Source organism: Apus apus, chromosome 1 (genome assembly GCF_020740795.1).
Source record: "Apus apus isolate bApuApu2 chromosome 1, bApuApu2.pri.cur, whole genome shotgun sequence".
Lineage (NCBI taxonomy): Eukaryota > Metazoa > Chordata > Aves > Apodiformes > Apodidae > Apus > Apus apus.
In genome coordinates, this window is record NC_067282.1 from 205433278 (window position 1) to 205504340 (window position 71063).

The 71063-nt window shown below is 49.7% G+C and overlaps 1 protein-coding gene across 2 annotated transcripts; it reads right to left on the reverse strand.

The window, feature by feature from the left end:
- Positions 1-2944: 2944 nt before the first annotated feature.
- NRF1 (nuclear respiratory factor 1) lies at positions 2945-53371 on the reverse strand. Of its 2 annotated transcripts, XM_051612382.1 has the most exons (12): positions 53202-53371; positions 33815-34046; positions 30414-30528; positions 28063-28189; positions 27012-27152; positions 17250-17408; positions 15703-15900; positions 13357-13458; positions 11080-11226; positions 9556-9713; positions 4026-4150; positions 2945-3248 (listed from the first exon to the last, which is right to left on the reverse strand). In XM_051612382.1, exons 2-12 carry the CDS (start codon positions 34035-34037, stop codon positions 3220-3222), a joined length of 1524 nt encoding a protein of 507 aa, XP_051468342.1. In that variant the 5' UTR covers positions 34038-34046; positions 53202-53371; the 3' UTR covers positions 2945-3219. The 2 variants fall into 2 exon arrangements, with proteins under 2 accessions (XP_051468342.1, XP_051468350.1); XM_051612390.1 differs by lacking the exon at positions 11080-11226 and having other exon boundaries at positions 53202-53368.
- Positions 53372-71063: the final 17692 nt, after the last annotated feature.

Below are 71063 nucleotides of genomic sequence, written 5' to 3' on the forward strand. Positions count from 1 at the left end.
TTGATAATCCTGGCTCACCCCTGGCCCTAAACACAGCTCCCTTTGGGAGGACAGAGAATCGGGTTTGGAATTTTATGGATGAGCAGGGGGATGGAGAAGGGCAAGACTGGCTGTGGGTTCCCCTTAGTGCCCACCTGTATGGCTGCCCTGCTGCCACCACCAGGCACACCAGTGCTCCAAAGAGCATCCCCAGCAGCACAGGATGAGCAGAGGACTGGAGGACCTGCCACATGAGGGAAGGCTGAGAGAGCTGGGTTTGTTCAGCCTGGAGAGGAGAAGGCTCAGGGGAGACCTTATTACCATGTACCAGAACATGAAGGGGGGCTGACAAGAAGATGGAGACCCCCTGTGGACAAGGAGTCACACATGGAAAAGACAAGGGGTGATGGGCACAAGTTGCTCCTGGGGGATTCCAACTGGACATAAGGTAAATTTTTCACCACGAGGACAGTTAGACACTGGAATAACCCCCCAAGGGAAGTCGTGGATTCCCTCACATTGGACAGTTTTAAGACTCAGCTTTGACAGGGTGCTGAGCCATCTCTTAAACTATATTATTATCTTGAAGGGTTGGACCAGATGATCCTTGAGGCCCCTTCCAACCTGGCTTTCTGTGATTCCAGGAGCACAGGGAGGAGATACATCAGTAAAATGTCCTTTGGGGCCAGGAAAAAGAGCAGCAGTTGCCAGATGTGAGGACCAAGGTGGATAAGGAAGGACCCATTGGATCTTTGGCCGTGTCTGTTAAACCAATTCCCTGACCACAGCTTGATTTCACATCTCCCCCTGTCATTTCTCCTCTTACAAGCACCAGCTCTTTCTGCCCTGCCTCTTTCCATGCACCACTTTTGAACCCCAGCTGGAGCTTCCAGCTCACCACTCCTCTCTCCTCCAAACCAGCTCTTCAAAATGCTGGACGCTGCGCAGAACCACAACAACCCCAGGCTTGGGAGGACACACATCCAGCTGACCTTCCCTGGGCACAGAGTCTGCTCTGCCCTTCCTGGGAAGCTCTGCTCTGGGTACTGCTGAGGAAAAAGCTTCATCAATATTTCAAGACAAAGCCAGGAAGCCTGAAGGCCCAGCAGCTTTCAAGCCCCTGAGCAGATCAATGTCAAACAAAAAGCTGCAGGATGAGGATGCTCCAGCGAGAGATGTCCAGACTGCAGCTGGCACTGTCACCTCCCCTTCCTAATGCTGATCAAGTTTCTCTCTTGCTCTCTCTTCTCCAGCCTCTTCTAGGTCAGCACCAGCTCATCACACCGAGCTGCCAATTGCCCCCACCAAAAGCAGCCCCAGAGTGCAGTGTCCTCTTCCCAAAGCATTTTTAGCTTCTAGCAAACTTCTGAAGTTGGTGTTACTACAATCTCCTTCACTTGCTTTGAATATGACTGCTTTTAAATATGACTCTGCCTTAAAATACGACTCTGCCTTAATGCCAGCCACTTAAGAACAAAACATCTGAGGCTCCAACCATGGGGTCACTGGTTCCAGCATCCTGACTCAAGAGCAGATGCTCCAGAGGAGCAAGGAAACCATAATGCACTTAGCTAGCCTGACACTGCATGGCAGCAGGAGATCTTATTTCCCTTACCTATCAATGTAACTGATCACAAGATTATCTGCAGCCTTTTCATGGTTCAGCCACACTGCTGGGCTCCATTACTCCCTGGAATTCTGACTTTAGTATCCCAGGACACCCACAGACAGACAGAAGTTGCCTCTTTTTAGCCCTTTTGCTTCTCTTGTATCACTTCATTATTCTTCAGATGGTAGAGAGGGAAAATGCCACATCAAAACAGAAACAAAACATTGAACAAAGAGAATAATTACATCAAATGGCTCAAATCAATAGGATGGGGATAAATTTACAACCCCTCCAGGGAAAGTGGTGTGGGTAAGGGATTGGAACCCCTCAGGAAGGACCTACAGAAGGGTGAGAGCATTCCTAGAGAGAAACCTTTATTGGAAATATCAGCAAATTAAGACTTTGCAAGCAGCAGTGAATTTTCTGGTTAACACCCTTACAGCTCTGGCAGGTGGTTTTCCCCTCTCCTCCCTGCACCCAGCTGCCCCAAACAACTCCCCATTCCAGCTCCTCCTGATGGAAGGGCACAAACACCCAAGCACTGGTGTCCAGGAGGACGCTCACACTCACACCCTGGGCTTCAGGGTAGAAAGAAGGCAGACACTGCCAAGGCTGAAAATCCATCTGCTCTCCACCCCTGAGCCAGAGGGAATGGATACTAACATCTCTTCCATCCCTAAGGGAGATATATGAGCTGGTTACATCATAAAACCAAGAGCATGGAGCTCCCAAGGACTCCAGCAAAGCCCTTCCCCTTAATACCACCGGAGATTAGAGCAGATCGAAGGAGAGTGGAAGCAAAGCAAGGGGCTGAGGGTGAGGTTTGCACAGAGGAGCCTGCTGCAGCCTCTCCCCTTAATGCACTAGAAATCCCACCTGATTTCAAACCCTGCTGCTATTAAAAAAAAAAAAAAAAAAAAAAAAGTTAAAAAACCCCCAACCCAGCCTGCATTTAAAGTGCTATTAATGCTGGGTGAGTGAGGGAGAGTGACTCAGGAAGGGTGTGGAGGAGGAGAGTTGTTTAGGGGAAGCATCCAGAGGAACCCAGCCCATGAAAAGATGCCTTTTGGAAGCAGCACAAAAGGAGGCAGGGGTGTGGATCTGCTCAAGGACACTAACGTGCTTTTACAAATCTGATTAGTTGCTGGTTTTGAGCATCCAGGGGCAGATCCTTCCCTCGCCAGACACACATCGCTCATCCCCCCGGCGCAGTGTAACGCAACACCCCCCTACTCATCCCCCTCAGAATCAGATGCGTTCCCAGCTCCGAGAAGAGGGTTTTCACTTCGTCTCTGCTCCCTCTTCAGGCTGGCTGACTCCACAGCAAGGCACGTCACGAACACCCCCTTCCCTCCGCTGACCGGTTTTCGCTGCAAACATTGACATTCTAAAACAAGTGTGCTCCCTAAGAGATAAGGATTTTGATGGAAGTTAAACTCGAGGTCACATCTAGCCCGATTCCTGCTTTACATGCAAAAGTGACAAGGCAGAAGTCACTGCTCTGCCACCCAACTGCACATGCTTGTTCCTCCTTTGACAAAGTCCAAATCGTCCCATCCTCGAGGAGACGTTTCTTTGCAACTTCACACTTTGCATCCTTGTTGAGCTTGTTTTGACAAACCTTCTTCCAGTTAATTGAAATAAACAGTGAGTTGCATCTCTGAAGTGGGAAAACATGACAGAGGCGTCAGGCAGAAGCAGAGCACAACTGGAGGCAGTGGGTGACCCCCAACTAGACACGATTCTGTGTTCCAGTATCATCTCTTGAACCAGTTTCTATTTGGTTTTATTCCCTACCAGCTCGATTTGAACAACTGCAAAAGCCAACAGACTTGGTAGAAAGAGACACCCAGGTAAGAGGTGAGAAATGCTACAGAGAATCCCCAGAACCAAGAGATGGACTCTGGTGGCAAGGTGGCAAATAAGGCAGGAGCCAAACAACCCGAGGGCGACTGTGAAGGGGTGGCTGGAAGGTGCCAGCCAAGCAGAAAAGCCACAGTTGCTCGAGAGCAGCCACGACCCCCACCCCAAAAAAGTCGTGAGAAAGGAAGGAAATGGGTGTGCAATAAAACCTTGGTCATTCTCTGCCACTCCACTGTGAGGTGTTCTGGAGGTGAGTTTATTACAGCACTGACTAGTTGTGTTAGTTGACCAAGTCTGCTAAGGACTGTGCAGGGACAGAGTGGGGAGCAGTTTTTCCCCTCAAAACCAAAGGGCAAGTTGGCAGGAGGAGGAGGAGAAGAGGAGAACCACCAGCACTGTGGAAGTCAACGAGAGGTTAGTGCTACCATTTTAACTCATAGCCTAGTTAGTGACCTAGCAGGGAGCCAGAACTAGTTTACTAGTGAAAACTTAACATTTCAAGTAAAAGAGAGGAAAAAAACCCTAGCTGAGAAGAAGAAAACCATACACAGGAAGCAATGTCTTGCAGCCTTACCATTGGCATCTTGGACTCCAGTAAGTGCTCCTACTGCTGCTGCAGTTTCACCAGATAGGACAATTTGTCCTCCACCTTGAAGAGTGGCTTCAGCCAGCGTGGCTACTGCGTGGGCAGCTGCTTCACTGCGGGCACAGGAAGGGAAAGGAGAATTAGGAAGGCCAGACAAACCAGTAACTCCCTTCCAGTAGCATCCATTTTAGCCAGGCATCACATGTCGAGAGAACAAATCCAGTCAGGAGGGATCCTCACCTGGTCCAGATGAAGTTACCCAGAGGAGAAAATCCACAGTGGAAGAGGAATGTATGGGCAGAAGCAGCTTCCACTGGCTTTTTTCTGCTTGCAGATCCCTTCGTCTGACCACCCCTGCCTTCTTACCTTCACATCCTTTTGCTGGGGACTTTACTAAAAGCTTTCAGACAATGTATAGACCCGTTTTGGTTTGGAAAGACCTTGAAGATCATCAAGTTCAACCATTAACCCAGCACTGACAAAGGCCACCACTAAGCCACGTCCCTGAGCAGCACACCTACACGTCTAAGTATCTCCAGGAAACAAGTCACAGCACACGGCTCCTTCCTGCCTCTGCTTTCTGGTACAAAACTCACTCTTTTGGCACTGTCCCATTCCAGGTCTCTACACGTTTTCAAGCTCTACCCTTTATTACTGATTCAGCCAGTTCTTCTTGCACTGGAACAGGCCCAGAGGTTTACCATTACCAGGATCCCATCAGCAGCTCTGTATTTAGCTGGGATGGAGCACTTCTCCCCAGCCAAGGGGTTTAATAATTCTTCTTAATGAGTGATCGGTAGCTCAGCACAGGATTCTTAAATTTCTTCATACAAATGAGGTCAGCCCAAAAGTCCTTCCCGTGCAGCAATCCTGCTGTGAAAACAGCCAGGATCAGGTGTTCAGGGAGGAGCATGGACAATCCTTCCCTTCCTACACCCTCTCAGCTTCCGACGCTCGGGAATGTATCGATTTCCCACGGCAGAAACTGCACCTGCACCATCAGCTCTGATTTGTTTCATCACCTTTGGAACCCATTTATGCTTCGTTTTTGCTGCCACAACATCCTGTAGCAACGAGTTCCAGGTTTCATTAGGTGTTGTGTGAAGAAGCATGACATGATGACACTCCAGAAGCTACTGCCTGAGTCTGGCTGGGCAGCCCCCAGGTCTGAGATGCCAGGAGCAGAAAATCACTGTTTCCTTGTTTTCCTCATGATTTCATAGACTTCCCAAGAATCTCCTTCCCAAGCTGAAGAGCCACAGCCCACTTAGTGTGCAAGGTCTCATCCTGCCTTCTGATCACTCATCTTTTCCAGACTTTTTCTAAATCTAAGACAGCTTGTTGAGGGGGGTGACCATTTCTCACACTATTCGAGATGCAGACACACCAGGAATTAGTCCAGGGGCCTAATCCTGGCTTGTCCTTTATGTCTTTCCCTTTAATTCCTGGGATTCAACTTTTTTGACAATACCTGCTCAGCAGTGACAAAATACTGGTGGAGGACAGTTCCTCACTGGGTATATACAGGAGATACTTCTTATCACTGTGCATTTCCTGACATCAGGTTTTACTTGCCCTCTGGTGGCACCAAGTTCTGTGCCCATCCTTCAGCAGCTCTCCAGACTTTTCCAAACCTTTTGGACAAGTTTTATCTACTTCTGGTGACTTACTACTAATCACAAAGTTCTCCCAAACCCACCTCCTTCCTGCAGCTTCATCTCCTACCTCTTCCTACCTTAATGAACTAAACAAGTAGGTATTTTCTTTAGCACTTCTTGTGGAAAAGAGATTTGAGGAGCCACCAAGGAGCTTCCTCTAGGATGCTCTTCCTTAACTGCTCTACTCAATCTCTGGTAAACCAATTGACTCCAATTATTTTCCAAGTATTTCCTCCCCATTAATTCTCATGCCTAATTTTCTGGTTACATGCTGTGCACTTCCCAACTGGATTCACTCCAGTGAATGGGTGGATTTCTAAATGGCCCCTCTGTCTTTTCTCAGAGCAGCTCTTAAACACTCCTAGTGAGCCAGAAAGTTTTCTTGTTCTGCTTTCTTACTCCCTTCAGCTAATATAATGGTGATCCCACAGGGACAGTGGGATCAAGTGCACCACCCCCAAGTGTGCAGATGACACCAAGCTGTGTGGTGTGGTGACACACCTGAGGGATGGGATGCCATCCAGAGGGACCTGGACAAGCTGGAGAAGTGAAGACCATGTGAACCTCAGGAGGTTCAACAAGGCCAAGTGCAAGGTCCTGCCTATGGGTGGGAGCAATCCCAAGGACAAATCCAGGCTGGGAGGAGAATGGATGGAGAGAAGCCCTGAGGAGAAGGACTTGGGGGTGTTGGGGGAGGAGAAGCTCAACAGGAGCCAGCATCATGTGCTGGAGCCCAGAAACCACCCTGTGTGTCCTGGGCTGGCACCAGCAGGGTGACCAGCAGGGCCAGGGAGGGGATTGTCCCCTCTGCTCTACTGAGACCCCCCTGCAGGGCTGGGGCCACCTCTGGGGTTCCCAACACAGGAAGGACATGGAGCTGTTGGAGAGAGGCCAGAGGAGGCCCCGGAGATGATGGGAGGGCTGGAGCAGCTCTGCTCTGGAGCCAGGCTGGGAGAGTTGGGGTGTTCAGCCTGGAGAAGAGAAGGCTCCAGGGAGACCTGAGAGCACCTTCCAGTGCCTGAAGGGGCTCCAGGAAAGCTGGGGAGGGGCTTGGGACAAGGGCAGGGAGGGCTGGGCTGAGGGGGAATGGCTTTAACCTGGATGGTGAGACACTGGCCTAGGTTGCCCAGTGAGGTGATAGATGCTCCAATCCTGGAAACATTCAAGGTCAGGTTGGACAGGGCTCTGAGCAACCTGATCTAGTGGGAAGATGTCCCTGCTCACTGCAGGAGGTTGGACTAGATGGCCTTGAAAGGTCCCTTCCCACCCAAACCCTTCTGTGACTCTGTGACTCTCTCTTGAACCTGCAGAGAAGATGCTGCAGGAAGGCTGACTGCAGCACAGCCAGCCCGGGTGAGCACAGGTTTACTGGTGTAACCAGGAGTTTACTGGTGTAACCAGAAGTTTACTGGTGTAACCAGGGCTTGACTGGTGTAACCTGTTTCCCAGACTTCACACAGCACTTGTTTGAATCCACTGTCAAGGGCAATTGATTGTTTTGCTCATCTGTTACAGCTGCATCCCTGATAATAATAATGACCTGCAGCATAAAAAGCTTTTTCCAGTGTCCTCCTAAACGTTGATTGGTTCAAATCAATTAATTAATTGCCCACCTCCATTTTATCCTCTTTTACTAGAAGGCCTAACCCCACCCTCAAACCTGACAGAGGTTGTGCCACCCATGCTGTCATGCTGCTGGCAGATGCACTGCTCTCCATGGAACCATGAAGGACTCAGCAGCCACCGGAGCAGGGTCCAGAGATGGCACCTTTCAGCTCCATTAGGCACAAAGTTTCCAGAGTTGGGAAGATCCACCAGCTTTCAAGGACCAGAGTCCTGCTGAGATCTTCCTACAGGCAGGGGAAAGACCACAGTCCTATAGCTGAAGCTACAAGGAGCCTTTTGTGGCAAAGGAAAAAGTGCACCTATTCCACACGGAACGGTGTTGGAGGAGAGTCACCTAGAAAGGTCTCCAGATCTGGCACAGGCAGCAGACAAAGAGGGTGACAACGAGCTGGAAAATAAAGAGCAAGGCCCCTCATTCCCACTGCAATGCTGCTACAGGCTTTGCATCACTCCTGAACTACAAGCTTTCCTGGGAATAAACAGGTCTGACCCCATCTTGAGGCACAGCAGAGGCTAAATGACTTGTTGAAGGATTCCTATTTAGTTCTCACAACCCTTCTTTTTGCTAAAGAGTCTCAATTTCTGAAGCTAATAAAGGAAAAGAAACTGCTCGTTGTGACTTTAAGAGCTAAAACTAGTGGTGATGGGATGCAATTAAATCAAGAGCACTCTGATGTGTGAGTCCAGAAAAACTGCTCAAAAATACAGAGAAAAAACTATCACCTGGAATTGTGCAGAATCCAGAGCCTGCAAGTCAGATTCCAGAAGGTGGGGCTTTTGTCCTGCAATTCCCTGCCTGGTTACTTTGGCTGTTCTTCTTAGAGAGTTCTAAAATAGTTCACTTGCTTTTAAAAGGCAACTTCATAGTGAAACTATTAGCAAAAAACCTGCTTAACTCAGTTGTATGGTAGCAGAAAAGAACTACCTGATGGACCTGGTCAGAAAATTGGTTCTGTTCTAGCTCAAACCAGGACAGAAACAGTTCTAGGTGTGTCCATGTCTCAGTTGTAACTTGGAAGCAAGATGCTGAATGCCCCCAGGATCAAGGTGGCTCCTTTATCATAGAAGAGAATCACAGACTGGTTTGGGTTGGAAGGAACCTTAAAGATCATCCAGTCCCACCCCTGCCTGGGCAGGGACACCTCCCACCATTCCAGGCTGCTCCAAGCCCCATCCAACCTGCCCTTCAACACTGCCAGGGATGGGGCAGCCACAGCTTCCCTGGCCAACCTGGGCCAGGCTCTCCCCACCCTCACACTAAAGAATTTCTTCCTAATGTCCAACCTAAATCTCCCCTCTTCCAGTTCTGATCCACTGCCTCTTGTCCCCTCACTACAAGCCCTTGTCAAAAGTCCCAATTTGTGCCTACAATGTGGTCTTGGAGCTTCACTCCAACCACCAGCACTGTGGATTTGTGCCTTGTCCTAACCCATGGCTGCTCAGTCAACAGCCCCTAGACCAGAATCCCTGTTTGGATGAGGAAGATGTTTTGTCTGCACCCCAGCAGTGGGAAGCCTCCCAGGTTTCCTGTGGTGCTCCTGCTCTTCCAGGGTGCAGCTCTGCTGTGCCACAGCCATTCCCAGCTTCTGAGAACAGCAGGTAAAGCTTTAACTCAGCAGAGCTGACCAAAGGCACTGCTTCCTGCTGCATGGACCTGTAGAGGACTACACTGTGGGTCTTGGTAACCTGAGTACAACCACAGATCTAAAAGAGCTCGTTCCAAGGTGTAGAGGCAGCATTACCCCTGCAGCTCACTCACCTTCTAATTCAGAAACACATCTGGGAGCAATGCCCAGAACACTGGCCTCTGGAGGAGATCCTGATTTCTGGAGAGGGACCATACAGACACCACAGGATCATTCAGCCTTAGGCACTAATAACACTGAGGGAAACCCAGACCAGCAGGCTCAAAAGGTGCTACTAGCACATCACAACTCTTCCTTGCTCAGCAAGCTCAGTTCGGTAACTGGACCCTTGCTCTACAAGATCATTTACAGGGTAAAGTTACTACCCATATTCTTCCCTTTCAGGAAATTTCCATGTCAGTCTTATTCTCTGGTTACAGTGGAAATGAGGAACTGTCCTGCAGACACCTGGACATGGGCTGACACAGGAATTTGCTACAGAAAAGCCTCTACTGGGACTGCACACGTGGGTCTTTGCACCATTAGAGTGAAAACTTAAGAAGGAAAGGTCATGCGTGGATGGTTCAAGCCCTCAGCTCTCACCCATACCTGTTGAGTGCCATGGTAACAGTTGCTCCTTGTTGCATCTCCTGAGATGCTGCCACTGCTGCTTCTGCTAACGATGCCACCGCCTGCGTGGCCTCCGATGCCTGCGTCGTTTGGATGGTCATCTCACCCCCCTGTAGCGTTGCCCAGTTCTGCTCCACCTGTGGGCAACAGACAAAAAGAAAGGCCCTGAGATTGGACATCATCCCACGAATGCACAGTTGCTTCCTAAAATGAAAGAGCCAGATAGTTTCGAGAGGTCTTTGCAGAATCCTGCCCATGCTCTGACTCTGAGAGACAGGGGGGGAAAAACAGGAGGAAGCCTGGGATCCACCTGAGAACATTGCTGGACCCTACAATCCTCTATCAGCCATGAGTGAGTTTCTCTAGTCCACCCCCAGTTTTAGCTGCTGCTCTCCATATGTTCAGTCTTCAAACAAGAACTTTTCTCACACACCCCATAAACCTCTGTGGAGCCCCCCAACCTCCCACAAATCCCTTTTGTCCAGCCAGATCCACCACAAAACTGGACAGTTTTGATTGTTACTGGACTGGGATCACTGCCTCCCAGTTCATTAACTAGATGCTGGAAGCCCAACATGGATCACATCCTGCCTCACTGTTTCCATTGGTCTCCACCCACTCCCTGTCACTCCAGGGCACAGTCCACGTTCCCACTCAGGATTTATTTGTACAGCACTTGTGAACTCAGATGGGTTTGAGCCAACTGGAATTCCTTTGTGCTGCAGAAATATACTTAATAAAAGAAGCTGGCAGATGGCAAGTACTCTGCTCATGTATTTCAGGTACTTCCAGTTCCCTTCCTTCAGACCTTTATGGAGATAAGTTGCATATTATTTCAAGTTCACCCAGTCTTGGTTGCTCATTTTCCACCTTGCCCGCCTTTCTCCATTTGGGACTTCCCTGCTCATGAGCTAATGGTGTGCATGGCCACAAAATCCACCAGGATGGGAAGTAGAAATATGCACTGGACCAAAAAAATACTAAAGAAGTGGAGCAGGAAGACCCATCAGCTGACAAAGCCTACTGGCTGCTCTACAAGATGAAGATCTTCCTCCCACCCTCCCACCACTATTCTCATCCCCATGAATCACAGAATGGTTTGGGTTGGAAGGGACCTTAAAGATCATCTAGTTCCAACCCTCCTGCCATGGGCAGGGACACCTCCCACCAGCCCAGGTTGCTCCAAGCCACATCCAACTTGGCCTTGAACACTTCCTGGGAGGAGGCAGCCACAACCTCCCTGAGCAACCTGTTCCAAATGTTTCAGACCACTCACCATCTTGAGACACACCAATAAGAATGCCAGAGAAGGTGATGAAGTAAAAAAAACCCCAAAACCCTCAATTTGTTAAGATGGAAGAAGCTAATAAGTCCACAGAAGCAGAGTTGGCGCAAGGTTCCCCACAAAAGGACAAGTCAATTTTGCTGCCTTTGGGCAAGAGAAAAGGGTTAGTCCCATCACAGGATGAAGAAGGAGAGAGAACCTGTTGTGCTCTCACTCACATCTATCACACACTCCTCAGCAGCTGCCAATCTGGTTTTCCAGCACTTGGGCAAAAGCACAACTGGCGTTCGTCGGAGCTCTTTAGCCGTCCCCGGCCGTCTGACGTTCATGGCAACTGCTTCATTCTCCTGTGCCCAGAGCTGACCCTGGGCAGAAGGATCCAAAGAAGGGAGGAAGCAGTGAGATAGTGCATGGCGAAAAGGAGAAAGGAAGTTGTTTTTAGAGAAGGCAAACATCTTTTAGGAAAGATGCAACCAAGTTGGAGGGCCCGGAGAGGGAGAAGCCGCAGGTAGGAGAGGGCAGGAGAGAGTCAGACTGAGTGTGTGGTTCTCGTTGCTGAAACCCAACTGAAGGGAACCTGAGCTGGGAAAGACACCCTTCCCACCACCATACAGGAGAGGAACAGACATACACGTTTTCAAATACACAACAGTACACGTTTGAGTGATCAGGCAGGTCTCCACGGTGACCTAGATCAGCCTGCAAAGATGCCTAAGCTGTTCCAGACCCGGGGCAAAGTCAGGCCTGGAAAAGAAGTGGGGATTGTCCAGGTGTATCACTGCACCAACACAAAGGTTGTCCTGCTGAGATACCTGCTCCCTGCTGTTCTACATCCTCTAAGCACATGGATTTGCTCAGAACTAACTCAGATCTTCACACAGCACGAGATAGCAGGACCAAAATGTCCCTAGAGCAGCTGCCAGCAGGCTGGGGATCTGTCTGCACCCATCCCCAGGGCAAGTTTACTTCCCTACCTTTATTTTGTCCAAGATAGTGCTCAGATGTTCTGCTCATGTTGGGAATTAGCTGCCTGTGTTCCCTGATTCCTCTTTGTGCCTTTGAAAAACATCTTTCAGATCTCAGGAGATATAACTTGGTCTGCAAAACCCCTCAAAGCAGCTGCAAAGTACTTCAAGGTCATGGCCCCAGAGTCAGGTTGTTCCACCGTGGGTCTGAGATGGAAACAGGCCCTGGTGCAGAGCAAAGCTGTTCCGTGCTGCCACCTGTCGCTGTGACAGGCTATCCATGCAGAGGGGACCAGACCTTACAGAAATTCTGGCATGGAAAAGGGCAGGAAACAACCTGGAGCCCAGTCTTAAGGTAGGGTTTTTAGTGACAAGGGTAAAAATATATATATATTTTAAAAAATCTTCATAATCTTAAAGGAATGTTCCTTAAATGCACACAAAAACGTTATTACTTAATTAAATAAAGGGGAGGAAAATAAATGCATGTAAATTGGAGTGTTCAGATTGAAACCATTGAAATGGTCTGATCAAGTCCTCAATAGAAGCAACTTGACCCACTTGTAAAGCAGTGGAAGAAACTTGCACAGTAAAGGTAACAGTAACTGGGCAGGACCTGCTGCTGTCTCCCAACTGTGCATCTGCAGGTTCATGGAATTGTTCTGGTTGGAAAAGACCTTTAAGATCCTCCAGTCCAACCATTCCCCCAGCCCTGCTAAGGCCACCACTGCCCCATGTCCCTCAGCACCATCTCCAGGGCTTGGAAACCCCCCCAGGGATGGGGACTCCCCCCCTGCCCTGGGCAGCCTGGGCCAGGCCCTGACAACCCTTGCCAGGAAGGAATTGTTCCCCAGATCCAACCTCAACCTCCCCTGGCACAACTTGAGGCCGGTTCCTCTTGTCCTGTAATTTGTTCCTTGGGAGAAGAGACCAACCCCCATGATGAGTGACCCAAGTCTCTCTCTGGGATTGACTTGCAAACCTCCTTAAAAGCTGCAGCAAAGGAACAGTCCCATTTTGTCCAGAGATCCATGGCCAAAGACTCACAGGATTTGCCCAGAGCTGAGCAACATCTTTTGCTAACCACAGGTTCAAAACACCCCAGGCATCACTCCCAACCCTCAACTGACAACCCAGCATCCAGGACCTACAGCACACATGAAGCAGTTATTAAATAAGAATGAGGAGTGTGCACTTGTGCAGGTCATTAAGTCTCTATCTGCTACAGCAGATCTCACAAAATAAATCAGCTATCAGAGATACGAAAACTATGAAATGCAGGAGTGAGGCTTCCACCATAACTGCATTTGTAGACTCCTGAGTCAAGGTGGCAACAGTTCAGCACTTCCTACATACACATTCATACCATCTCATGTTCACATGTGCTACTCCTTCAAACTGAGGGGTGGGGAAGAAAGGCTTGGTGTTTTCTGTGACCACTTGGTTCTAGAAAATGTTTCTCCCGAGTGAAGTTCAGAGAGGACAATTCTGCTCAGTTCTGTGCACTGTGAACATGACCCAGGTTCTTACCTCTCCATCAGTCACTGCAGAGTAATTGACTTGTGCGACGGTCACTGTGGTTGGCAACTCGGAGGCATCGGCCAGCGTGGCCACTGTAGCACCAGTGCCAACCTGGGGGAGTCAACAAAACGGGGTTGAAGACACTTGTTCTGGCAGGAAAATGTCCACAGAATTCAGGCAAAGGGGGACTCAACTGATCTCAGATTAAAAAAAAACAACCCATCCATCCTACGGAGAATAAAAGCAACTGCAGAGCTCACAGAAAATACGGAGCTGACTGGAAGGGCTGGGGGAGGAAATCATGGGCTAGAGCCATCACTTCCATGGAGGTGATGGGAGGGCTGGAGCAGCTCTGCTCTGGAGACAGGCTGGGAGAGTTGGGGTGTTCAGCCTGAAGAAGAGAAGGCTCCAGGGAGACCTGAGAGCACCTTCCACTGCCTGGAGGGGCTCCAGGAAAGCTGGGGAGGGGCTTGGGACAAGGGCAGGGAGGGATGGGAGCAGGGGGAAGGGTTTCCAGCTGGCAGAGGGAGCTGGAGCTGAGATGTGAGGGAGAAATTCTGGGCTGTGAGGGTGGGGAGAGCCTGGCCCAGGTTGCCCAGGGAAGCTGTGGCTGCCCCATCCCTGGCAGTGTTGAAGGGCAGGTTGGATGGGGCTTGGAGCAGCCTGGAATGGTGGGAGGTGTCCCTGCCCATGCAGGGGGGTTGGATCTGGATGATCTTTAAGGTCCCTTCCAACCCAAACCATTCTATGAGCCTAGGATAATCCGTGGCAGCTTCCAGAGAGGATATGGCCCAGTAGCAGGTTTTGCAGAGCCCTCCTGCTGTCCCCTATGATCACACAGAACACAGAGTCCTTGCTGTCCTCACCAGGAGCAGCAGCAGGAGACTGCTGCCATTCCCAGGCAGGAGTGTGGGGTGCAGGGGGAGCAACCTGCTTCTCCCAGGAGATGGAAGTCACTTAAAAAATCACAGAGCAGTCCTGGATCAGAACACCCTGCCCATCACCCTCATTTATCACACTCCTTGCTCACCCTTCACTGCATCTCTTGTCTCCAGGCACTTGGCAAACTTGAGTTCATCCTCAACATGCCAGTGCCTTTGGAAATGACCTGTTCCCCCTGTAGCAGCTGGGAGGACAATGGCAGGGAGATGCCCAGCTTTGCTTCTAAGGAGGATGAAACCTGTACATGCTAAGAAGTCCCTGGGGTCTCAGGTCCACCTACATGTACGTTGACAGGTGAGCAAACAGAACCAGCCTGGAAGGTCTGCCTGGCTATGGTGGGGGGGACAATCCCTGAAAAAGCCTTCATATGAAACCCCCCCCAACCAAACTCACACATCATGTTTTTATCTTCATGGTTGTGAGACCAACCAAGAGAAAAGGATGTTTGAGACTTCATTAAAAGCCATGATGCTCAAGAGGGACCAATCGTTGGGCTGACTGGGTGTGGGAGGGCAAAGGTGGTTTGGAGGCAGAACTACAGGGGAAACTGAGGCTCAAATCCCACCCATGAGGAGCTCTTGGGAAGTTTCACGAGAACAATTAAGTTTTTGACATCCTGAGCTCCCAGAATCTGCTTCCCCCACAAGGGGAGCACAGGGAGAGCAGCAGCACTGCTTGGCCACTTCCTGGACAAAGCCCCTTCTGCCCTGAATCCTGCTCTGTCAAATGGTGGAAGAGGCCTCTTCAGGACAGGGGCTTCATGAGGATAAAGCTATATTTGGTGTGTGCAATATTTTGTGTCAGACTTCAGGTGTAAGATGAAGAGGAGGCACATTGGTTGGAAAAGACATTTAAGATCACCCAGTCCAACCGTTCTCCCAGCCCTGCCAAGGCCACCACTGCCCCATGTCCTTTAGCACCATCTCCAGGGCTTGGAAACCCCCCCAGGGATGGGGACTCCCCCCTGCCCTGGGCAGCCTGGGCCAGGGCCTGACAACCCTTGCCAGGAAGGAATTGTTCCCCAGATCCAACCTCAACCTCCCCTGGCACAACTTCAGGCCATTTCCTCTCCTCCCATCACTGCATCCCACTGCCACCACAGGCAGGAACTGCATTTGTTTATAAATGGGTTTGGTGAATACAGGTCAGATCCCTGGACCAACTATCTGGAGAAATGCTTGTGCTGCCACAACAGGAAAACAAGGGATGGGAGTAGGGAAGGGAGAGGATGAGACTCCTTCTTTGGGTGGGAACGTTGGGTTAACAAGCCTGTGGGCTCAGTCATACAGATAAAGACAAAATTCTTGAAGGACAAATTCAGCTCCCAAAAGGAGTTTGCTCTAAACCACCTCCCTGACACAGGCATCTTGATCCCAAGTCAACTGTGGTGGAAATGCAAAGGGTCTCACCCACCTGGATGAGGGACACGGTGCCATCAGGGTTACTGAAGGTCTGCACCACTGTCTGTGAGGGCACCAGGTGGGCTATACTGTGCGTGGTGGTTGTTTGCTGCTGTGTCTGCTGGTCCTCAAAGGCATAGAGCAGGTCCTCACGCCCATGCTGCTTGTAGCAGTTCTTCACGATGGTCCGCAGCGCTTGGGTCCACGACACCTACCAGCAGAAGGAGAAAACCACTGAAGAGACACTACAAAAGTTTCCTGAGCCACAGCAGTGGTTATTTTTACACAGTTTAATTGGGAAGTTTTCAACAGATCCTCAAACCAACCAAAGGCTCCCTTATCTAATCCCTCTCTGCTCATTTCCACCCCTTTTCTTGCCCCAGGAAACCACTCTGGAGAGCTCCTGTGTTGCTGTGACCTGATACAGAACGAGCTCATCTGGCCAAGGATGGAACCTGTTTCAGAAATCTTTCATGCAATCTGAGATCTCCTCTATGAAATCTGTTTTGACAGCTTTGAAGGAATTCTAACTAAGGGACCTAGTCTAGTGGGAGGTGTCCCTGCCCATAGTAGGGGGGGTTGGATCTACATGATCTTTCAGGTCCCTTCCAACCCAAACCATTCTATCATTTGGGTCAACAAGTAGAAAACCCTCCCCACCTAGTAAGGCACCAACTGCCACAGCACCATTTCAGCCTCACCAGGCATCTCCTCCCATCCAACCACACCTACATCAGCACAGGTCCTGTCCCCTTGCACACCCTGGTAACTTTCTTGCATGATCTTTATGACAGGTTGATAGAAACATCACCTGCCTACAGCATCTGTGGCTGTAACTGATACCCAAAAGCTTTTCATCCAGTTCTTTCATTTTTTTTTCCTGGCTCCTCTGCACATCCTTGATGACCTTCCTTTAAGTGCACAGGTCCCTGCTGCTCAGGATGGGTCAGTATCCTTTCATGAGGCTGTGGCACAGACTCTGCAGTAAATCACTCAATTGTGGAATGGTTTGGGTGGGAAAGGACCTTAAGGATCCTCTACTTCCAACCCCCCTGCATGGGCAGGGACATCTCCCACCATTCCAGGCTGCTCCAAGCCCCATCCAACCTGCCCTTCAACACTGCCAGGGATGGGGCAGCCACAGCTTCCCTGGGCAACCTGGGCCAGGCTCTCCCCACCCTCACACAGTGAGGAATTTCTTCCTAATGTCTAGGAATGTCTAAATGACCTGCATCCTTGGAGAGCAAACTTGTCTTAGGCTGGGGTAGGATGCTTCACAAGGCCAAAGAGAGGAGCAGGTTCTGCAGCTAGTGAAAAGGGACCTGCTGCAGAAAGAGATGTGGTTCCAACACTGCTCATCACGCAACCCCAGCAGGGACCGGGCAGATGGAAGGTTGTGCCTTTCTCATCCCACTGCTCTCCCAGACTGAATGTCTGACACAAAGTCCAGGCAGTGCTGATGTCATGACTCCGTCTGTCACCAAAGGGGAAAACTATTCCTACAAGAACTAGTCACAAGCCCCTGCTCTCCAACTGGAGGCAGGCAGAGGGGACACACACCCGCTGCTTCTGCTCCTCTGTGCGGACGTCGCTGCGAACGTTGGCCCATGGAATGTCCTCAGGCCACCAGATGGGCTTGCAGCTTTCCTTGCCCCAGCCTGGTTTCCCCCGACCTGTGGAATACTTCAGCATCTCAGGGATGAAAGCTCGCAGCTGTGCCTGGAACAGAACACATAAGAGGGTTGAGAAGACTTTAGGAACCCAAATCTCTGCTTGCTTTGAGGTGCATGGTACGTTGTTACGTTCAACTTCCACAGTTGTTGGAACCATCAACTGGAAGAGACCTGGATGCCTAAGGAAGATGGACAAATACTGCACCATCTTCTCCCAAGACTCAGCTGAGAACAGCTCAGTAGCAAGAGGAAGAGCAGCAACAAAGTTAAGCCAGCCAGTTACAACCATAAGGCACAAACACACACTGTCTTAACCCTGTGTGGTTCAAACACCACCATGAAGAGAGCAAGCCAGCCTGAAAGGGAGGACAAAGAATAGATTCTCAAAATCATGCAGAAAAAACCCACCCTCAGTGTCCCCACAGGAACTCAGACGTGAGCTGATGTACATTTTACAGAGGTGCTGCAAAGAGGATGGAGCTTCAGTGAGCTGCTCAGATGGAAAAAACACAATCCCACCCCAACTTCTCCACCCCTGTAGAACGTGACACACACTGGCTAATTTTCTGGATATACCTTTAACTTTTGCCAGAGTGGAGACACCTTTCAACCTGATTTTACTCCTCAGCACCCACAAAAACTGGTCAACTAGTGACCACCTTTAGTATCAGAACACAACACCTTAAAAACAGACTTGGAAAGCAAACAGAGGAGATATGTCACCAAGTGCAAGTGACATCCTTAGCATTGCCAAAGAGAATCCAAAACTCACACAAGGTTTTATGACACAGTTGGGTTTTGTACCAGGGACTAGCTGGAGCCTCAGGAAAACGCTGGTGCAGCTGCAGAAACAGAGCAGGAAGAGGAGGGAGTGGTCACAGCCATGTCAGAGGAAACCACATTAACTTCTGGAGGACTTATCACCCATCCCTGATCTTCTGCAAGACTGTCCCTTCCTCCCAGCCATGATCCCACTTGAATGACATGCAGGTTTGTCTGGATATGGTATCCGCTGGCTCCAAGCTGTAAATCAACTCCTTTCCAAGCTGCCCTTTCCATGCTAGCACAGGAATTCTGCACTCAAGTCCCCCAGCCTGGCAGGGGAATGGAGGAATGTTCTGGTAAAAAGAAAACCATTTCTGTGCAAGCACAACTTCTCAGGTTGCACACAGTTTGCAGCAGTGGCCAGGGACTTCAAAGACACTAAACACCCAGTATCACTGTGGGGCCATGTAGAGCCTACCTGCTGCACAGCCTAGAAGAACCAACCCTGCTCAGAGAAGCAGCTGCATTTCTGTTCTTCTACTCCACTGACACCCTGAGCAAGCTCAACTCGTACAAAACCCTGAATGGAGGCACAAAAACCCACATGGGTGCCCTTCAAACTGGAAGAGGGGAGATTTAGGTTAGACATGAGGAGGAAATTCTTCACTCTGAAGGTGGGAAGACCCTGGCCCAGGTTGCCCAGGGAAGCTGTGGCTGCCCCATCCCTGGCAGTTTTGAAGGGCAGGTTGGATGGGGCTTGGAGCAGCCTGGGCTGGTGGGAGGTGTCCCTGCCCATGCAGGGGGGTCGGAACTAGGTGATCTTTCAGGTCCTTTCCAACCAAACCATTCCATCATTCTATGGTTTTTCCCAGCCCAGGCCCAGCCTGTCTGTGATGCACCTTCCACTGCAGGGCCACCCACCCCCTGACACACCTCAGGATCCCTGCTCCAGGCCCCATTTATTCCAAGGAACCTGCTGAGGTCACAGAGTTGCCTGGTGCAAAAACAGTTAAAAGCTCCTTCCCAGAAGTGCTCTCTGCAAACCATGCTCCTTGTTACCAGATGGATTAATTACTGGTCCTAGGGAGTGCAGCAGCTCAAGCTACTCACAAGCACTTGTTAAGGAGGGTTTGCCTTTAATCCACCAGGGAGACAATCAGCAGCAGTGTTACAACCTGCTCCAGCATGAGGACTTCTCTAATTAGTGCCATAACGAGACCTCGCCCAGGCTCCAACAGAGGCTACAGCTCTGAGACAAAGACCCTGCATCTCCCAGGGTGCAGCTGGGAGGAACCAGTGGGAGCCACGTGTTCTGCTGACTCTGTCCACAAACCACCTGAAAACCAAATCTCTGCTAAAAAACAAACCCAGCAGCTCGTTCCCATTTGCACATTCACCAGCTCCGGAAAGGGTTCAGATAATCTCCAGCATGGAGGGTTTGAGAGAAACTGTAAGAAATGTCTCTCTGACACCCTTTGGTACAGAAATCATAAAACAGTTTGGGTTGGAAGGGATCTTTAAGATCATCCAGTCCTACCCCCTGCATGGGCAGGGACACCTCCCACCATTCCAGGCTGCTCCAAGCCCCATCCAACCTGCCCTTCAACACTGCCAGGGATGGGGCAGCCACAGCTTCCCTGGGCAACCTGGGCCAGGCTCTCCCCACCCTCACAGCCCAGAATTGCTCCCTCACATCTCAGCTCCAGCTCCCTCTGCCAGCTGGAAACCCTTCCCCCTGCTCCCATCCCTCCCTGCCCTTGTCCCAAGCCCCTCCCCAGCTTTCCTGGAGCCCCTTCAGGCACTGGAAGGTGCTCTCAGGTCTCCCTGGAGCCTTCTCTTCTCCAGGCTGAACACCCCAGAAACTAGAGTGTCTTTTAAGCTTTAACACGAGGTCAAGTGTTAGTGGTGCTGAGCTACTCCTAATTCTACCACCTGCAGTGGCCCAAAGCTCAGACAACCCCACTCCAGCCCTGGGAAGTTCTCCCGTGTGTGGAGCACCCAGCAACGCTCCGCTCTCAATGTTTATGCCCTGGTCAGAAAAGTTGTTTCTAAAAGGCAGCAAAACATGTGGCTGGGAATTGTCTACCTGTGCCCCCAGTTCAGCCTCAGGATCTCCAAAAAAGCAGCATCTGGGAAGAGCAAAGTTGAGTCCTTGCAGGACCTCAGCTGGAGCCGAGAGGGGATGAGGGCAAAGCAGCCACTGGTTGTGCTCCCTGACCCCTCTTTCTGCAGCAGACAACTTTAGACTAATAGTTCATTAAGCTTAAAAGTTCCAATTAAATATTCTGGTTAAAAAACCAGGCAGCAACCAAACTGTCATCATGAAATTTCCTGCTCTGAAAACCCACATGGCCCTGACAGAACTCGGAGGTCTCTCAATGGGTGATTTCTGGCAGGATAGGAGCGAGTTTGTTGCTGCCATAAATCCCTCATGGCAAGGAGAAGGTGGAGGATGAGCCTGTTGAGGGTGTCCTCAACAAGAAGCAAGAGCACTTGGCACCCAGCAGGTGCAGCATTTCATGCCTGGCCACAGGAATCAAACCCAAAATTAACAAGCTGGCAAGCAGAGCAAAAAGCAGGAGGTGCTGTGGGTCTCCCCACAGAAGTGTCTGCTCATCTCATGGATTTACTCTTTATGCAAATCTATCTTCTCCTCCACCCTGAAACCATGGCCAGGTTAAGACTGACTAGTTCTAATGTTTCAGAGGGACCCACCTTGGGATAGAGTCACAGAAACATATAATCACAGAATCATTTTGGTTGGGAAAGACCTCTAAGATCATCACATCCAACCCTTCCCCAGCCCTGCCCAGTCCTCACTGCCCCATGTCCCTCAGCACCATCTCCAGGGCCTGGAAACCCCTCCAGGGATGGGGACTCCCCCCTGCCCTGGGCAGCCTGGGCCAGGCCCTGACAACCCTTGCCAGGAAGGAATTGTTCCCCAGATCCAACCTCAGCCTCCCCTGGCACAACTTGAGGCCGTTCCCTCTGGTCCTGTCGCTTGTTCCTGGGGAGCAGAGCCCGACCCCCCTGGCTCCAACCTCCTCTCAGGCAGCTGCAGAGCCAGCAGGTCTCCCCTCAGCCTCCTTTGCTGCAGGCTCAACACCCCCAGCTCCCTCAGCTGCTCCTCACAAGTTCTCCAGACCCTTCTCCTTCAGCTCCAGCCCCTTCCCCAGCTCCGGGGCCCTTCCCTGGACACGCTCCAGCCCCTCCATGTCCTTCTTGTCCTGAGGGGCCCAGCCCTGACCCCAGGATTCCAGGTGTCCCCTCCCCAGTGCCCAGCACAGGGGGACCATCCCTGCCCTGCTCCTGCTGGCCACCCCAGTGCTGACACAAGCCAGGATGCTGGTGGCCTCCTTGGCCACCTGAGTACATGCTGGCTCATCTTCAGTTGGCTGTCAACCATACCCCCAGGTCCAGGCTGCCCCTCTTGGGATCACCACCCCCACCACCTGGAGAGATGAGCACTGGACACAACTGTTGTACTTGCTGGAAACAGGCACCATGTAGGCTTTGAGCTTAAATGCCACAAGAGCAGGCAGCTGCCTGCATGGGACAGGTGAACACTCATCCCTGCATCCAGCACCTCACAGGACTCCCTGCCCTTCCCACTCTGCTGGAACAACCACCCAGGGCTTCAGCTCAGCTGCACGGGGACCCAGTTCCTAATTCTGGGGTAGCTCCACTGTAAAACAAGGATGGTCCCTCTGCCATGCAGCAACGACCTGCTGGAGAGCAGAGCCACAGGCTGTCCCCACAGCACAGCTCTGCCCTGGACCAGCAGGGAGCACCAGAAAGCCTCACACCTGGAGGTGGGATCCAGCACTGTGGGATCATCCCTTCCCAGCCATGGAGAGGATCTGGCTGCAGCAAACTGAGTTTAGGGAACAACTTCCAGTGCTTGGCTTCTCCTACATACCAATGGGCATGAACATAAGGGGGTCTACAGGAAAGCTGGGGAGGGTCTTCTGACAAGGGCACTTAGCAAGAGGACAAAGAGAAACGGATTAAAACTGGAAGAGGGGAGATTGAGGTGAGACATGAGGAGGAAATTCTTTTCTGTGAGGGTGGGGAGAGCCTGGCCCAGGTTGCCCAGGGAAGCTGTGGCTGCCCCATCCCTGGCAGTGTTGAAGGGCAGGTTGGATGGGGCTTGGAGCAGCCTGGGCTGGTGGGAAAATATCACAGACTTTGTATAAACCTTGCAGCTTCTCAGATAATGACTTTTCAAGGTAAAAACGGACAAAGCCCTGAGCAACCCAGTTTGACTTTGAAGCTGACCCTGCTTTGAGCTGAAGATTGGATTAAAGACCTCCTGAGATCCCTTCCAAACTGAGTTACTGTTCCTGTCCATGCAAAGGGGTGGATCTAGATGATTTTTAAGGTCCCTTTCACCCTAAACCATCCTGTGATCCTATAAAGATATCTGCTGTTTGGGCTGAAGCTTTTTGCAAGGCAATATGCAAACAGACATGAGGATGATTTTTGAGAGGCCCAGAGAAGCCTTGCTGAAGGTCTGCACAAGCAGGCTGGAAATCCCAGGGACATGTTACATTAGAAATAAAAAAAGTTAAACTAAACAAATCACCTGTTCAGAAAAGCATAAACAAATTCTAGTGTCCTCAGTGAGAGCTGAGGGATGCACTGAGCTCAGCATCACCCAGTCTTACTCCTTAATCATCTCAGTGAGCCACTGAGGAGAAGTTCAGGGGCAAACTCAGCTCTGATGTAGCCAAAGTCCAGAAAGCAACAAGATTCCTCCCTGTAGTGGCTGCAGGGTGACAGCCCCTCTGCACCCTGCTTTTTTTTCCCTGCACATCTGAGGTGGGTGGTGCTCTCTGTTGGCAAGTTTAAAGAAGCATCTTTGCTCAGGTTAGCAAAGGCTTTATTTCCCTCAAGACCACCAGGGAAGCAGAGCAATTAAAAGGAGAGTTATTTTCATCACCTCGTTGAGGAGCCTCTACCACCTGCCTGCTGACACCTGCAGCTGCTGAAAGCTGAGGCCTCATTTTTCCACTCCCCCCCCCCACCCCACCCTCGACTCACCTTTTAATTGTGCTGCCCAATTTATATTTATAAACATTCCAGGTTTTCCACAGGGCTTTGTGCAACTTAGTTGAAAAAGCTCATTTCTTGTTGTGAATACAAAGGGCTGTTTCAGCAGCTCTAGGAATCAAGGCTCCTACAGGAAATAAAGCAGTGATGGCACCTCTAGCAGAGCAACAGTGATGGAGGAGTCAGAGCTGTCAGCCCCTCTTCTCAAATGAATGTGTTTCAAATTGCAATTGTGGCCCAAAAAAAAAAAACCTAACTGAAAAAACAAAGACAGCAGGGTGTCCTCATCATATGCAGCATCTCTGTGTTTTGTTCCTATTTAAAGTTTGCCTTCAAGTCTGGCAAAAACTAGGCAGCAGCTGGGTGCTTTCAGCAACAAAATCATCTCCTGAGCACCACATGCAGCATCTTGCTCCTTGAAAACTCTACAGGAAGACAGACCTGCTGGGTTGTGAAAATCCACCCAGGATTCTGCAGCCCTGTCCATTCATTCTAGTGCTCTGTCCTGCTCTCCAGCTGTTGGAGGATCTTAAAAAGGTTTGAAAGGTTTATTCAGCCTAGAGAAGAGAAGACTCCAGAGGGACCTTACAATGACTTTCCAATACTTGAAAGGGGCCTGTAAGAAGGCTGGGGAAGAGCTGTTCACTAGGGCATGTAACAACAGGACAAGGGGTGATGGCAGAAGGGTGGATTTAAGCTGGACATTAGGAAAAAGTTCTTTAATGTGTGGTGGATCACAGGAACAGGTTGCCCAGAGTGGTGGTGGGGGCCCCATCTCCGGAGACATTCAAGGTCAGGCTTGATGGGGCTCTGGGCAATCAAATCTGGTCTAGTTGAATCTTGCTTATTGTAGGGGGGTTGGGCTAGATGACCTTTAGAGGTCCCTTCCAACCCCAGACATTCTGTGATTTAAAGACACTGGCCTAAATGGGACAGTGATGGTTAGCCAACCAGGACATGAAGAGGGTGAGCCCTGCCCACAGCTGAGGAGAAACCCAGTTCACAAAACTGTTTTGAGTTTCCATATTGCACTAAAAAGATGAGGGTTCTTTTTAACAAGAGACTTGTTTTACCACCAGGAAGCACTGAGAGGACTCAAAATAAGAGGCTTTACATTGCTCTGCTGCTGCAGGGGGCAGGACTGCTGACCAAAGGTCCTGCAGAAGATGAAGAAGAAAAACAGTGTCTCATTTAACAGAGCCATAAGAAGCCTGGGACCACGAGTGCTCCATGTGGGGTAAAAAAGAAAGCCCTGCCAGTAACTAGTGCCTCAGACTGGAGAGCTGCTTCCCACATGGAAATGCAGAGCAACCAAACCCCAGGGGCAACTCATCTTGGCCAAATCTCTGGGCAAGGTTTCCTGAAAACCAAGGCCATCTTTGGAAGGAAAAAAAAAGAAATCTCCAACCTTATTTTTAGCTCAACATGAAAAGTGTTGGTATTTTATCCATAGGGCTCCACGGATATTAGTATTTTATCCATAAAATAGAAGCAGGAAACACTTGGGCAACCTTTGATGTTAAAACATTTCATTTCCAACTCTACCACAAGAAATAAACAATATGCATTATAAATCCAGCTGGATCTCTGAAGGGGGAGCTTGTCACTTTTAATGCTGCTTTGATGGCACGTGCAGCCTTAACAGCCAAACAGCTGGCAGATCTTTTTATTGGCCCTTTCACACGTGCACACACTCTGTGCACTGCCAGCCAGGAGAGTTCCTCAGCCGTGATCCTGGTCTGCACCCACCTCACATCCTGATCTCATTCATCCATCTCTTTCCCTCTTTCATTTCTTCCCACCACTCTGCCAGCAAAAACCTCGTTTGCTTTGCTGCTTCCTCAGAGCCCAGGACCTGTGGGTATGAGCAGCTCCAGCTTCACTATTCACACCAAGCCTGAGCAAATCTCCTCACAAACATCTCCTGCTCCTTGTTTTAACTCTGAGGCACTTCTCTTGCTGCTGCTCAGTTTAAGTAGCATGAGTAGCAGGTCAAGATAGGGGATTTTCCCACTGTATTTGGCTCCTATGAGACCCCCCCTGCAGGGCTGGGGCCACCTCTGGGGTCCCCAACACCAGAAGGACATGGAGCTGTTGGAGAGAGGTCAGAGGAGGCCCCAGAGATGATGGGAGGGCTGGAGCAGCTCTGCTCTGGAGCCAGGCTGGGAGAGTTGGGGTGTTCAGCCTGGAGAAGAGAAGGCTCCAGGGAGACCTGAGAGCACCTTCCAGGGCCTGAAGGAGCTCCAGGAAAGCTGGGGAGGGGCTTGGGACAAGGGCAGGGAGGGATGGGAGTAGGGGGAAGGGTTTCCAGCTGGCAGAGGGAGCTGGAGCTGAGATGTGAGGGAGAAATTCTGGGCTGTGAGGGTGGGGAGAGCCTGGCCCAGGTTGCCCAGGGAAGCTGTGGCTGCCCCATCCCTGGCAGTGTTGAAGGGCAGGTTGGATGGGGCTTGGAGCAGCCTGGGCTGGTGGGAGGTGTCCCTGCTCATGCAGGGGGGTTGGATCTAGATGATCTTTTAAGGTCCTTTCCAACCCAAACCATTCCATGATTCTATGATTAATTACTACAATGATGAGGCTGTAAAGAAGTCAGATAAACCCAAGTGTTTTGTTTGCCACTCCAAACAAACTCAGAGCCCCAGCCCTGTGATCTTTTGATGGTCTTTGATTTTACTTTAAGACTAAAATATCTCAATTTTTTACTTTCCATTTCAATGGGAATTTGGTAATGACAGAAAACAAGAGCTGCCTGTGAGGAGCCCCTGCAGACACCACCTTTCACAGAGGTGTAAAAATCTAGTGACTAATTTTGTCCTGTCACAGGCCAGGAACATGATCTGTTACCAGCCAAGGCACAGTGAAATTTTATTTGAAGTGTGAGTTTGTCTGATTCCACCTAAGTAACGGAAATGGTGTTTTGACAAGAAGATGATCTTCCTGCACAGAGGAAACCCACACATCTTTGCTCTGCTACAACACCCCCTTGTATGTTGCCCAAAGCCTCTGACCCTTCCATCTTGCTCCTTCCTCTGAAGGACCTGCCTTTCAGCATTTCACATGTTGTGGTGCATCAGCCTGAGTGTACCCAGAGCTCCTGCAAAACACCTGCCTGCACCCAGGCCCTGCACCCCAAGGGCAGGAGATTTCCCTGCAGATGATCCCTCCCACAGCAAAGCAGCCTCCCTGGAGGGTCCCCTCCACTTTTGCTTAGCAATAAGGAGGTCTGCAAAGGGCTGGACCTGGAGAGAAAGGGAGTCCTCCCCACCCCTAGGGCAGATGACTCCCTGGCTCCATCAGAATTCTCTCACTCAGGGTCTGACCTGGAGTTAAACCATCAGCTCCACCTCTGCTCCCATCCTCAGCAGAGAACAGAGGAGGGAATCAATTAGAGCACACAGGAGAAGTCCAAAGAGGATAAGCCAATACTGTACCCCACAAGTGACTTTCCCGACGGTGTCCCTGCCCATGCAGGGGGGTTGGAACCAGATGATCTTCTAGGTCCCTTCCAACCCAAACCATCCCATCTTTCTATGAAAATTCACCACAAAGTGCAGAACAAATAGTTTATGGGAGGTGACCAGACCAGCTCAAAGGGGAATGCTCCCAGCAACCTGAGCTTGGCTTCTCACCACCATCTCTTCTGGTTCATCCAGAAAACAAGCAGCAACAAGGAAGTGTCACATCTAACCAGTAGCTGAGCTGTTACAGCCCCACGGGAAGGAAAACATCAAAATGCACCCCCTGGAGATGCAGACATCAGCTCCACTGCACAATAACAGGATGTGACTGCAAGATGCCAAGTCCCTCTCTGGTTCTGCAATGTCTGGCTGCTTACCTGGGTCATCTTGTCCACCGAGACGGGGATGCCATCGATGGTGAGAGGTGGCAACTCTGAGTTAACCTCCTGGGGCGCGGGAGCGTGCTCGGCCAGCGCCGACTCCAGGTCTTCCAGGATCATGCTCTTGTACTTGCGTACCTGTGGGGATTGTTGAGCTCAGGTAAACAAGGTAAGGAGCACCAGGAGAGGGCAAGGAGGCAGAGCCAGCCATCTTCCCCAGGGTGCTGCAGAACAGAAGGAGCAAATGATGACACAGCTGGTGAAAAAAAAAAATCCCCACTGGCCCTGAAGACTTGGCTGCAGCAAAGAGCTGGTGATGAAACATCAGGTAACACTGGAGAGTGGAAGTATTTATGGAATTAAAAGAAAAGTTCTGATGCAAGATTTATCCTGGTTGGGATCTGCTCCATTTACTGTCTGGTCTGAAAGAAGGTGCAAGTACTGACAGCTGAGCTGAGTTGAAACATGTTGTCACTACCTGCTCCCCCTGACTTTTAATCCAGGATATTCAGCCCTGGTGAGATGTGCCAGGCAGACATTCATGCAGAGAAAACAGGACATCAGTGCTGCACTCATAGAATGGTCTGAATTGGAAGGGACCTTAAAGATCACCTAGTTCCAACCCTCTGCATGGGCAGGGACACCTCCCACCAGCCCAGGCTGCTCCAAGCCCCATCCAACCTGCCCTTCAACACTGCCAGGGATGGGGCAGCCACAGCTTCTCTGGGCAACCTGAGCCAGGGTCTCACCACCCTCACACCACAAAATTCCTTCCTAATGTCCAACCTAAATCTCCCCTCTCCCAGTTTTAATTCATTCCCCCTTGTCCTCTCACTACAAGCCCTTGTCCAAAGCCCCTCCCCAGCTTTCCTAGACCTGCTGGCCACACTTCCTTTGACGCAGCCTCACGTCCATCCCCTCTCAACTCCTGTTTCCAGGATTGGAAACATGCCCTTCAGATCACAACCAGGTTTGCGTGCCCCTTTGAGCAGAATGAAACCTGCAGAGGTGGGTGATTCGTTACCCAGCTCTTCCTACAGACACCTACCACGTTCTCCAAGGGTGCAGCGCCGAATACTTTAAAGACAGGGTTGGGTTTGGAGGGTGAGATGCACAGAACGATGGCCTGCTGCCCCACTCTGGTGGTGTACTCATCCAGCGTGGCTCGGAGCTTCCTGAAACAGAGACAGAAACCACTGAAGAGCTGAAAACCCTGTGGAAACACCAGCCTTTTGCAAACTGCCCTTCTTAATGCTGCCATTCCCAAAGCAGGTGAGACATGGAGCCCCAGCTGGTCAGATCAGCCACATCTCCTGCTTATTCCTCTGCTCCCACAGGCCTGTTGTGTTCCCTGCACTCACCACCAGCTCCAGTATCAATTATTCTCCTTTCTCTCTTTTTTTAACTGATGCAAAAAGGGGAATCACCAGAGCAGCAAAGCTGGGACAGTAAGGTCTGCAGATCCACTCTGTCACTAAGTGTATTATTAAAACAAAACTTGTCAGGTAAAGAACATGAATAATTCAACAGAAGAGGCTGCAAACACAGGTTGTTTTACATCCAGCCTCATAACAGGGCACTGCAATTCTCTGGGACCAGAATCCTGCTCAAACCAGAACTGGAATAATTCAACTAACAATTGCAGGAGAGGCAAGAACCAGAAATATTGCAACAGCTCAGCACAGGAAAACCAGGGATTCAGACACCTGCCACACCAGCAAGTCCCTTTGGGATGATCTCCCTGTAGGAAGAAAACGTTCCATCATCTGCTTTCCACCACTTATTCACATTTAAACAGAAATATTGTGTCAGGAACATTGGCAGAAACTCATAAAGCAAAAGAAAAGGAGCTGTTACCACCAGATAGCCTGAGCACTCCAGAAGGTGACAGCTCAGTGCCTGCTCTGGCCAACAAGCAACCTGCTGTTGGCAGCAGACCTGTTGCCAAGAAGCACCAACACCACCACACAGAGACCCCAGGTCCAGCTGTAACTTCCCACTCAACTCACAGTGGTGTAAATATCAAGCTCAAAGATGTCAAACTGATCAGAGAGCAAAAAATGGATGTGTTTTGTCACTAACTTGCAGTGAAATGAAGTGGTTGCATGAAGGGAGAAGAAAGAATTCCTTTAAATGGGTGTTTCTTAAATAAATATATTGGTCACATTTAAAGAGAGGAAAGAATCTGCTCTTCAGAAACGTGGCTGGGTCAGTAGAGTTGGGGGAAGGAGGGAAAAGCAGAATGGAGGTATGGAAAAAAATCAGGGGAGTCCACTCCTAGGGAACCTTATTTAACACCAGCCCTGCTTCACTTGATTCCAGTTTGATCATGTACAAAGGGTGTTGTGGGACACAGCAGATGAGTCAGTAGAATATAAGGAAACCAACTCAATTTCTTGGTACCTTTACAAGAGTTAGAACAGGAGAGAAGGAGACAAGGTGAAACTCTGGCCATGGCTGCACTGATTGTGCACTTGGGAGGAAGCCAGCAAGAAACAGGGTGACAAATACACCAGCTCTTGTGAGAACACCCAAGTAAATCCAAAACGATCAAAAAAGCAAAAATTACTTTGTTCCAGAACCCAGTAAGCAGTACCAGCCAATATTTGCAAAAGCTTTCTGAAGCTGGAACTGCAGGTGATCTCTCCAGGCTTATGAGAAGCCTGCAGTCACTGGAGCACCAGTGCTCCTCGGTGGCCATCAGGTGGGCAAACAGCCACAGAGCACCTGGAATGCAACACCTCCATGGCTAGGGAAGTTTGCTGTCTACAGAACAAGTTCCTAAAGCCAAAGGAAGTGTTTCAGCTCTGGCAGGCATCTCCCCTCCATTATTCTCCCCCAGCACTGAGCCTAGAGGCTGGGTGGAGCTCACACAGAGTGGCCTGATGGTGAAGGAAATTCAGGTACACACGTGGATTTTTTCACAGGATCATTTCAACATGCAGAAAAGCCTTTTTTTTTGTGTTAGGTAGGCAAGTCTCTTGTGCCACTGCAGAGCTGGGATATGGCTGCAGCTCCAGATTCTCAGGCCAGCTGCTGTTAAAGCCACCGTGAACACCTTTCAGGGCAACGTGACCACGACACGTTTAACTTGTGACCAGCTAGGGTTAAAACACAACGTGTTTTAACAAACCAAAACATGGTGGACCCCACCCTGATGGTCATGTCAGTCCTGGTGATCGTGGCATCACATTAAAGATGAGGAGAGCTGCAATTTAACCCATTTCTGCCAACGAAAACCCAGCTCTTGGCTTCCAGAAAAGATGCTAAATATATATATATATAAAAATAAATCCCCAAGCTGGGCAACTTCTGGACAGGCCATGGTGTCCCCAGGCATGACAGGGGGGACGGGGGGGATGCAGAGGGAGGGGTGAGGGTGCAGACTGGAGCCCTCACCGTAGCAAACGCGTCTGTTGCCTCTTGCGGATCGAGGGGTTGGACTCAAACACGTGTGGTCGCTTCCGTTTCTTACCCGTTGCCACAGCAGCAGCTGCTGCCATCCCCACCGGGCCTGGAAATCAAACCACAAAGGGTCAAGCAGCACATCCAGCTCAGGAACTGGCCAGAGAGACCACTGCCCTCCCCCGCCCCAGGGGATGGGTCCCAAGGGCTCAGCTCAAGGGTCTCCCCACAGAGACCCAAATCCAGAGAGGTGAATGAAAAGGCTCCACATCCCAGACTAACAAACCCCAGCTCAGTCCCAGGTGAAAGTCACTTCAGTCCAGAGTTTTCCCCCTGGTATCACAGAATTATGCATTTCATCTTCCAGACACACTCTCAAGTATGCCAAGACTTTAAATCATAGCATCCTAGAATGCCAGGCTGGAAGGGACCTCAAGGACCATCTAGTCCAACCTCTCTAGGTGCTGCTCTAGTTGATCTGAGGTGGCTCAGCACCCTGTCCAGCTGAGACTTCAAACTGTCCTATGTGGGGGAATCCACCACTTCCCTTGGGAGACTGTTCCAATGTTGGACTGTCCTCATGAGGAAAAATTCACCTCTTGTGTCCAACTGGAATGTCCCCAGGAGCAGCTTGTGCCCATCACCCCTTGTCTTTCCCATGTGCATAATAATATAATCACAAATAACTAGGTGGAGTCCAGGAGATCCCATTGGCAGGGGAGAAGAGACCAGGCAAAATGTTCTGAATCCTGCTTGGACACCTCAACTACAGCAGCAGGAGTCTGAGGCTTTCCCCAGGGATTAAGGACCAGTTCTAATGGGAAATAAATTGAAAATCCAGAGTTCCCAGCAACATCCTGCAACAGCTCCCTGAGGAACAGCAGGGACCACAGCAGGGCTATTGCTTCCATGATCAAAATCTAGACACAGAGTCTATGTAAGGGATGCTTGATTAAATTAATTGGAGGTAAACCAAGCAATCCATGCAGTGGATTGTGCTTCTGTAATTGCTCTCCAGAAATCACAGACTCATGGAATGGTTTGGGTTTAAAGAGACCTTAAAGATCATCTAGTCCCATCTCCCTGCCATGGGCAGGGACACTTCCCACTAGACCAGGTTGCTCCAAGCCCCACCCAACCTGGCCTAAAGGAAAATAAAGTTGAGATGGTGTCAAGTAAACAAAGCAGAAACAGGTCAGATAAGCACAGTGGCAAAGCAAAGGGGCAGATTTCAGGTCCCTTCCAACCCAAACCCTTCTGTGATTTTATGATTTTGGCATGTTGTGGAGGAAGAGCTGGTGAGGGCAGACAAGGAGAGAAGCCACAGCGCTGAGAAGGCTGGGAGACCTTGGAAGGTTGGAAGGAGTCAAAGTAAGGATTGCAGTTAACTACCAAAGCAGCTGCTGTGCAAGCAGACCCATGTGATAGCACCACAATGGAAAACAGCTGCAATGGGGACAAGCAAAGGTGCTGATGGAAGGAGAAGAAAGCAAAAATCCAGGTAGCTGCCACCCCCTGAGAGCAGGAGGTGGTGGGAGCACATGGGCCATGGCTGGAACACTCATTTTGGGAACCCAATCGAAGAATGGCCTGGCTGCTTTTTGTGGTAACTGGCAGTTTTTAGCAGCTGGGCTGGCAGATTGTCATGGCAACTCATGGAAATGTTTTAGGAAGCAGAGGACACAGCCACTGGCTCCTGCTGCTGGAAGCTGAGCTATTGCACAGGGTCAGCAGCTCCTGCTCACACCAAGACCAGCTGGATGGACACGACCACCTCAGCCTTTCAGCCTCAACTTGAACCACATTTCTACCCATTTCTTCACTTCCATTCCCCTTCCATTCCCAGTTGTTGGCAGTAACTTCTACTCAAACATCTCCTCTCCATTTGTATTTGTTCTAATAACTAACATTGGACTCATAACACACAGAATCCTCCTCCACTCCTACCACTCACATTTAGAAAGGCCTTTAGTTGCCTCTTCACAACTCACTACAAAAACTCCCATCAAAGGTTTTACCTATTTAATAAGCCAACCAACTGGCAAATCCTACATCCCACAAGGTGCAGCCCCTACCCTGCTGCCCAACTGTCTCACTAGCAAGTTCTTCTCCTTTCAATTTGCAAGCTGTTTGGAACAAGGGCTCATTGCTCACTGTGTTTATAGAGCCTTGAGCTGGGACACCCAATGCACCCCAAAATGCTGATGCACTTCAGCTGCTTTCTACAACTCCACAGGGTACAGTCAAGACCCTCAAGAGCTTTATTCCTCAGATAAAGTCTGATACAGAGTCAGACAAGTCTGTGAGTGCTGCATTTTTCTCCCAGTGAGGTAGATCCACTACAAGGCAAAGCTGGAGGACATTTGGCAGAGGCTTCACTGGAAGGAATTTGTGATTCTGAAATACTTTCCCAGCCCAGATATGCCAGGACCCTTGGTGGCATCTCCTTGGGAGAGGCCTAGAACACGAGTTCCCTGGCTAAGCAGGGTTGTGCAGCACTCCTGGGTTATTTTTGCTGTTGTTTATATGGGCCTGAAATATTTTTGCTCTTTTGACATATTGGGTATTTTAGTTCCCTTACTGGGGGCAGCATTTACCAGGGACCTCAAAGGCTGAGAGAGCTGGAGCTGTTCAGCCTGGAGAAAAGGAGGCTGAGGGGGGAATCTCATCAGTGCTGATCAACATCTACAGAGGGTGTCAGGATGGTGGGGCCAGACTCTTCTCTGTGGTGTCCAGGGACAGGACAAGGCCACAAACTGGTACACAGAAGATTTAACCAAATATGAGAAAATATTTCTTCACTCTGAGGGTGACAGAGCCCTGGGACAGGCTGCCCAGGGAGGTGGTGGATTCTCCATGCCTGGAGACATTCCAAACCCATCTGGATGTGTTCCTGTGGGATCTGCTCTAGGGGATCCTGCTCCAGCAGGGGTTTGGACTAGATGATCTCCAGAGGTGCCTTCCAACCCCGACCACTCCGTGACTCTGTGACCTTTTCTATTGTACAAACCAGTCCCCTATTCCCAGCACCTCCATGTTATACATGGACAGAGCCCTGCAAGGTTCAAGCAGCCAGCAGAGCTGGTGAAGAAGTGCTAGGAAAGCCAGAGCAACAAGGAAGGCCTCAGAGCATCCCCTTGGGGTCTATGACATCTCTATGACAAGATCATAGAATTATGGAGTGGTTTGGGTTGGAAAGGACCTAAAAGATAAACTAGTTCCTCCCCCCCTGCATGGGCAGGGACACCTCCCACTAGACCAGGATGCTCCAAGCCCCATCCAACCTGGCCTTGAACACTTCCAGGGGCAAGAAGATCACCTGCTGCCCTCAAGTACTCTTTGCAACCTCTGCATCAATGCTACATGAGGTGACCCACACCGAGCACCCTGCTTACCTGCTGCAGCCAGGTGGGCAGTGACCTCGTCGGTCGCCGTGGAGTTGAGGATGTCAGAGTCATCATAGGATGTGTCCTCTGGTGATGATGGTGAATCTTCATCCGCACTCAGCATGCTGTGCTCTGTGTAGGTGGCCACATGGACCTGCTGCACCTGCTGGGCCACTGCGTGGGCCTCGATGGTGGCCATGTGCTCTGTTTGGGTCACCCCGTGTTCTTCCATCAATAGTTACTGCCAGAGGAGACAAAAACCACAGGAAGGGGTTAGTGGCATTGACACACCACAAGGGAGACCAGCCAGAGGCTTCTGCTGCGTGAGCAGGTGGTGACCAAGAAGGAGCAGAGATTATCTCCCCTGGTGGCAGTGGTCTTCTACAAGAGGGAAATAACAACTGCACCAAAAAACAGAGGGATTAAAGAGTTTTAAAACCCCCATATTTCCAAACAACACAGCACAGCACCCAGAGCCCAGCACCTTTGCTGGAGGAAAGGTCTTCAAGGAACCTGTAGCTCTGAGATTATGTGCCCCTCCCCACTATGCACTGAGAGGTCTGATCAGAGCTGGAGCTTATTTTTGCCACATCAAAATCCAGCTTTCAGGGAAGATGCTCAAGGCTGATACACAATCTCCCTCCTCCAGCCTCAATAGCTCAGGACACAGGTGAAGATGCCAGTACTGAAGCTGCACTCTGGAGACCACTTTTACTGCAGTACTCATTCAGGGTCTGGAAGCAGCCAAAATTCTTGGAATCCAAACACAAATATTACACAAAGGGTATTTATTTAATGCATCTGATGATAAACCACTGAGCAAAGTGGCTGCTTACATAGTCCATGAACAGAAATCTGTGCAGAAGGAGCAAGACAGGAGGAACACAGATATTTTCAGTGTCTACCATGCACCTGTGGAAAAGGCCCAGCACATCCTTAGATATCTTCAAACTACATTAGAAGAATCAGAAACCCCCCAAAACAAGATTCCCCAAAACCCTCAGGGCAAAGAGAAGAAGGAAAGAGATGATCAGCTGTAGGGGACAATAAAACATACCCAGACAATTCTGACCCTAGAATTATAGCCATGGAATTTAAAGCTCTTGATCAACACCCTCTTCGTGGAGACCTGTTCAGCAGCATGGACACAGACCATGGAGTGGTTTCAGATACATGTCTGGGACACTGCTCTAGGAACTCAGACAAACCACACACAGCTTTGTCCTTCACAATCTAGATCGTGTCATAAATACATGACACTTTGCAAAAAATCAACATGACATAACCTCAGTCTGGCAAAATAACCACCAGGCTTCTACTGACCACAAAAAAACCCCATCCTGATGACCAAACCATGGAACATCCTGAGACACGAGGACCCAGATCAGGAGAAAGCACTTTGCCAAGAGGGTAGTTTTGACCAAACTAACCAAAAGTCACATACAAAGAAGGAGAAACTAATTGAGACATGGCAAGAGAGACTATCACAAAGGTGGGATTGTCCATGGAGAAGAAAGGAGGACACCTCAGCTGAAACTGTGAATACTGAGCAAACAAGAAGAGAGGTGGGAGGCAGAAGGAGGTGAAAGGAGAGGACCAGAGTCTTGCTCTGAATTCAGGAGAGTGTATGAAGGGACTGAAGCTGTGGGAGAAGAAGAATCTTTCCAGCAGCATTTTAAGCAGCACCAGCTCAGAAGCAAGGAAGCAGCTGCCAGAGCCCAGACAAGAAATGGAAGAAAAGGTGGGGTGAGGAAGGACTGGTATTTAGATGCATTTATTTCTGCCTCAAACCTACTGACCAAGAACTGAAATAAGACAGATTTACTTTCTTCCCCATCACCAGCTGGCTCCTAAAGACTTGTTTCCGTGTCCCTCAAAACCTTCTCTGCAACTCAATGTACTGAATGTTACGGACGTTTCAAAACAGCTCCTTCAAAGGCAGCTCCAACTTGAAGGCAACAAAAATAGGGATGCAATTATTTTAGAGAGTCCTGTCCTCAAAACAGGACCCCTTCTAAGACCATTTTCCATGCTTCAGTTCAGTACATCTGTTTTGACAGGAAACAAAAGCTACATCTCAAATGTAGGGAAGTATTCCCTGGCCAGCACGAAGAGGAGGCTCCTGTTCAACAGCCAGAGCTTTGTACCTTGGTGAGCAGGGGATGAGATGAAGTTCCTGATGTAGCAGCAGGACCAAGACATTGAAAAGAGACTTGGAACGAGCCAAAGAAGTGTGTTGTGTACAAACTCATTTGCAAAATTAATTAATTCCTTCTGCAGCCACCCTAGCAAACTCCATCTTCCTGAGAAGCCAAATCTGACCTGGCTGCTTTGCCACAGTTTCTCATTTACTAAGACACAGAAATCCAGCTGGATCTTTCCAAAGTGTTACTGAACTTCAAAAAAAAAAAAAACAAACACCCCAATCCTTCAAGCATTTCACCCTGCTCAGCTCTGTCCATATCACCAACAATTCAGACCTTACAGGCTGAGCTCCTCAGGATGTACCAACCCCACTCGGCTGACCAGAGAGGCCACAGCAACTCACCTTCTAGTGGAGACGTGGTGGGATTGTAGCTATAACACAAAGAAGGGTTTGGTGACATGGACAGTGGGATCGAGTGCACCACCCCCAAGTGTGCAGATGACACCAAGCTGTGTGGTGTGGTGACACACCTGAGGGATGGGATGCCATCCAGAGGGACCTGGACAAGCTGGAGAAGTGGGACCATGTGAACCTCAGGAGGTTTAACAAGTGCAAGGTCCTGGACCTGGGTCAGGACAATCCCCAGGATCAATAAAGGCTGGAGGACAAAGGGATTGAGAGCAGCCCTGAGGAGAAGGACTTGGGGATGCTCACAAATGAAAAGCTAGACATGAGCTGACAATGTGTGCTGGAGCCCAGAAACCAACCCTGCCCTGGGCTGCATCTCCAGCAGCGTGACCAGCAGGGCCAGGGAGGGGATTGTCCCCTCTGCTCTGCTGAGACCCTCCTGCAGGGCTGGGGCCACCTCTGGGGTCCCCAACACAAGAAGGACATGGAGCTGTTGGAGAGAGGCCAGAGGAGGCCCCGGAGATGATGGGAGGGCTGGAGCAGCTCTGCTCTGGAGCCAGGCTGGGAGAGCTGGGGTGTTCAGCCTGGAGAAGAGAAGGCTCCAGGGAGACCTGAGAGCACCTTCCAGTGCCTGAAGGGGCTCCAGGAAAGCTGGGGAGGGGCTTGGGACAAGGGCAGGGAGGAATGGGAGCAGGGGGAAGGGCTTGGAACTGGCAGTGGGGAGCTGGAGATGAGATGTGAGGGAGAAATTCTGGGCTGTGAGGGTGGGGAGAGCCTGGCCCAGGTTGCCCAGGGAAGCTGTGGCTGCCCCATCCCTGGCAGTGTTGAAGGGCAGGTTGGATGGGGCTTGGAGCAGCCTGGAATGGTGGGAGGTGTCCCTGCCCATGGCAGGGGGGTTGGAACGGGATGATCTTTAAGGTCTCTTCCAACCCAAACCAGTCTGAGATTCAATGATTCTATGAAATAAGAGGAAATTAATGAATAAAGGCAAACAGTGAAAAAAGGCCAGCCAGCCTGCATCAAGCTTCTCCTTAACCTCCTTCCACCGAAATAGCAGGGGAGTCAAAACCTAAACCTACAAAGGTGCTTGCAGGGGTCCAGGCTGGTGTCCACAGAGGCCCAGCTCTACACAGCCTGGAAGGGGGTTTTAAAAAGTACAACACAGCCCATTAGCTGTTGATGGAGCCCCTGAAACACAGAGCAGGGCACTGAGGAAGCCCCATTTCTGCAGAGACTCTCCTGGACAGAAGGGTTTATAACTGTTTTCCCCAAAGCCAAGCCTTGGATCCAGCACATGGGAAAGTAAGGAGAAAGGGACAGACAAGCCACCAGCGTGGTTGTTCAGCTGGCATCAGATGTTCTTGGAGGATTTTTAATTCTTGTTGTGTTGTTGGGTTTTTTATTATTTGCTTTGTTTTTTAAAATTAAGCCATTTAGAGGACTCATGGGAGAGGACCAATTCTACACCTCCACTCTCAAGAATAATCCCTCTGCCTCATTTCCTAATTTGTTCCAAAGGAACAGAAACACTCCTGTGTTTTCCTTCCCAACCCATGTTCTGTTTGATCCCTCACCACAGCCAGCACCAGTTCCTTATCCCTGCTCCACACAGGAGCTCACTTTGCCACTACACACCAGACTGGAGAGGCCAGTGTAAAAATAACTTTAAAAGCTAAAAAAGAAATACTCTGTCTCATCATTCAAGCTGGTTCCCCTCCTGGTGGCTTTAACTTCCATGAAATGCTGCTCTGAGTTGAGTTTGTTTTCAAGAGACTGTGCAACACCTCCTCCCTTTCTTCCACCCTTTCTGTAACGTTGACAAGCATCTGGAGTTTCATGTGCCCTTAATAAATCCAAGGCTCTGCTGTAAATAAGTCGTTTGCTCTGCATTAAACACCCACCCTCACACTGGCACTTTTGTTCTCGGAGGCGGTTGTGGAGAGTTAATCACTGGGGGCCGCTGGGATCCGGGGGTGTCAATTCTCCTGCAGCAGCTCCGTGGGCTCTGGGGTGGCTGCTGCAGCCAGAGGTCACTGCCTGCTGAGCCCCTTCTTGCAGCTCTCCAGTGGTGCTCAGCCACAGAGACCAGCACCTCTGCCAGGGAACGGGCCTCTTGAACAGGTCACAGGGCCACAGAATCGTTCTGGTTGGAAAAGACCTTTAAGATCACCAAGTCCAAACAAGACCTCATTCTACAAAACCATTAACCCAACTCTACCAAGTCCAAATCACAGAATCACAGCGTGGTCAGGCTTGGAAGGAACCTCTAGAGATCATCTAAACCCCCCCCAACCCCCGCTAGAGCAGGATTCCCTAGAGCAGATCCCACAGGAACACATCCAGGTGGGTTTGGAATGTCTCCAGGGATGCAGACTCCACCACCTCCCTGGGCAGCCTGTCCCGGGGCTCTGTCACCCTCAGAGTAAATAAGTTTTGTTCTCATATTCAGGTTCAACCTCCTGAGCTCCAGTTTGTGCCCATTGCCCCTTGTCCTGCCACTGGGCACCACTGAGAAGAGTCTGCCCAACCATCTGCTGCTCAGTTGGCTTTTCCCCAGCCCCCAGCTGGGAGGGCAGCCAAGGGGCTCTCTTGTTAAAACACCATTTCTTCATGGATGCTGCAGGATGCAGGGACGATGCACAGCTCTGGTGCTTGACCCCATCCCTCAGCCATCACAGTGTGGCAGGGGCAGAGTTTTACAGAGCAGGTCACCAGAGGTGGCACACAGGGCTTCACACATGCAAAGTATCATAGAATCATGGAATGGTTTGGGTTCAAAGGGACCTTAAAGTTCATCCAGTCCAATCCCCCTGCATGGGCAGGGACACCTCCCACCAGCCCAGGCTGCTCCAAGCCCCATCCAACCTGCCCTTCAACACTGCCAGGGATGGGGCAGCCACAGCTTCCCTGGGCAACCTGGGCCAGGGTCTCCCCACCCTCGCAGCCCAGAATTTCTCCCTAATGTCTAACTAAGCACATGTCCCACCGAGCTGCCTTCCTCACTCCCAGGAGCTCTTGGTTTGCACTGCAGGGGACAAGGCAGAGCACCCCACCCCCACTGATTTTAAGAACTACCAAGAGTTCAGAGCTGCAACAGCGACCATCACCACTGGTGGCATCTCACGAGATGGAGGAACCTCAAACTACCTGGACCAACACGCAGGAGTTTTATCAGCTAACTGGGTTTCATTCCTCATGCATCCAAAGCAGATTAAAAAGCACTTACTATGCGCTTAGAACTTTAAAATGTTTTATTAAAAAACTATTTCAAACATCCAACTGTATGTCTAGATAAGTTCCAAATTCCCTGCAAAAACAGCTTGGAATAATTTGCAAGTGAAAACTGAGCCAGTGAAAAATTAATCACTTGCCATTTACTAATAAAATCAAATCCTGTTGGAGTGTCATGACACCTTTGAAATTGTCCCCACTGCTGTTTGCTGTTTTGGCACAAAGCCCTCTTCACACTTGTTAAAGCTGGTACACACATCCTGACACAGTTGGTTTCTAATCAGCAGATTTCAATGGTTCTACTAACCATGAAGAACTAACCTCATGTGGAAACAATAGCAAACACAAACCAAGAGGTCCTACACCATGATTTGTACCACGAGCCATGACTGCAATTACTGGTGTCCATCAAACCTCCTTAGTTCTGCTAAACTTGTGTGAGCCCTGATTACAACAGCCAGAAATGGTCCAGTTTGGCTCCTGAGATGGTCTGAATTACAGGAGCTGCCAACCTCCAGGTGAGGGGAGGAGAGAGGACAACCTCTAACAGAGGGGAGACAGCCAGTCTGGGCTCGGTGCTCTGCTGGTTGCACTTCTCCTCTCTCTGGGAAGCCACATCTCATGCAGAGATGTCCACCTCCCAGCCAGGCCTGACTCACATGGGTGCAGAGCTCACTCCCACCATTTCCTGATGATGCTGGTTAAGAAACCACTTCCAGGTGAAATATGAGATGGCAGGAGGTCTCCACCAGCTGATTACAACTGCACTGGCTTCAACTTGCAACCAAAAGCACACAGGAAAGCCCCCATCTCCCATCACTAGGCTGCACTACGTACCAACAAGCAAGACCCAGACCTTCTCCTGGTCTTCCTTCCATGGGGGGGAAGAAAAAGGATGCTCACCTCCTCCCTAGCAGGTGGCTTCAGACTTTTGATAGCAGAGATTCAGCTCCTTCCATGATGCCCACCTCCCACACTGCATTGGCATCTCTCACTGATTAAATATTATCTGTTAATTGACCTTCAGGAGAGATTTGATTCAATTTTTTGTATAAAATTGTGCCTAGAGGGAATGACCACTGTGGGTTTGATAAGGAAACGATGTCATCTCTCAGGGACAAGATCAATTAATATCTTCATTCTTATCACAACTCATTTCAAATGCACATTTAAATCAAAAGAAATATAGATACAGTGCTTAGAAACGTGATTTAAGCACTGAATGGGTAAATCAGGTTATACTAGGGGGATTTAGGTTATGGTTGGACTTCATGATCTTCAAGGTCTCTTCCAACCAGGATGATTCTACAATTCTAAATCCAAAAAGATCCCATTCTTCCATAGCTGTAGAAAAAGTCCTCCCTTGCTCACAGAGAGAATGTGCTGCTTGCACCTTAATCCAACACAAAATGGCTTTTTCCTGGTGAAACATCAGTCCCTCTGGAAACTGTGCAGGGTTTTAGACGAGACTGAGTTTCAGGGACTTGAGACATCACCTCATGTCAGCAGCAACAACTGACACCTGCACAATGGCAAGATAAGACACACCAGTTTACAGCTCTCCTATCAAGATTGAAGCAAACATCTTATTTCACAGCACGTGGGACAGTAACTCAAGCACCAAGAACAACCACACAAACCAGCTCCCGTTCCGCAGCGTCCTCCTGTGGCACATCATTAGTACAATGATCTTTTAATTGGATAGGAAGGAAAAAAAAATTAAAATCCCCTGTGCTACCAGTCTTGGTATGAAAAGACCTAAAATAAAATGGATTCAAGAAAATGAAACCAAACCCCCTTCTAATAACGTGCTCCTTCTTATCAGCATCTCACAGAAAAGAGGCAACGCCTCATGCTGCAGGAAAACTTCACTGCCTGGAAAAGAAAGAAATAGGATTTTATACTATTTATTAGGCATAAAACCTCCTATTTGCTGCTGAAGTTCTGGAGTCCCCAACACAAGAAGGACACGGAGCTGTTGGAGAGAGGCCAGAGGAGCCACAGAGATGATGGGAGGGCTGGAGCAGCTCTGCTCTGGAGACAGGCTGGGAGAGTTGGGGTGTTCAGCCTGGAGAAGAGAAGGCTCCAGGGAGACCTGAGAGCACCTTCCAGTGCCTGAAGGGGCTCCAGGAAAGCTGGGGAGGGGCTTGGGACAAGGGCAGGGAGGGATGGGAGCAGGGGGAAGGGTTTCCAGCTGGCAGAGGGAGCTGGAGCTGAGATGTGAGGGAGAAATTCTGGGCTGTGAAGGTGGTGAGACCCTGGCCCAGGTTGCCCAGGGAAGCTGTGGCTGCCCCATCCCTGGCAGTGTTGAAGGGCAGGTTGGATGGGGCTTGGAGCAGCCTGGAATGGTGGGAGGTGTCCTTGCCCATGGCAGGGGGTGGGACTGGATGATCTTTAAGGTCCCAACCCAAACCATTCTATGGTTCTATGAAAGCTACCACGTGGTGATGTGACAGAACACTGGTTTCATGACATCCAATGCCATTTGCAATGGGTCCTTTTTGCAGCCAAACTTCACATGTTTAGCACCAAAGCTCAGCAGAAAACTATGGGCTGAACATCAGGATGAGGAGCTTTCTACTTGAAAACTCTTCTGAGGCTTTGGCATGAAGGTGATGGTGAACCTAGAGCTGATGCCTGATCCTCCTGCCCAGGCCAGGTGGAAGCAGAATCAGCACATTGGAGAGATCAAGAAGCTCTCCCAGAAAAAAAGACTTTCCAAGTTCCCCAGCAGACCAGCTGTTTGGGTTTTTTTAAATATTAAGCAATTCACGTAAGTTTTAAAAAACTACATAATAAAAGGTACTACAGCAACTCAGTCCTGCCCATGAAGTCACTGAGATAAAAGGTCAGCACATGTTCAGCAACCCATGGGAAGGTCAGAGCTCCACATCCCAACCCACGTCAGCCAGCGAGTGTAACCCAAGCCTGGAAGTCAAACGACACCATAGGATCCTAAACCATGGAGTGGAATTCTCATTGAGCATTCCTGTGCTTCCCCCCAGGCCCTGCAGGTTTCACATCGTGGTGTGACATGCAGAGGTGACTCCACCTCACCAGCAACACCTGGGGAAGAACCTTCTTCCCTAACATTTTCTGCAGGATGCGTAGTCCAGGAAACATCCCAGAGGACAGACACCATTCTCAGAGATAACATGACACATCACTTCATTTCAAGAACCACAGAAATCCTGATTTCAATTAGTATTTTTATTTTCTGGGCACAGCCCAGAAATCATTGGAACAGCATGATGCAAATCAGACATCTCTTTGAGAGAGCTGCTGCAATTAACACGCAAAGTGGTCTCTTAATTACTAACCCAATAAGCTCAACTGCCCAGAGAGCTGCTATTTGCCGATGGCCGAACAGCATTCCTGGCACTGCCCACGGGCACAGCCCTCATCCCACCAAGATTATTGCCCAAAAGCCAGAGCACAGCCCTGCCTGGCTGCTTTGAGGTGCCAGTGTTCCCAGTTTTAATCCTCTTTTAGCCAGGGAGAGGATTAGTGGTTATGCTGGGAGTATTGCAGGGAAAACCTGAGGGGAGGGTGTTTTACTGGGGGATTCAAGCAGGAAGGAGGTGATGGGACCCACCACAGCTTCATCCAGGTAGAGACACAGAGGTGTGAAGCATCATGTTAACCACAACATCCAGCATGGACCAGGTGAGCTGACTTCAACCATGGCTAGATGGATCATAGAATCACAGAAGGCCTGGGATTGGAAGGGACCCTAAAGGTCACCTAGTCCCAACCCCCCTGCCATGGGCAGGGACACCTCCCACCATTCCAGGCTGCTCCAAGCCCCATCCAACCTGCCCTTCAACACTGCCAGGGATGGGGCAGCCACAGCTTCCCTGGGCAACCTGGGCCAGGCTCTCCCCACCCTCACAGCCCAGAATTTCTCCCTCACATCTCAGCTCCAGCTCCCTCTGCCAGCTGGAAACCCTTCCCCCTGCTCCCATCCCTCCCTGCCCTTGTCCCAAGCCCCTCCCCAGCTTTCCTGGAGCCCCTTCAGGCACTGGAAGGTGCTCTCAGGTCTCCCTGGAGCCTTCTCTTCTCCAGGCTGAACACCCCAACTCTCCCAGCCTGTCTCCAGAGCAGAGCTGCTCCAGCCCTCCCATCATCTCCGGGGCTCCTCTGGCCTCTCTCCAACAGCTCCATGTCCTTCTGGTGTTGGGAACCCCAGAGTTGGACAACGTACTGCAGGGGGTGATCTCTCAAGAGCCTGTCCTTGTCAAAAGTCCCTCTCCAACCTTCTTGTAGGCCCCCTTCAAGTACTGGATCACCTTAAGAACTTGGTCCTCACATCACTTCAGTTCAACCTGCTTAGCGTTCGGCAAAGGCAGCTGGCACAGCCTGACCACATTTAACCATCTAACTTCCACCCTAAAAAGGCAAGCCCAGCCCACCCCTAGTTGATGGTTGTTAATAATGAAGTCTTCAGGAAGATAATTAACAGAGTATGGCTGATCCTAAAACCAGAATGAGTTAGACCAGTATGCCTGCAGCTGGTTTTAGGAGGGGTGGTGCCACCTTAGGTGGATGAGGAGGGGCAGAGGAATTCAACCTGTGTGTGCAGAAGGCCTCGTGAGATGGACTAAGCAGAGAGGAGTTAGACCACAACAAAAACCACCCTCTCCTCTTGGAGTTTTATATTTTTAACCTTTTGATTCATTTGTCCTCTGATCCTACAGTACCTACTGAAGGCCTCTGTGCTGTGAGCAGCAGAAGGAGCAGGATCCCAGGCCACTCTGTCTTGAAAAGAAACTAAATTCTGTAGTGGAAAGACACCCTATGATGGTCTTTGTTTTCAAGATCTTATTCTGGAGCTCCCAACATAAGAAAGAGTCCAGAGGAAATATTTTCACCTCTCCTGTGAAGACAGGTTGGGACAGTTGGGGTGTTCAGCCTGGAGAAGAGAAGGCTCCAGGGAGACCTGAGAGCACCTTCCAGGGCCTGAAGGGGCTCCAGGAAAGCTGGGGAGGGGATTTGTACCAGGATGTGTAGTGACAGGACAGGGGGTAATGGTTTTAAACTGGAAAAGGGGAGATTTAAGGTCAGGGTTAGACATTAGGAAGAAATTCTTTAATATGAAGGTGGTGAGACCCAGGCCCAGGTTGCCCAGGGAAGCTGTGGCTGCCCCATCCCTGGCAGTGTTGAAGGGCAGGTTGGATGGGGCTTGGAGCAGCCTGGGATGGTGGGAGGTGTCCCTGCCCATGCACGGGGGGGTGAATACAGATGATCTTTGAGGTCCCTTCTAACCCAAACCATTCTATGATTTCATGATTCTATGATTCTTCCTAAGTGCTGGGTGTATCTTTTTTCCCTACAGCTGTTTAAGTGCAAGGGCAGTGTATGCACAGGTCTGCAGACAGCCTCCCTCTGGTGTCACCTACACTATCTGCATTCACACAGGGAAGAATGTGAGGATTATCCTCCAGGCTCAGAAAACCAGGCACCTCTGGTTACCTTGTGGTGCCCTTCAGGGCATCTGAGGTGACCGAGTACAAGAGGCTGGGTTCAGTGCCAGTAAAAAATGGGATAGCTCCTCCCCTCAGCACCTGGAACTGGGGAAAAGTGTTTAAAAAGCCCTGGAGATGGTGCTGAGGGACATGGGTTAGTGGTGGCCTTGGCAGTGCTGGGTTAATGGTTGGACTTGATGATCTTAAAGGTCTTTTCCAACCAAAATGATTCTATGAGAAGATCCCTCCCAACATTTCCCGTGGTTCAGGAACCAGTCTCCTTGCTTGTGCCACAAAAAAACTGTGGATGAGGTGGGAAATACTCCCCAGAAAAAACACTGGAAATTCCTGAGCAAAGACCCTGAAAAGGGAAAATGCCACCTTTGTAAACGAAGCACCAGGTGGGTGAGAAAACCCAGCACGTTACATTTGCAGCTCCATATTCTGCAAGATGAAGGGCTGTGTTTTCTGAGGGGAAAAAAAAAAGTGCATCTCCAGCCCAACTAGATCAAAGAGATTTGCCTGCTGGTTATTTAAGTCTTAAGTGCCTGCACGCTGGATTTAAATGCTGGTTCAAGCATTTTTCTCCCTGGTGTTGACAAAGAGCCTGTTAAGCAGGCCATGGAGCTCTCCCAACAGCCTGCTTCCCACTCAGCTGTCCTCCACACAGCCCACCCTGAACAGCCAAGACCTGAGCTAAAACATGAAGCAGGGTTCTAACAACCTCACACACCAACACATCCACTAATGCCCTTCTTACTAAGCAGAGGTAGTTCCTCCTGCCCTAGTCTGGAAAGGGCAGAGGTCAGAGTCCAGGAGCACAGGAGTTACTGCACCAGAATCTGAAGCTCAGAGACCAAGCGTGTCCTGGGCTGCAGCAAAAGAAGCATGGCCAGCAGAGCCAGGGATGGGATTCTGCTCCTCTCCTCTGCTCTCCTGAGACCTCATCTGGGGAACTTTGCCAGTTCTGGAGCCCCCAACAAAAGAAGGACACAGAGCTGTTGGAGAGAGGCCAGAGGAGGCCACAGAGGTGATGGGAGGGCTGGAGCAGCTCTGCTCTGGAGACAGGCTGGGAGAGCTGGGGTGTTCAGCCTGGAGAAGAGAAGGCTCCAGGGAGACCTGAGAGCACCTTCCAGGGCCTGAAGGGGCTCCAGGAAAGCTGGGGAGGGGCTTGGGCCAAGGGCAGGGAGGGATGGGAGCAGGGGGAAGGGTTTCCAGCTGGCAGAGGGAGCTGGAGCTGAGATGTGAGGGAGAAATTCTGGGCTGTGAGGGTGGTGAGAGCCTGGCCCAGGTTGCCCAGGGAAGCTGTGGCTGCCCCATCCCTGGCAGTGTTGAAGGGCAAGTTGGATGGGGCTTGGAGCAGCCTGGAATGGTGGGAGGTGTCCCTGCCCATGCAGGGGGTTGGAACTGGATGATCTTTAAGGTCCCTTCCAACCCGAACCCTTCCATGGTTCTATGAATTTTAAACTTCCCACAGACATGGAGAACATCCAAGATGGAGCTATGGTGGTTTTCCAGTCCTGACCCACCTTGAGTCAGTGCTCAAATGGGGCTTTTCCTGCTCTGAACACTTAGCACAATATGCAAATCCTGTGGGAATTCAAAGTTCTCAAGGTTTCCTGCAACGTGCAACCACGTATTTGAAAAGACATGATTATGCACTGAAAAAAACAGACCAGAAACTTTTGTTTGTTGCTCCATTTTGTACTTCAGATGCCTTTCACACTTCTTCACCACCACCTCCATCTACATGTGCTTCTCATTACCAGGGTTTAAGTATTACAGCTATCACAGGAATACACACAGCTTCCTTCATGAGCAAGAGACCCAATTTACCGATTTACCTGCAAATCGCCACGAATATTCATGATACAGAAATAATAAGCCTGATAAAAGAACCCAACTTGCAACCCAAAGCAACTCTGAGAAGAGCTTTGAATCAGGTAGTTCTGTCTGGGGAGGAAAGAGAGCAGCACTCTTTGGAGCCCCTTCTCTTTCAAAAGGGGAACCAGGAGCTAAAGGATTATCTTTGTGCTCAAGAAAGTGGCTGCAGAAGCAGCAGCACGAGACTCTAATGGTTGATGCCAAAAATTAACTTAGGGGGGAAAGAAGCAATGTCCCCATCATTTCTCTGTAGAGGATCTTGGGGGTGTTCAGCCTGGAGAAGAGAAGGCTCCAGGGAGACCTGAGAGCAGCTTCCAGTGCCTGAAGGGGCTCCAGGAAAGCTGGGGAGGGACTTGGGACAAGGGCAGGGAAGGATGGGAGCAGGGGGAAGGGTTTCCAGCTGGCAGAGGGAGCTGGAGCTGAGATGTGAGGGAGAAATTCTGGGCTGTGAGGGTGGGGAGAGCCTGGCCCAGGTTGCCCAGGGAAGCTGTGGCTGCCCCATCCCTGGCAGTGTTGAAGGGCAAGTTGGATGGGGCTTGGAGCAGCCTGGAATGGTGGGAGGTGTCCCTGCCCATGCAGGGGGTTGGAACTGGATAGTCTTTAAGGTCCCTTCCAACCTAAACCACCCTGTGATGATGATGATGATGTTGCAAGGCAGGTAAAGTGTGGAGACTCTGGGGGTTTGGTCTTGCAAGCATTTTTGATCCAGACTATGGGGGAAGTTTTCCAAGCCTCAAAGTCAACCCCATTTGATTACTCTAATTAGAGGATTATATAGTAAATAGTGGTGGGGACTCGGTTTCTCTCAGATTGCATTTCTTGGTCCCACTGGTCACAAACAAGAAACATGCTCTGAAAAGGAAAATTGAATTGTATGTTTTTTCTGCTCTTGTATCTGAAGTGAGATGAATTTTGTGACAGTACTGAAGAAGCTGAGTTTCTATCCAAGACACTCTCAGCCTGCAGCATCTGAGCAATTTGTGTATTATTTCTAGGCAATCCAGAGAGCACACAGAGCACAGATAAAATAATTCACACACCTGCCCTACACGCAGCCTCACAGAAGCAGAGAGTAACCAACACTCAACAAAAATCATGCGAGGGAGGAAGCAGAAGCTCAGAGCCCAGCACCAAGAGCACAACACACCTCACCAGGCTCTGTGCTGAGACACCTGGTTTCACCCTCCAGCACAAAACCAGGCTCCATTACCCACTGAATGCAGAATGGTCTCTAAGAGAGGATGAAAAATGGCAACAAAAAGAGATGCTGGATTTCTCAATCCTATAGAGGCAGTGTTCAAGATACACCTTCCATCATAAGTGTCCTAATGGTGTCTGTACAACTGCATCCTTCTGAAAGGAGGAAAAAAAAACCCAACCATGGTATTTCACTGACATCAAAACGTCAACGTGCATCAGGATGCCAACCACTCTCCTACATGCTCCACCAAATATAGCCTCCACCTCCCCAGTTTCTGTCCTCAATAGAAGGGACTCCTCCTTGGAGTTGGGCTGGCAAGACATTCACAGCAAAACCAGACCAGCCTCAGACAAAAGTCCTTCCTTGTAAAGCTTAACACAGCAGGTGATCTCCAAAAGAAAGTGGGCACGCAGCCTTGGCCATCCTCTTCACCAAGGTCTGCTCCTAGTTATAAACTGTAATATTCCCAAAAGGATACCAGGCTCTGAGGTCTCCTAGCAAGTGGTGATGAGGACAAATTACTCCAGTACTTAAAGGGTGGCTGCCAAGAAGATGGAGACCCCCTGTTTACAAGGAGTCAGATGGAAAAGACAAGGGGTGATGGGCACAAGTTGCTCCTGGGGAGATTCCAGTTGGACACAAGAGGGAAATGTTTCCCCATGAGGACAGTCCAACATTGGAATAGTCTCCCAAGGGAAGTGGTGGATTCCCTCACATAGGACAGTTTGAAGTCTCAGCTGGACAGGGTGCTGAGCCACCTCAGATCAACTAGAGCAGCACCTAGAGAGGTTGGACCAGATGGTCCTTGAGGTCCCTTCCAGCCTGGCATTCTAGGATTCAGTGAAGCCTTCCCAATGGGACTGTCCAACTGGCAACTGATTCAGCCCCACCAGTTTTTGGCACAAAGCAAAGACAACAGGGCCAGAATTAGCAAAATACTGTAAATATTGAACCTCACTGCAACTGCTGCAGTGGGTGCAGAACTGACCCAAATTCTCCCCAGGGCAGGATGGTGCCTGGATGGTCCAGGTTTAGCCTGGAGAGGTGAGAGGTTCCTGCCAGCCATGGTACAAAGCCCTGGAATCCTGCACAACTCTGGACCTTAAAACCTTTCTCCACACCTCACTGCCTTTACCTTGGAAAGGACCGAGAATCTCTGTAGGAAGTTTAAATTTCAGGTGGGGGGAAAAAAAAAAAAAAGGTGCTAGTAATGCTCAGCATTTTATGGTTTGAAACACTTGGGATACAGGGGGTGCCTAGGATGTATTTGCCTGGTCTAGATTCACACCCAAAAGGAGCTGATGAAGAGACCCACAAGAGCTGACACACAGATTCACCCACTGAACTAAGTGACAAACAGATCGGGGCAGGGGCACGAACCTGCATCCAACACTGGGGATGTCAGAAACCATTTAACTGACCTTCTAACCAACAAGTGCCTTCAAAACCCCAAGAGGATGGTTTTAAACAGGGACAAGCATTATTGCCCCAGAGCTTGTGCTAGAGACTACATGCCACTTGACTCCTTCACAGAGAAGATCTCCAGCAGCTCATGAGTCCTCCAGCCTCACTGAAGATCCAGAGAAGCACAACGATCTGAGCTCTGAATCTGGTGTGAAAACTAAACTGGAGTAAGTGGACACTTTCATCCTTAACTTGGATTATTTACGACTGCCTGTAGCCAGCCCTAATTTCAGACAAGTGTGCTTAACAAACGGCTACATATCAAAGAGCTAATGAAGTTCATCACAGAAGACCTGCAGGAGTCACCAAGTATCTGCTTCAAGTGCCACCTCAGCACCATTTTCCATCTTTCCACCACCGTAACTACCACAACAGTAACAGGAAGATCCCAACCAGGCAGCAGCAGTTTATTTTAAAAGACCAAAGGGTGTATTTTAAATTATTTAATAAGTCAAGCCCTGGGTAATCAGTAATACCAAAAAATATTTAATATATTTTCCCCTATGGATCTATTTCAGAAACAGCAGAAAGGTGAAGTCTGAGGCTAAATGTTACAGTACTTTGTGCACCAAAAATCATCAACACAAGCTAATTTCTCCTGACAGCAGGCAATGTTCTTTTATATAAAAACCTGCATTTAATTTTCTTGGTAAAAGGGATACAGGGGCAGGGCAGAGCTCCTGCACTCTGCTTCTTTCCTAGGGGATACTTTTCCAGATCAGAGGAGGGCAATGCAGAAAACCAGTAATTCCCAAAGCCTTCAAGAGACTGAGAAGATGCAGAGAAACCTCCCTCAGCTGGTAAGTGAAGAGCAGGTGGAAGCAGGAATGGAAAAATTCCCAGAGCATGTACACAACAGCAGAAATTTGACATGATGCAGCCTAGAAGTGAGATGTACAACAAAGGTGGCCCCAGTGCTCCCACCCTGGACTCCTGCAGACGTTTGTGGTTCCTTATTTTCACTGATGAGGCTGAAATCTTCCAGGTTTGAGTTTGCCAGAAGTGAAACTGGCTGGTTTAAGTCTAAGAAAAAGATGACTCAGGCTCCTGAGCGACAGAGAAATGATGAAATTCCAACACTTGGGAGTAATCCTCATGCCAAAATACCTGCAGCCTGGAAGTTGACATCTGTGCAGCAAACCAGTTGTGGGGCTTTTGTTCAGAGAAGCTGAGACAATTAACTGAAGTGCAATATTACAGTGTGTGTAAAACCCCTGACTCAGAAGCAGAGTGGCCTTGGCTCAGGGTGGCACAACCCTCTATGAACAAGCTCATGCCACACATTTTCTTGATGGGGCTACAGAGAAGAGCAACCTCTGACCAAGTCACCTCCACAGGAGCACCCGTGCAGCACAGCAGGTAGGAAGTGAAACGCTGCCAGCACATGGGGTCACCAGAAAGATTCTGATTCACCAGAAAGGCAGAACTTTCCCTGCTCCACACCAAAAACCAGGGAATCACAGAGTGGTCAGGGTTGGAAAGGCCCTCTGGAGATCATCCAGTCCAACTCCCTGCTAGAGCAGGATCCCCTAAAGCAGATCCCACAGGAACACATCCAGGTGGGTTTGGAGTGTCTCCAGGGATGGAGACTCCACCACCTCCCTGGGCAGCCTGTTCCAGGGCTGTCACCCTCAGAGTAAGTAAGTTTTTTCTCATATTCAGGTTCAACCTCCTGAGCTCCAGTTTGTGCCCATTGCCCCTTGTCCTGCCACTGGGCACCACTGAGAAGAGTCTGGCCCCATCCTCCTGCCACCCCCTGGAGATATTGATCAGCACTGATCAGATCCCCCCTCAGCCTCCTCCTCTCCAGCTGAGCAGCCCCAGCTCTCCCAGCCTTTCCTCACAGACAGATGCTCCAGTCCCCCCAGCATCTCAGTGGCCCCAAAAGTCACGTTCCCTGCACACACACCAACGCTGGCTCTCCCCAGGCTGCCAACCCACTGGGCTTTCCAAGACCCGTGCTCCACCCCAGCTGTGTGACATGAGCACACATCAGTCCACACACTTTGCAAAGCTGCCTCTGTGGGACAGGGAACGTAAAGAGCCACACAAAACATGGCCTGGGTGAGGCAGAGGGGTCCCCAGCTCCCAGCTGGGTTTATGGCCTGTGCCTCAGAGCCCAAGCCTGGCTCATCATAAAGCCCGCACACAAATGACGTGAGACTTCTGAAAAACAACCGTGGTACAATAAAATACAATAAAAAGCAACTGCAGGGCTCTGTGACACAGCAATCACACGCAGAACGTTACACGAGCGTAGGAGATTATTTAATTCAACACTGTAACACTTATCCAGAATGGGCAAGATTAAAAACCCAACAAAAAGAGTTAATATAATCCTGGCCTTTCCAAAGTTACCGTCACCACCTCCGTCCTCCTTCCCCTCCACAAACAAAAAACACACACCACCTTCTTGACATCTAAATTTAAAAAACGAACTATTTCTATTTCCCCAACATTAGGGCATTAAAAGTTTGATATAACAGGGTTGTTTTTTTTAAAAAAGAGCAGATGAACCAGAAGACAAGGTAATGCTGCTGCTAAATGAAGGATGAACACATGTCATGAATAAACTGAATTGTAACAATTGCAGGCAGCCACCACGGCACTGAAAATACTCCCACCATGTCTAGGACACAGGTCTGAAACTGCCTGGACAAAAAAAAAAAACAACCAACCCAGAACAGCAACACCCTTCCCTAAGATAAAAACGCTAAATTCTGGAAATGACAAAGATGGTTCCATCAGAGGAGAAAAAAAAATAGAGATCCAAATCCTGAAGAGCTGCACAGAAAACATCTCCCCACGCTATGGAAATTATCTGTAGCTGCAAGAAAGCTCAGACATAGTAACCATACACGTATGAAGACTTTTGAGCCAAATTATTCCTGCCCTGTAATTATTATTTACACCGAGAAGGTCCCGAGCACCTCAGCCACGCACCAGGTCTCCTCCTGAGCCAGGTGTTGCATTATAGCCCCCCTTTTGGGCACATGAGAGGCGGGGGGAGATAAAACCCAAGATCTGTTTGTGTGACTGAGAGCATTTTAAACTCGCTGCCCTCCTCCCAAGCAGCTCCCAAACTCCTGCAGCAAAGGGCAGCGCACAAGGCATCCATTTGCGGCCAGAAAAAAAAAGAATAATGATAATAAAAACATAAAGGAAATGGAGGAGGAAAAGGAGGGAGGGGGGGAAAGATGTAAAAACGAAGTAAGAGAGAAGGGAAAGAGAGGAGAAGCCGCCGCCAATGGCTGCGGCCGAGCCCCAGCTGCCCTCCCTGACAGCGGGCCCGGAGGAAGCTGCTCCCGCCGGCCGGGCAGAGCGCGGCCCCAGCCCGCCCGCCGGCCCCGGCCCCGCCGAGGGCAGCGCGCCGGGAGCCCCCCGAGCCGCCGGGCCCGGCCCCCGCAGCCCGCAGCCCGCAGCCGGGCCGCGCTCCGGGCACGGCGAGGCCTAGCGCGGCCTAAGCGTCGGGGCCGAGGGCAGGGCGGGGAGCTCCGGCGGCTCGGGGGTGCCTGAAGCGGCCGGCGGGGGCCCCCGCGTTTGCTGCGGCTGCGCCGGGGCTGGAGGAGTTGGGAGATTGCGCGGTAGGACGCTCACCTCAGAGCGGCTGCGCTGCGGCGGGCCTGCGCCGTGGAGCCTGCGGCGGGCGGCGGCCGGGGAGGGGGAGAGCGGCGGGCGGGGGGCGCGGCGCGGCGCGGGCTGGGCCGCCGCGATGGCGAGCGGGAGAGGCGGGGAGCGGCGGCGGCGGCGGCGGGAGGAGGAGGAGGAGGAGGCCGGGGGGAGAGGGGAGACGGGGGGAGGAGGAGGAGGAGGAGGGCGTATGGCGTCATAGCCCGGCGCCGCCGCCATCCTGGGGAGGGCGAAGGGCCGCGCGGGGAGGAGGAGGAGGAGGAGGTGGCGGGGCCATGTTGGGGAGGTCGCGGTGTGTGTCCCCCCTCCCCAGCGCTGCAGCCCCTTCCCTCCCCACCCCCGCCCCGGGACGCTTCCCCGCCGGGAGCGGGGGAAGGAAGGGGGAAGGAAGGGGGCGGCGCCATCTTGGGGAGGTCGCGCCCGGCTGCGGGTTTTCCAGCCGCTGAGGGTGGAGGTGAGGAGGGGTTCGGGCGGGAGGGAGTGGGGAGGGAGGGGAAGGACTGAGGAGAGTGAGGAAGGAGTGAGGAAGGAGTGAGGGGAAGGACTGAGGAAGGAGGAAGTGAGGAGGGAGTGAGGGGAAGGAGTGAGGGGAAGGACTGAGGAGAGAGGAAAGAGTGAGGAGTGAGGAAAGAATGAGGAAGGAGTGAGGGGAAGGAGTGGGGAAGGACTGAGGAGGGAGTGGGGAAGGAGTGAGGAGTGAGGGGAAAGAATGAGGAAGGAGTGAGAGGAGGGAGTGAGGAGAGAGTGAGGAAAGAGTGAGGAGGGACTGAGGAAGGAGTGAGGAGGGAGTGAGGAGTGAGGGGAAAGAATGAGGAAGGAGTGGGGAAGGAGTGAGGAGAGAGTGAGGAAAGAGTGAGGAGGGACTGAGGAAGGAGTGAGGAGGGAGTGAGGAGTGAGGAAGGAGTGAGGGGAAAGAATGAGGAAGGAGTGAGAGGAGGGAGTGAGGAGAGAGTGAGGAAAGAGTGAGGAGGGACTGAGGAAGGAGTGAGGAGGGAGTGAGGGGAAGGAGTGGGGAAGGAGTGAGGGGAAGGACTGAGGAGAGAGTGAGGAAGGAGTGAGGAGGGACTGGGGAAGGAGTGAGGAGAAGGAGTGAGGAGGGACTGAGGAAGGAATGAGGGGAAGGACTGAGAAGAGAGTGAGGAAGGAGTGAGGGGAAGGACTAAGGAGGGAGTGAGGAAGGAGTGAGGGGAAGGACTGAGGAAGGAGGAAGTGAGGAGGCAGTGAGGCAGGGGACCCAGCAGGACCTGGTGCCTCAGCCAAGCAGGCTGCGGTCCCCATTGCATTTTTTTCCTGTGGAAAACCCAACAAAAAGCCCACTTCAAACCATCCCAGCCTGCTGAGAGGCCACGGCTTTCCATCCTGCGCACCACCCTGGTGGTTTTGGGGTGGGGGAAAGCACGTTGCTCGAGTTAATCTGTGTTTAAAATAATAAAAAGGAGATGAGAAGAACCCGTCAGGAGGCTGGCAGGCCGGGCAAGAGGCCATCTGTTTGGGGTTGTAAATCTTTGCCTGCTCCCAGCAAAGGCCACTGGCTCCAAGCAGCTGTGGCTCCGCAGTGGGATTTCCTCCCAAAAGCAGCTTGGTTCCTTGCCAGGGGAACGGGTGTCCCTCCTGCACACCAAAACACAGGGATGAGACCATCAGCAAACTGCCCTCCTGCTTTCTGCCCCAAACACCAACATTCTCCACAAAGCCTCTTGTTTCTGTGGCTGTTCAGTGAGTATCGATGGACTGAGCTGGGCTTTAGCCCCACTAATTACCCTGCCGGGGATATGGAAGGTAATGATACCTTGTGTTATTGTATTAGGGCTCAGAGACATCTATGAGGATGTCTCGCCTTGTTCTGGGGGAAGCTGCTCACATCTGAAGGCTGTCACTGTCCCCAGGCAGCCTCGGGTTTCATAGGAACCTGATATAAAAAGGAAGAGGGTTGAAAACATAGAGGGAAAAGATGAGGGAAATGATAAAAAAGGGGATAAACCTGTGTTTTGTAAGGGGGAGAGTGAAGAGGGGACCTGATGCCCTGAAGCTGTCAAATTTAAGGTGTCTTCCCCACCCCTGAGAATGACACTGAAAATACAGTGAGAACAGGTACTAGGAGAAGAGTTAACAGAAGCTGGCTGAGCAGCCTGTAAAGCAAAATATTTTCAGTAACATTCCTTCATTAAGGATCACAGAATCATCATAGGATGGTGAAGGTTGGAAGGGACCTTCAAGATCATCAGGTTCCAGGCACACTTCCCACCAGCCCAGGCTGCACAAGCTCCATCCAACCTGCCCTTCAACACCTCCAGGGATGGGGCTTCCACAACCTCCCTGGGCAACCTGTTCCAGTGCCTTCCTACCCTCAGGGTGAAGAATCTCTTCCTGATGTCTAATGTAGATCTCCTCTCTTTTGGTTTTAAACCGTTCCCCCTTAAACATAAAATAAAACCTTTATTTTGTCCTGAAGATCTGGCAGGTCAAAAACTCAGTAGACTGATACCCAAGCAATCCTTTTATTTTGTTGGTGTAAAATTTATATCATTATTTTCTTTCACCAGCCTACCATCTGTGCCTAGTAGAAACCTCTTCCATGGGTATGGCATCGTCCTAAAAGTGATTAAATTGTTGTTATTATACTAATATCCACTACTGGGACTTGGTAAGTTCCCTTGTAGCCAGTCCTTGTGAAAGAGGACTGCCAGCTCCCAGCACTGCAAATCTAGGGGTAGTCAGGCTAATACAGAAACAACTTCACCTGGCAGATGAAGTGAAACAGCCACCACTTGTTTTGTTTCTCTTTACAGACAGAATAAGGCAGAGTAGATTGTTTCTTAGGGCAGGAAGTGATGACCATACTACACCCATCTGAGGATACACGAACATGGCAAACAAATGCTTTGCTGCCACATGCACATGGTGGGGAAACAACAGCTCTGCTTTCCCTGTGAACATCATTGTAGCCTGTAGGCTCAGTCACTCTTGAGGTCTGGATGCTCTGGATTTCTTGTCTTTGGTCTCCTGTAGGTACAAAACATGGATCTGGGTCAAATGACTTACACTCGTTACTGAGATGAATGTAACTTTTGCTGCAGAGCCACGAAGGTGTTTTGGGTTAAGGTGCTTTGGCTGGGGCTTGCTGCTCCATGAAGACAGAAGAGTGCCTTGCCTGTGCAGGCAGACATGTAGAGGCAGCTGATGGGGACTGTAACCAGTGGAATTTCCTTGTGCTAGTTCTGGAGCAGGGCCACAGGGATGGGGTCCTGGGACTGTGCCCCTCAACAGGGCTGGTGTAACCCACACTGACCCAGCATCTACACAGAAGGAAGGTCACTTCCTGGTACACCACAGGAAGGCAGATGTAGGTGAGCCACCAAGAACATTTTATAGTGGTAGCATGGGATAATGCTGGAAGAGTTCTAGGATGCTCTGGAGTCACTGGACATTTTAAGAACAGGTTAGACAAAGTGCCACTCAGGAATGTTGTAGGGAGAGTTGCTCCTGCCTCGGGGAGAGGGATGGATGACATGAGGACTCAGGGTCCCATCCAGGGGCATATTTTCAAGGCCACATGTTGCTGATGGGTTTGGCATTGGCAGAGCCACCCATGGGCTTGTGGAAGTGCATATTGAGTGTGCTGGGACTGGGGCTAACACACATGGTCATTTGTATTCTACCTCTTTCAGAGTAGAAGAGAGAGAAGGAGGAGAAGAGGAGGAAAAGAGAAGAGAAGGAGGAGGAGAGGAGGAGGAGAGGAGAAGGAGGAGGAGAGAAGGAGGAGGAGAGAAGGAGGAGGAAGAGACCTAGAAAAAAAGCCTCTCAACAGGGAACAGCATGGATTTTGGGGGTGTGCCAGAAAGTTCCTCCAGACAGTATTTCCCAGTATAAAAAACTAACTCTGAAATAATCAACATCAGCACGTTTTCCCAGGTTCTCATGGAGATTCAGACAGCATTGTGTCATAGACCCAGAATCCTAAATGAAAGAGGTTGGGAAAAGACTTAATTGTGAGGGCAAACACGGATTTGGCCAGAAGGGTAGGGAGCCTGGCTTGCACAGCCATGGACTGGTTAGGACTATATCCAGGATTCAGAGAAAGATGGGGAAGGACAGTGGGAAAAGGGAGCTCTGGTGACATGATGTGTCCAGAAAGGTTCACCTGTCCATATCCTGGGGCTGGGAAGAGAAAATGTGGAAGGGATAATGCAAGGACAATGTTATCAACTTGCCAGCTGGATGTCTTGTCTCTGGTGCTGTGCAGCTGTGGGATAGAGGTCAGAAGACCAGTACAGGCAGTTTTAGCAGATCATCTTGTCTTTGGTTGGTGCCTTCTGGGACAGAATGAGGAGACAGATGAGTAACAAGAAAGGATTGCCTAGGAAAAGAGGCACAGGAAGCTGAAGGGTGTGCCTGGATCAATTAGCTGGCTCTGCTCTGTAACATGGGTGAGTTATTACCAGCAGTGTTAAGTGGCTTTTGGGCTTTGGCCAACAGCCTCAGACAGGTCTGGCCTGAAAGTGTCACCAGCCTTGGGTGACAGATCCTGTGTTTTCAGGTGCCATGTCAGGGTCTGTGCTCATGATTAGTCTCCAGTGAAGACTCCTCTTCTGTGGAACTGTGGCTACATTACAATCAGAAGGTTGGCAAGTGGGAAAAGTACTATGGACTTTTAGGGACCACAAACAGAGATTACATTTTCAGAAGGGGATCAAACCCATGTCCTTAGTAGCATATTTAGCACTTCTCGTAGACTAGGACATTGCTTCTATCAGCTAAGCCAGCATGGGCAGGAAGGAGGTGTCTCAATAAAGTGTTTTGGAGACACAGTTGTAGCTCCAGGACTTCCTGAACACACCAACTCTTGCTTATTTCATGAAAACAGACATTAAAACAAACAAGAATTTGTTACCTCCCTGGGTTTCTAAGGGAAGGCTGGAGATGCACGCGGTCATGCAGCAGAAGACACGTTCCTGGCAGCAATCCTCTCCAGGCTCTGCTTGCCACAAAATGTTCTAGCTGCCTCAGAGGTAAAACATCTGCTGCCTGCTGGCACTTCTTGGCTGCCCGTGCTCACGAGTGACGGGAGAGGTGGAATCCAACTGCCTGGCATCTTGCATCATCAGGGAAGAAAAAGTGGATGGGTCTTTCTTTTCTTTCAGTTGGAGCTTTTATTCTCATCTTCAGCCTGTAGAAATCGGATTCACCCATTATGCTGTAAACAAAACACCCTGATGATTTAGCAGAACTGAGCAGTCCTCAAACATGCATGGTGCAGACCAATGGGGAAGGCAACAGACCCAGCTGCTTTGGCCTTTTCCTTTTTTTCAGTTTCCATTGCTTTCCTTTAATGTATTTGCAACAGTGATTGTTCAATAATGTGCAATAAACCAGATTTGCACGGTTCATAAAGAGCTGGGCTGGTTTTCATTACTCTAGGGAGGATGTGGATAGTGCAATGAGGTCATTATGAGTAGCCTTGATTGGGCTTGGCTGCCACAGCTTCTGTGGAGCCAGATTAGACCAAGGCTGAGACCGAGTTTTGGGAGGATTCTTGGGATGAAAAGCTCTGTTAAGAGTTTGGGTAGTCACCAAAATCTACACAGATGAAGTAATTCTGGAGAGCTGCTACTGGTGGGATAGTGGATTCATGCAGCACCCCCCAGAGCCTGTCAGGGCTCTGCAAATACAGATGTCTGGCCTTCCATCTCAATATTCCCTCCCTGTGTTTTAGATCCTCACACCTAGATCCTTACACCTGGGTGGATGCTCCTCAGATATTTTCGGCTTATTTTCAGCCCTTCTGCTCAAATACATTTTGGTCAAGTTCTGCACACACTGATTTTGCTGCTTTTCTGCCCAAGGCATGGCAAGCATCTGGGGTTGTCCAGTGTTACAGTGCAATGTGGGACAGAGTGATGAGGCTGAAGATAACGTGATGAGGGAGAAGGAGGCATTTCCCCATATCATTTCAGTTCTCCAGGCTTATTACTTAACCTGATCTAGTGGGAGGTGTGCCTGCCCATGTAAGGGGGGTTGGATCTAGATGATCTTTAAGGTCCCTGTCCAACCCAAACCAGTCCACAATTCCATCATAGCTGATCTCTTTCCCAGGTAGCCAGTGCCTCTGTGAAAACGACAGGTGCAGAGCTTCTTTTTCTCTATCTCAGGTTCAGTGTCACAAGAGCCATCTCCAGACCAGAGTTTCCAGTACGTCCTCTCTGATGCCATAACTGTAACTCCAGATCTCACCCTTTTTTCTAGCTCCTGGCATCACCCCAAGAGGCAGCTCACACTCATCGTGATGCTACTGAAAAAACCCCAGCATGGAAAGCCATCAGGCAGTCAACAGTTAATTCCAAGATTTGTTTTCTTGGACACTAATAAATTATTTTAGGGCTTTGCTGCCTATTTTTTCAAGTTCCATTGTGGATACTTACCTGGACCAGCAGTGCTGCAGGGCAGCCTCAAAATGTTTCCTTTAGGAGCAGGGAGGGTTACAGCAGAAAGGGAGTCTGTGCTATGGCCTTGAGGCCTCAGTTCTCTCACCAGCAGGGAGAAAGGTTGCATGAAGATCTAGAAGTTGCCCAGGCTGGGGCTGAGACCCTTGTTTTGTTGTGTGAGGAGACCTTATCACCATGTTCCAGTACTTAAAGGGTGGCTGCCAAGAAGATGGAGACTCCCTATTGACAAGGAGTCAGATGGAAAAGACAGGACACAAGTTGCTCCTGGGGAGATTCCCATTGGACACAAGAGGGAAATGTTTCCCCATGAGGACATTCCAACATTGGAATAGTCTCCCAAGGGAAGTGGTGGATTCCCCCACATGGGACAGTTTGAAGTCTCAGCTGGACAGGGTGCTGAGCCACCTCAGATCAACTAGAGCAGCACCTAGAGAGGCTGGACCAGATGGTCCTTGAGGTCCCTTCCAACCTGGCATTCTAGGATTCTACAACAAAATGGGGTCTGAACGTGCAGCAGCACCAGTGATACATGATGTGTCTTGGGGACAGCAGCTTTACTGGTGGTTCCTCTTCTGCAGCAACCAGTGACCAAAAGCAGTCTGAATTTCAGGCTTGCCCACAGCAGGCTGCCTCCTCACTGCTTCTCATCATTAGTGATTAATTATTTCTATTCTGCCACTACCCAGAGTATTTAGAAATAACAGGCAGCATGCTGGGCAAGTGCCATTCTCTCATCTCTGTGAATGAGAGAGACACAGACACAACAACCACAGAGAGACAAAGGCTCAGAAGAGCCCACTTAGGCTGTTGTGTGTGGCTCTTCAGTGCCCATTGCCATGTTCCTTGCAGCCAAGCACCAAGCAACAGTCACTTTTACAGCAAAAACAGTTAAGGGAGAGACCAAGATAAGGCTGTAAAAGAAGGAAGTAATGACTTGGGAACTTCCATCCCCACATTCTTCTACCTGAAGCTTATTTTGAAACCTCCTGGTGAAGATTATCTTTTGTTTCATCAGTTCTTAGGACAGCAGTAGCCTGCTTGGCACTCAAGTACCCAACTTCCACAGAATCACAAGGGTCGGAAGGGACCTCTGAAGATCAAGTCCAATCCCCTGATGCAGCAGGAACACCCAGGGCAGATGACCCAGGAATGTGTCCAGATGGGTCTTGAAAGTGTCCAGAGGAGACTCCACAGCCTCTCTGGGCTGTCCAGGGCTCTGCCACCCTCACAGTAAAGAAGTTTCTCCTCATGTTGAGGTAGAATATCCTGTGTTGGCACTTGGTGCCGTTTCCCCTTGTCCTATCACGGGGCACAACTGAAAAGAGACTGGCCCATTCTAGACATCCACCCTTCAGATATTTATAGACATGAATAAGGTCCCCTCTTAATCTTCTCTTCTTAAGACTGAACAGCCTCAGGTCTCTCAGCCTTTCCTCATATGACAGATGTTCCTGTCCCTTCATCATCCTGGTAGCTCTCCATGCTGAGCCTTGTCCTGTACCAGCACCATGCTGCTGCTGGAGCACCTGATAATCCCAGTCCCCCATGATGGGACAAGGGTGGCTGTGGCCACTGCTGCCCCAGTGAGCCTGGGAGCCCAGTCCCAGATGACACCTCCCCAGTGCAGGCTGCAGCTGATAGTGCTTCCAAATACCAACTTGCTGCAATGCCCTCTGCACAGGGCTGCCAAGCCACGCATTGTGAGATGCTTCTTCAGGCCCTATCTGCTTTCCTTAGGGCAATACATTCCCCAAGCAGTCACTGAAGACAGATTACACCGAGTTGGATGTTTAGGATGTGCTTTTCTTCATTACTCAAGGCAGTTTTGCCTGTGTGAACAGGCGAGGTGGTTTTCCCCTGGCTGGGCCAGCTGTCTGAACACTGGGCTATTGTTAGTTAGAGCAGGGCTGAGTTTACAGCTGAGCAGGAGTGATAAGCTCAAGACAACTCAGACTTGTTTCCTCCCCAAGGAACTGCCTGTCTAGCTCCGCTCCCCTCCTCTGTGTCCCAGACACCACGGAGCTGAAGTCAGGAGGTATTTTTGTTCTGTCAACAGGGATGCCCAAAAGGCCGGGTGGTTTCCTCTTAAAAGATCAGACAGAGAGAATATCCCACACAATTTTACCCTCATCACCCAAGACGCTGGACTCACAGAAGTTTTCAAGTTTTCTCACAGCTCTTTTTATGGCCTTCAGCTCAAATTCCTCAGGGTAACACTGCCAGGGATGGGGCAGCCACAGCTTCTCTGGGCAACCTGGGCCAGGGTCTCCCTACCCTCACACTAAAGAATTTCCTCCTAATGTCTCACCTAAATCTCCCCTCTTCCAGTTTTAATCCATTCCGCCTTGTCCTCTCAATACAAGCCCTTGTCCAAAGTCTCTCCCCAGCTTTCCTGAACTTCTCTAACTACGACTAGTCCAGGCATTGGTGCAGACATTTAGATTTAGGGAAGATTCATCCCATAAGTCTCAGTTTTATGACTCTGTTGTAGCAACACGGGAGAAGAAAAACCACATGTCAGAGGTGTTAATTGTCACCCTGTGCTGATGCAGCAGCAGTTCTGGGAAGCACAGAGGAAAGCAACAAGAATAACAGGTTTTTTAAATGTAACACAGGAATGAAAGGCTGGAAGTAGTGCACCTTCTTATCCTGAAGAGCTGAAAGGAAGGAATTTGAAGAGAAAGGAGACAGAACAATCCTCACTTCATTGTAGAGACAGTGATGAACTGTGGGTTAAGGCTGCTGGTAAGCTCAGGACTAGCACAGCTCATTAGAGACATCTCCAGGAGGTCACCAGTCTGAAATCTCACAAATTATTAAAACTACTTTGATCTCCTCTTCCAAGTCATCTTGCAACTTTTAACACCTGCCAAAGCATCACGACAGCCCCTAACTGTGGTCCTAGGCAAGACAAGCAAAGTATCAACTTGCCAGGGTAAGAGCTTGAAATCTTTCCTGTTCTGCTATCTGCTTCCTGGTGATGGCAACAGAAATTACACAAGCCACATGCATAGGACAGTGGAAAAGGATGAGGAATCAATAAAAGCATGTACACTTCTAAGAAAACAGAGCTATTCCTTGGATGGTTCCCAAAGGCCAAGCTGTAATGATCAGGTACTGCAAAAATAATACAGCTGTTTTCAGAAGGTGCCAGGCTTCCTGGAGAAAGTAACTCAGGAGCCAAAACTGGTGACAGAAGAAGGACTCTTGCTTTCAAGGACACCATTTCAGGCTATATTGTTTGAGAAGAGTTGGCCACCATGGCAAGCTCAACAGTTATTACTGGAGTAGGAGCCTCACGCTTAGAAAGCTCCAATAAACCCCAGCAGAAGATGCCCATGTCACCAGGTCTGGGAGCTTCAGCTTTAAATAATAAATAAAGCATGACATACCTTGAAGAACTGAAGCACAAGGTGACAGTACAAAACTGAACTCAGTAGAGGAAGCAAGACTATCAGCAGCAGTAGAAGAAGCAGTGGTTTCGTAAGGGTTGGCCATTTCTTCAAGCAGATTGCAGGTCATGTCAGGAGCTTTACAACAACCATAACTCTCCTCATGAAGCTCTGATGAAGCAATGGATGTTGCAAGGTAACTCATTCTCCACAGAAAGGTCAAATGAAGAAAACTAGGAAGGTGACATCATTCATCTACAGCACTTGTGATCCAGCCATCACTTCTGCTGTCTGAGGGGCTTGATAAAATCTGTTTACAGCCCAAACTCTGCAGACATGAAACAGGCATCCTCAACAGGCCCCTCTCCTCCTCTGGTGAAAAAAAAAAATAAATCCATCTTTCATGTGCAAAACCTTCCCACTGGCTCCTCCACAACTCTCTCCAGGTAGGAATACAGTAAAACAAGGATGGGAAGCTCCCAGAATCATCAAAAGCAAATGTCACAGAACAGAAATTCTCTCCATATATAAACACATTCCAGTTTCAAGAAGGTCGACCAACCAACATAACATTTGTATGAAAATGAGTGGTGAGACCCTGGCCCAGTTGCCCAGGGAAGCTGTGGCTGCCCCATCCCTGGCAGTGTTGAAGGGCAGGTTGGATGGGGCTTGGAGCAGCCTGGAATGGTGGGAGGTGTCCCTGCCCATGCAGGGGGTTGGAACTAGATGATGTTTAAGGTTCTTTCCAACCCAAACCATTAAATGATTCTGTGATTCTATGAAAATGCCATCAGAAGAAACCCAGAGAAGCTCTCACAGACAATGTCAAGGGAGCTGGGTCATTCTTGCTGTGCAATGAGCAACCCAAGGAACTGGAACTGTGTCCTGCACTGTGGTGGTACATCAGATCACAGGAGGATCTGGGGGCAGATTTACTCTACAAACATTTCTGTCAGCCCAAGAAAGGTCAAAAAAGTCAGAGACAGTAAATGTTTTTTTCCAGGAACAAAATACTTGAAGGAATGAGCAGTTTGCCATAAACAAGACAAAGAAACATGAGACATTTGGTCCAGAAGTGATCATGTCTCACATGCCTGTTTCCCATCTCCTTTTTATCTAGAAGGAGGTCCCAGCATGACCAGCTCAGGCACAGCCAGCTGTGCTGCAGACATGCAAAGCAAGGTGAGGTGACCCACGTTTAAGGTCTCTCCAAGTATCTTGACCATATCACCTCTTAAAAAACTCAAGATTAACCCATCTGCAATAATTATTGCAATTATTTGCTTAACCAATCCAACTTTAACCCAAACATCAGTTTTGTAGCTTCTGATTTAAGATCTCAGGATGCATGGAGAACTCTTCTCCAAGGCTGGTTGTCTTTGTACTTCACAGAACAGGCACTTCCTATCAAATGATGTGGGAAAAGTGCCCTCAAGAGATGTATGACCTACTTGAATCACCTTCAGAGAGAAAAAGCTTTTCTGAAGTTAAATGTAATTTTCAACTTGCACTAAACAGCAATAAATATTTTTGCTTTCTTCATACAATCCATGTACTCTGGTCGACTTGCTAACATTAAAAAGGGCTTCCTCTGAGCTTGTAGGAGCTCTTGGCCCATCATTTGCCATTTCAGCTATTAAAAATGTTTTAACAATCATGAACATTTGCAGATGAACTTTTACAGCACTTGGTTCAAGCATTCCCACCACAGAGCAAACTGCTCCCTTCATGACATACAATCCACCTATTCCAGGGAAGCTCTTGTGTTGCTTTCCATATTCTCCTCATTTTTCTTAAACATTTCTCTCTTTTAGTGCCCATAACATCTAGAAGACAACTGGGAGAAATGCTGATACTAAGCCAATCTTTTGCATAAAAAAGATTGCACAGTTAGTTTATTTGAGCTTAGTAGTGAATAGATCAAACCTTAACTGTGAATTTTAACTAAATCCTTTTTGGTTCAGTTTCTATTGAAATTCTATAACAATAACCTAGAAGGAACACTCTAGATTTAAAGGACTACATTTTATTTTAAAAGAATGAAGTATTTCTTACCTCTAACAAAAGCATGTGCAGCCTAAACCAAAAAAAGGTATTTTCTCCCCAGGATCCTTATGACTGACCTATGGTCTGAGGCTGTCAGGGTGGGAGGGCCTTGTAAGCTGAGACATCAAAAGCACCTGCAAGAAGCAGGACTCCAGAATTCACTAAACAGCTCCAGAAAACACCCAGGAACTGGATCATTATATAGTGGATAATGCACTGGGATGTAACAAAACCATCCCAGTATCTGACACCAACACTTGGAGGTGTCATAGTACCTACACAGCACGTCTCAGAGAGTAACGACGTCTATAAGTTCTCACCTTTTGTTCCTTCTGGTCTTTTGTGCAACAATTTCTAGGAAAAAGAGAGGGAAAAAATTACTTGTGCCTTTTTTAGAAGTAAACAGAAGGCTTGAAAGAGAGAGGCTTATAAGGCAGACAATAAAATTGGACTCTTTTTGTTTCTGGAGGACAAGGGAAATGGCAGTTGGGGAGGCCAATGCAAAAAGGAGCAAAGGAGACAGGAGTCAATCTAGTGAAAATTTACTTTTAAGTTAAGAAATTTCTTTCTTAAAAAGAAAACCTACTTTTATTTACTTCTGCTGCCACTACTTCCTGCCACCATGTAATGTGCCTTTTGGATCTAAGTTTTTCTGTAAGAATTCACCATAGTAACCTGTTTGTTAAGGGCATTTATGAGCAAAAGAATCCTCAGCTACCCTCCTCTGAGCTGGGAGACAACAGCCAGGGCATTTCTTAACATGGGAAATGAGACAAAAGGACACGTTTCACTTCTCAGCCTTTCTTATTTATCATAAAAGTCCACAATGTTTTTCTTCACGTGAAAATGACGTGCTGGGAGACACCAGGCAGCCCAGAAACACTGACTGAAGGAAAGGGTAAAGAAAAGAAGCTGCTCACACACAGCCTGAAATATTCTTCATACCAAATGGGGTGAATAATGTCTTTTTTTAAATGTTTTATATTTATATATACAGCCATCACTGCCATCACACAGCAGCCCCGTGACTCTCCCCACTGCTGTGCCCCACCCACAAACACACACACCAACATTCAGGGTATTTTTAACAGCAGGGCCTTAGTACACAACTTCCCACAGGAAACCCTAATCTCATGTGCCCAGAGCCAGCACCCTGTGCACAACTGCCTGGTAACAGCAACGTGAAGGAAACCCCAATACGAGGAAAATAACTCTCTGCAAAAGATGAGGCACATAACACTGCAAAGTCCCCAAGCACTGTGCCCAGAAAGCAAAGGGGCAGTTTCCCTTCAAAAGATTCTTTTCTGGTTTGAGCAGAACGGGCTTTATTCATCATCAACTCAGCTTGTAAGTTCTGCACCCCCGCAGGCAGAAAAGCCCCTCAGAGGATCAAACCTTTACAGGTTGTGATAAAACAGAAGTATCTGCAAGTGTCATCCTGCAGTGGTGGAGACTCCCTGGAAAGTAACATCCACTTGAGCCAAAAACTCCCCCTCAGAAGTCAACAGCGTGGCCTGCAGCACCCTGAACACCACGTGTGAATAGAGAATCCAGTCATTTGAAGTAGAAATCCTTCTTTAGAGATGTCTGATGGTCTTCATTAACCACCAGGAAGCCGGAATGACATGCAAAATTGAGATGGATCATGGCATCAGAGAGGTGAGAGGGAAAAAGAAAAAGAAGTGTTTCATTTTTCAGCTTGGCAAGGTTGGAAGGGCTTTCTCATCCTTGCCAAAGAAGTAAAGAGCAACTTTTTGGATACAGTAGAAAGCAGAGCCTTTCATAGAATCATCCTGGTTGTCCTTTGCACTTTCCTGGTCACTGTCTGGTGTGCTCAACTGCATCAAGCAGAAATCAGATTTTCTTTTTAAAGAGAAAACATTATAATATTTCACTATTAGTGCCAGTAACTGTTACACACTAAAACTTTGCTTTGGAGTTTTGAAATCATTGCAGCTCTAGTCTCTCAGAGGTGTAAAAATGACTTCCCTGACTTGTCTCCTGCCTGTCTGCTGTGGTTTGCTGCCCTCCGTGCTGCTCAGACAGCAGCTGCTGCAGAGGAATTCTTTTTAAATTAATTTTTTTAAGCATTTAGCTCAAGAAGATAAAGACAAAGGTCACGAGAGATCTCTGGCTTCAGAACATTGATACTTAAGAGGAAATAGTTGTGAGTACACGCTGTGACCAGAGACTTCCTGGTGGGTGATGGGGAAGCGAGATGAGTAAATGATGAGGAGGACACGTTGATGCACAACATGAAACCACCTGGTACCACCACAAAGGACACCTCTGATTCAGAACGTGCCAACTGCAGACCAATTAGCAAGGAAACAGGGTGTCCACCATGAAATTCTTGACATGTGCATAAAAAAATCCAGTGGAGCAGGGCAGTGGCCTACAGAATGACAACAGTGGGCCTACAAGCAATGCCACAGAACTATCTGACCTGGTCAAGACCTCTTCCCAGAGGAAACATTTGAAGCTGAAGTAACAGCATAAGGTTTTAAAGGCCTTTGTCAGTTTGGGTTGCTCATTTATAATTGACTGTTCTGTTATGCATAAGATAAAGTTACCTGGAAGTCAGAAAGCTGCTCACCTCTTCCTGCAGCCAAGTCAATCAAAAGCGGCCTTGAGAGCCAGCTTGCTGCTCTGCCAGATCAGCACCACAGATGTTTAGCCCTGAAAAACCAGCTGATATCCTGAGGTGATGCTTCCTGCTTGGTGTAAGAGAGGCCTGGCGTGCTGACAGCCCCTTGAGAATCCTGGAGAAATGGGACATCTCCCCTCACAGTATTTCCAGCCCATTTCAGATTCTCTTTTCCCAGTTCTTTCTCCAAGACTCCACCCCTTTTGTATTCCTTCCCATCTCTCCACAGCCTGCATCAGTCCAGGACACATCCTCGACCCTCCCAGTCACTCCTGCATCCTCCCAGTTGGTGTAGGAACCTAGGAGAGAAGCACAGCTTTGCCTGACCTGCTGCTTCACAAGTTACCAAGGGCTGTGTGGGACATGTGGAGGAAATGGAGGGAAACAACTGAACTGTATCACAGAGCTTGTGGTCACTAGGCAGGATAGTTGACAGCATCTGAGCCAACTCTCCAGATTTTAACTAGAGCCAAAGGAGAGCTGGAAACTCACCAGAGCTTCAGGGTAGTTCAGCCTGGAGAAGAGAAGGCTCCAGGGAGACCTTAGAGCACCTGTTCTCCAGACCCCTCATCAGCTTAGTTGCCCTTCTCTGTACCCTCTCCAGCACCTTGATATCCTTCCTATCCTGCAGTGCCCAAACCTGCACCCAGTGCTCAAGGCGCAGCCTCACCAAGGCCGAGGGGCAGGATCACCTCCCTGCTCCTGCTGGTCACACTATTCCTGGTGCAGGCCAGGATGGTGTTGGACTTCTTGGCCACCTGGGCACACTGCTGGCTCATGTTCAGCCCCCCATCCATCAGCACCCCCAGGTCCTTCTCTGCTGGGCAGCTCTCCAGCCACTCCTCCCCCAGCCTGTAGCTTTGCTAGGGGTTGTTGTGGCCCAAGTGCAGGACCCAAAGTTTGGCCTTATTGAAAATCCTGCCACTGGCCTTGGGCCATGGATCCAGCCTGTCCAGGTCCCTCTGCCCTCAAGCAGATTGACACACCCACCCAGATTACTGTCATCTGCAAACTCACTGAGGGTGCACTCTGTCCCCTCATCCAAGTCATCAATACAGATATTAACCAGGAGCAGCCCCAGCATTGAGCCCTGGGGACACCACTCATGACAGCCCCAAACTGGATTTAACTCCATTAAACACAACTCTTTAGACTTGGCTGTCCAACCAGTTTTTTATCCAGGAAAGCATTTGCACATCCAAGCCATAAGCAGCCAGCTTCTCTAGGAGAAGCCTTGTCCAAGGCCTTGCTAAAGTCAAGGTAGACACCACCCACAGCCCCTCCCTCGTGCAATGAGCAGGTCACCCTGGCTAGAAGGGATCAGGTTAGTCAAACAGGACCTGCCCTCCTTGAACCCATGTTGACTGGGACTCATCACCTGGTTGGTTGTCCTGCATGTACCACATAATGGCACTCAGGATGATCTGCTCCATCAGCTTCCCTGGTTCTGGAGTCAGACTAACAGGCCTGTAATTTCCTCGATCATCCTTCCATCCCTTCTTATATATACACATATTGTATATATAAATACTGTAAAAGAACAGCAGTCTGAGTAAAGCAAACCCTCCTACAGACCCTTTGGATTGCTTAGGCACAGTGCTTTATTCCACACAGAACCAGAGGGTGGAGAATCACAGCTGAAATTACAATGGCACAGTGTCACTCACCATTTGTCACTCTGCTTGAGCTCTAACAGGAGTGGCTTTGTATGGAGCTAAGCCCTGGAGAGGCCAGTACAAGTCTAATCCACAAAAAAGTCTCTTCTTCACTGGGGAGCCTGGTTTTCACTAAGTCCTTTGCTTTCCAGCCACCTGGTTACTTTCCTTTCCTCCCCTTCTTTTTGCCAGAGCCAGGCTGTTTTTTGGAGCCAGGCCAGAGGAAGCCCCGGAGGTGCAGGAAGGCAGGGGCATTGTGACAGATGTAGTAAGCATTGAGCATTGCAGCTGGGCTGAAGATATCCACCTCCTTCTCCACCTTCTTGGCTTTCTTCTTGGAGCCTTTCTTACGCTTGGGTTTGCTGCTTTTACCTGCCTGCAGAGAGAAAATGACCAGAAAAAACACTGTCACTGCATCTTTATTGCAAGCTGGGCTAGAGGGAGGTGTCCCTGCCCATGCCAGGGGGTTGGATCAGGATGATCTCTGAGGTCCCTTCCAACCCAAACCATTCCATGATTCTGGTAGAGGATCATAAGACATCCTGGTACAACTGTTCCATTGCATCCTAGTGCTGGCTCCCAGTATTAGCTCAGAGCCCCTCACCACCAGCTCCTGTATTTGTGGTTATTTTGGGTACAGACTCACAAGATTATACTTTCACCAAATCCATATGTAAGAATATTTGAAGTCATCAGACAGAGCTAATTCCTGTTCCCCTGTGCTGCTCTCTGGCCAAAAAAGGTTTGTGCACAATGGAAATTATACATTCTTTTAAACTGATTTAATTAACGCATTATGATACAATCCTGAAGGAAACTAAGCCTATGTTTTCATCCACTACTCTGTGCCTGCTTGTCACGCTGGATCACAAAACCAGAAAAGCAGGTCTCCTCCTCCTCAAGACTCTGTGGTACAGTTGGTTTTCTACCATTAGTGGCAACACAAACTTGAGCAGCAGCTCTGCCCTTGTGTGTGTGCAAAGGAGATGTTGCCAAGACTCACTCAAGCCCTAGAGGAGGTTAAAAAAATAGTCCTGTTAATTCCAGCTGATTAGAACACCCAGCCTCGTGCCTCCAAGAGGGATTTGTTGGAGTCTGATTCACTCCTTGGATTTTCTCACCCATCCTGGCCACTCCTCACAAGCCTGGAGTGTGTCTGTGTGGAAGATGCTGCCTCCAGGTACTGAGCCTGGGTCAGGGACCTGGAGGGACCTCTTGTTGCTGCTGTGGAGGCAGGAAAATGCTGACAGGCTGGGAGAGTTGGGGTGTTCAGCCTGGAGAAGAGAAGGCTCCAGGGAGACCTGAGAGCACCTTCCAGTGCCTGAAGGGGCTCCAGGAAAGCTGGGGAGGGGCTTGGGACAAGGGCAGGGAGGGATGGGAGCAGGGGGAAGGGTTTCCAGCTGGCAGAGGGAGCTGGAGCTGAGATGTGAGGGAGAAATTCTGGGCTGTGAGGGTGGGGAGAGCCTGGCCCAGGTTGCCCAGGGAAGCTGTGGCTGCCCCATCCCTGGCAGTGTTGAAGGGCAGGTTGGATGGGGCTTGGAGCAGCCTGGAATGGTGGGAGGTGTCCCTGCCCATGGCAGGGGGCAGAGATCTAGATGATCTTTAAGGTCCCTTCCAACCCAAACCAGTCTGTGATGCTGTGATGG

Bases quoted from the DNA above. Each gene is read 5' to 3' on its own strand.
- NRF1 (XM_051612382.1), bottom strand. From the start codon at position 34,037: ATGGAAGAACACGGGGTGACCCAAACAGAGCACATGGCCACCATCGAG. The intron at 28,190-30,413 runs GTGAGGGCTCCA...TCTCTGTTTCAG, and splicing joins CAACAGACGCGTTTGCTACG to GAAGCTCCGAGCCACGCTGG. The intron at 17,409-27,011 runs GTAAGCAGCCAG...GTTCTGTTCCAG, and splicing joins CGGTGGACAAGATGACCCAG to GCACAGCTGCGAGCTTTCAT.